We start from the raw sequence: 71556 nt of genomic DNA, 5'->3' as shown, positions 1-71556 counted from the left end.
TTGGTGCTTGTCGTTGTTCAGCTGAAAGTGCCTCTGAGTTTTAACCCCTAATGGAAGCCCTGGCGTTCTTTGTGTTAACTCTTCCTTCTTCCCTGGTAACAGCCGTGTCCTCCTCCTTCTCTCTTTCTCGATACTTCCCTTAGGGTTAACCCTAACCCTATACTTCCCTTCTGCTCTTAAGTGAAAAACCTTTTAAATATAGACAGGAAAATACCCTCAGGCTTTCAGAACAACAGCTCTTTAAACCCCTATCAGACTGTGGCCGCAGGCTGGGAGGTGAGGAGGGTGAGGAGGGGGCAGTAAGGTATGGTGGGGTAGGACTGGGGGAGAGGGGCAGTAAGGTATGGTGGGGTAGGACTGGGGGAGAGGGGCAGTAAAGGCCGGAGGCTCTTATGCAGAGTGGGGGAGGGATGATAATTTCCTGCCATTTCTAATATATTGTGTTTCGTGAAGTAGAACAGAGGGTAGTATGCCTGATATGGAAATTAAAGTAGTTAATGGGCCCAGAGAAGGAAAAAGACAGAGGGAGAGACTGATGGAGATAGAGACGTTCTTGTTTACTGGGCCAGCCTGTGTTGACATGGCTACGCCTGGCTATGCTTAAGGTTTGAGACAGGTTAAGGAGACAGGATAGGAGACAGGATAGGAGACAGGTAGGAGACACAGTAGGAGATATGTCTTCTTTCATGTCTGATGTCCCTTTTGGACTCGCAGCTCTGGCACCTGCTGGGAGCTGTCTTGGACTGTAAGGCTGATTATCAGTCTAAAGATTTGCACCTGTTCCTCCAAATTAGAATAAAGGTAGAGATGTGTCATTCTGGATGTTATGAAGGCAGAGGGAAACAAAGTCTTCAAATCTCCATACAGCATCTCCAGGTTTTGCTCTCTTTGTTTCACTTCTACTCTCTGTGTGTCTTTATCTGTCTGCATTCCTCCCTCCCTTTCTCTTACCTTCTTTGTCTTTCTCTGTCTCCAGCATGTCTCCCTTTTTCTCTTCCTCCCTTCCTCACTCTGCAAACCAGAGCTGTTTATTAGTTCATTCCGTGTGATAGATCTACGAAGGTTGTATGTATGTATGTCATTTAGCGTCTGCTAAATGACTAAATGTATGTATGCACTGACACACCGACAGTGGCGGAGATGCCATGCAAGGCCCATGTCCTGGATGGGAGCATGTGTGAGGGTCAGGGTTAGTGTTTGCTGTGTGAGGGTTGGGAAGGGAGGTGGAGGGGTGTGGAAGGGGAAATAGGGGAGGGAGTCAGTTGGCTGAGCGGTGAGGGAGTCGGGCTAGTAATCCGAAGGTTGCCAGTTCGATTCCCGGTCATGCCAACTGACGTTGTGTCCTTGGGCAAGGCACTTCACCCTACTTGCCTCGGGGGAATGTCCCTGTACTTACTGTAAGTCGCTCTGGATAAGAGCGTCTGCTAAATGACTAAATGTAAAATGTAAATGTAAATAGGGGAGTGGAGGGGAATGTAGGGGGGACGAGAGGAGGACGAGAGGAAGAAGAGAGGAGGAAGAGAGGAGGAGGAAAGGAAGAAAAGAAGAGGGAGGAGAGGAGGAGGGTAGGGGAGAAGGAGGGAGGAGAGGAGAAGAGAAGGAGGACACGGGGAAGAGAGTTGGAGATGGAGAAGAAGAGAGGAGAGAGGAGGAGGAAAGGAGGAGGGTAGGGGGAGAGGAGGGTAGAAGAGGTTGTGGTGCATGCTGTCCAGTTCCTATGTTCCTAACTCTGACCCTAACCCTGTGATGGCCTGAAGATATGAATAAGCAGGATTCCAGAAGTTCAATCCTTCACTATGAATTTAGCACACTGGCCCTTTAAGCTACATAGGATGACTCCTAGTTCTTTTGGATTGTAAGGGGTGTGAGTTGTTAAGGCCGAATTATAGTTCTCCGACTCCGTTACGGACAGACGGACGGACGGAGTCGGACGGATTGGTTGAATTTATAGTACTCCGAAGGCTGTGGGTGCTGAAAACAATTCACCGCCAGAAGAGTATGTGGCGCAACGGTTTTTTGTAAGTCGTCGTCGAGTGTTTATTTACCTAGGTTATCGAGAAGTCGGAGCAAATGTACAAATTAGCCGTTTCATCAATAAAATACGCACATTTTCAGCAACTACACAGCCCATTTCTCTTCACATTTTAATTCAGATGCTGATTTACATGTACTGTTTAGCTGAAATAAGAATTGTAAAAACTTACAGCAATGGCGGTCAAAGGATTCTGTTCGTCCTGTTTATCATGGCAACCCCGCCCCCGCCGCAAGCGGTTCTCAATACGGACCAATCACAGCCAAGGGGTATCCGTAAAATGACGGACGGACAGACGGATAGTCAGGAAAATCAGGAGGTGCACGTAGAGCTCTCCAAGGGGCTCGGAGAGGGCACGGAGAGGGAATTCCTCGTCGGAGAGGGCGTTCCCTGTGTCCGTCTCCGTAAAAACGGAGAAGTATAATTCGGCCTTTAGTCTTATCAAGGATGACTGAATATGTTTGTTTGTGAGGTGGTAGTACTTTCGGATTGTGAGGGGTAGTGTTACCAAGGTCCAAGGATTACTTTGGGATCTGGCTTCCATAGAAAACTAATTGAGTGCCAGCACATCGATTACAAATATGAAAACCCGTCACATTGCAGTTGTTTCTGTGCCTTGAACTAGGGGAATGTAACCGTCTGCAAGACCAAGGGACAGGTAGACTGACTGGACTGCCACATGGTGTCTTTGGTTTTCTTTCTTTTGAGTTAAGTAACCTGACCTGTCCAACATCTGCCCCTGACCCCTCCAGGGTGCTCCTGAGCAGCAGAAGAGCCATGCGGGGTCCCAGCCCTCCCTGTCCCAGAGCAGTGGCCGCCTCCCCCAGATAGCCATGAACACCTGTAAGTACAATGGCGGCGTGGTGAGACCCCTGGGGAGCGTGGCGTCTTCCGGGCGCCACCTGGCTGAGCTGGACGCCGAGACACAGCCCCTGCAGACACTGCACAGCTCCGGCCTGGAGGTGGTGGTCTCCAAGGGCAACGGTGAGGACCCCAGCAAGGCGTCCAATGAGAGCCTGGTCAGGGAGGGGGGCGGGGCCCCCCAGAAGAAGAACAAGGACATTGGCTACAAGCTGGGCCACCGGAGGGCGCTGTTTGAGAAGCGCAAGAGACTGAGCGACTACGCGCTTATCTTCGGGATGTTCGGGATTGTCGTCATGGTAACAGAGACTGAGCTGTCCTGGGGGGTTTATACTAAGGTAAGTGAACTGTTCAGTAGGAGGGCAGAAGGGGCAGGGGGGTGTCTTGTGTTATGGAAAGAGTGTTTCTGCAAACGTGACAACCTAGTCACAGTAGACACATTTAGTGTTGGAGGAGACAGAGACAGAGGGGAGGGGGGGGAGGAGGAGGAGAAAAGACAGAGCTTGGTGGCTGTATATCCTTGTCCATTAGTTGACTCCATGTTATTCTACATGGTCCTCCATCCAGCAGTCAGCCATTAGACTGACTAGCAAAGACCTGGGGGCAAAGCAATCTAAATGATCTAAAAATACATCTCCTAATTTGCTCTCCGCCTGTCACCGTATGTGTGTGTGTAGAGGTGTGACTGGTCTATGTAATGGTTGATATTCTGGATAGCTCACACACATTCTTCCCTCAAAAAACATCAATACGTCTTCAACCCATTAGATGTCCTGTCACTCTCAACAACCTGAGTTATGGCCGCTGCTATCTCTGAGAATGATTATGAGCAATGATTCCAGTTGTTGTTGTAGTTGGAATCGGGAATGCGATTGCAGCCATAATTTCCATAGCAGGTTTTACTCTTCGGACATTAAACTGATTTATCATCCCAACAGAGGGGACATGCACTGAGCCGTGCCTTTTCCCCAAGACATCCAGCCCCTAAACACAAACCCAAAGGCTCTGTCTGGCGCAAGACTTCCTCACCTCCACATAGAGGACATGTTATACATGTTATATGCCCCTCTTCTTTACATGTTATACACCCCTCCCTCCATAGAGGACATGTTATACATGTTATACACCCCTCCCTCCATAGAGGACATGTTATACATGTTATACACCCCTCCCTCCATAGAGGACATGTTATACATGTTATATGCCCCTCCCTCCATAGAGGACATGTTATACATGTTATACACCCCTCCCTCCATAGAGGACATGTTATACATGTTATATGCCCCTCCCTCCATAGAGGACATGTTATACATGTTATATGCCCCTCCCTCCATAGAGGACATGTTATACATGTTATATGCCCCTCCCTCCATAGAGGACATGTTATACATGTTATATGCCCCTCTTCTTTACATGTTATACACCCCTCCCTCCATAGAGGACATGTTATACATGTTATACGCCACTCCCCTTCCTAGAGGACATGTTGTTTGGCTTTCCTCTTGTAGAAAGACAAAACAACAAAGTCACCAATTCACCAGGGGGGTATTCCAGGTAGCGGGTTTAACAAACTCTGAGCCTAACCCTGAACTCTGAGTTGAGTTACTTTAAAATTGGAAACTCTGAAAACTCGGTTCCAGAAAAGCTGATTTGAATTTGTTAACTCAACTCGGAGTACGTCAACTCTGAGTTAAGCGCGCGCATGAGAACTATTAAAAGCCAACATCAATGGAGCTCCGATACTGGGATCAACCATGGCACCCAGCAACAAAAAACCTTGTCCTACTTCACCACACTTCAGATATAAGTTTTATTTTGTGTTCAATCTGAGCACATATTACGGAAAAAAAGCAACACGGCTGTAGCAGCGTATACAATTGGCGTGGGAGACAAACTGCCAAGTCAATGCATACATTTGATGTAATAGCCAGTCCATACCGTTAATATTACAGAAGAAAAAGTGGGAGACTTAATAAAATAGCATGTTCAATGTTATATTAAATATAAAAACATACTACAAACATGTAAGACATATTTTGCTTAAGCTATACGCTTGTGATTGTAGCCTCGAAGTCACCTTGGTTTTAATCATATATCCCCATGATACAAAGTAAATATCAATTAGTGTCTATTTCAACTTGTAATAGCAGTTTCCCCCAACAGAATGCTTTTCAAATCAAATCAAATCAAAATGTATTTGTATAGCCCTTTTTACACACAAGCATGTCGAGGGGTTCACATACGCCCATAGAACTGCCCCTCAACCAACCTAAACCCTCAAGGAAGACAAGGAAAAACTCCCAGAAAAACTCACTGCAGGAGAAAAAATTGAAGAAACCTTGGGAGGAGCAATTCAATGAGGGATCCCCTCATTGAATTGCTACAAAATACAGGAATTTTTGTATTTTGGCTATATTGACTATATTATGTAGATGGAAAAATGCAGTTCTGGTAATTTGCTTAATATTTTCATCAAAGGATGATGACGATGATGATTAAGATGACGAAGAGACATTGACTGCTGCCGCAGAAAATGGATGCAGAGAATTATGTATGGTAGCCACTGGTAGTTCTCTCTCCATGTACTTTTATTTACAGGCTTGTGTGGAATTGTCAGTTACACTGACATTATGAGAATAATGAATATAAAAAACGATTTGCACATTCTGATCCTGTTGAACAGAGCATGGATGCAGTATACAGTGATATGTTCATTTAATGGCAGGTGAATTCTGCATGTGGAACTGTGAAATGTAATGCAATCCCATGTATTCCCAGTTACAAGTAAATGAGTTGTACAAATTGCACCTCATGAAGAAATGCCAAAAACTGACCAAGAGATGGTGTAGGCCTACTTAGGGTAGAAGAATAAAGGATAATCTTGAAAAAGATTTACTGGAACACCAGTTACAGGAGGATGCATGTAACAGGTGATGTTAATTGTAGAAACAATAATCTATATCAATATTAATTGTTGAATTTGCTGAATTTCTATTTTGACCAAGAGATGATGTACTTAGGGCAGAAGAATAAAGGCTGATCTTGTAAGGCTATCAACCTAAGGGTTGATAGCCTGGCTGAGCGGTTAGGGAAGCGGGCTAGTAATCAGAAGGTTGCCAGTTCGATTCCTGGCCATGCAAAAATGACATTGTGTCCTTGGGCAAGGCACTTCACCCTGCTTGCCTCGGGGGAATGTCCCTGTACTTACTGTAAGTCGCTCTGGATAAGAGCGTCTGCTAAATGACTAAATGTAAATGTAAATGTACTTGCCTCGGGGGGTATGTCCCTGTACTTACTGTAAGTCGCTCTGGATAAGAGCGTCTGCTAAATGACTAAATGTAAATGTAAACCTGCCCCCACCTCTCATATGGTAAAATCTGGAGTTACTGGATGGAGTCTCAACTTGATGGCTCTCACATATCATTGTGTAACTTACTGTGGCATTGCTAGTCATGTTGATAAGTAAGGGTCAAGATTGTGGTGTTATTAGTAGTTTTGGGTATAAAAGGAATTGTGAAGCATCTGTGGATTCTTGATCTCCTGAGACCTTCTCCTCAGCTCTGGCTTGTCCTACTCCTTCTTCCTCACCTCTTGCTTTCTATCTCTAGTTTACAATAATCATGGTAGAGTAGGTAAGAGTTAACCTTCATTGATTTCATTCATTTGCAATATGATTAAATTATTATATTATTTAACCTTACTTTGACCATTCTTGCTCTGATTTAACCCATAGAGTCGAATAACTGTAATTCCATTGGTATTGGCATTATTTGGTTAATGTTAATACACTGTTCAGTTTCCCATCTTCCTTCAAACCATAGGGGAATTAGTTTCAGTTGTTTGGCTAATATTGACCCCCTACAATGTTGAAATAGATTTGCTGAAATACCAGTTACAGGATGGTACATGGTCACAGGTGAATCATGTAAATTATAGGAACAATAGCCAATAAACATACTCATTGTTAGATTTCTATTTGTAGGCAATGAAGAAGACCAAATACAATTTCAATTATTTGTCTTTATTTCAGTGCCAAAAAGCATTTGGTCAGTTCTGAGTGCACGTCCACGGCGAGTAAAATTAGCGATGTTGGCCTAAGGGCTGACAATGTTGCTAAAATACATTACAGATTGTGACGGGAAACGGTAACGTTAACCTAGGTATTCATCAGGGAATTAAAGCACATCGAATCGCAGTCTTAAAATCCTCTCCCAGCGTATAACTAAGCAAATTAAATTTTGTTCGAGATCGGTTGGCTGAACCAGGAAAGGATATCCCTAGTCTGCCAACGCTATCAGGCTCAGAAAGAGGGAGGGGATAGATAAAAACGCAGAGTTTGGCCTGGAAAACCTTCTAGCGAGCAGGTTAGTTTCACGGAGTAAGTTACCATGGAAACTTACCAAAAGGTTTCGTTACCTCTCTTTCTGGAACGGAAACCTCGGAGTAAGCCTCTTTTCAGGGTTAAACAACTCAAAGTTTTCACTAAACCTGCTACCTGGAATACCCCCCAGATGTCAACTGACCATGTGTCTAAACAATGTCTTTTGTCTTGTCTTCTGTCCGCAGGAATCTTCGTACTCATTTGCACTGAAATGCCTTATCAGTCTTTCCACTGTTATACTGCTTGGTCTTATAATAATGTACCACGCCCGGGAGATACAGGTGAGACTGTCTACTATTTTTTCTCCTCATCCCCTTGCCTTCCATATTATCCTCATCTCCTCGTCTCCTTGCCTTCCATATTATCCTCATCTCCTCATCTCCTTGCCTTCCATATTATCCTCATCTCCTCGTCTCCTTGCCTTCCATATTATCCTCATCTCCTCATCCCCTTGCCTTCCATATTATCCTCATCTCCTCGTTTCCTTGCCTTCCATATTATCCTCGTCTCCTTGCCTTCCATATTATCCTCATCTCCTCGTCTCCTTGCCTTCCATATTATTCTCATCTCCTCGTCTCCTTGCCTTCCATATTATCCTCATCTCCTCATCTCCTTGCCTTCCATATTATCCTCGTCTCCTTGCCTTCCATATGATCCTCATCTCCTCGTCTCCTTGCCTTCCATATTATCCTCATCCCCTTGCCTTCCATATTATCCTCATCTCCTCGTTTCCTTGCCTTCCATATTATCCTCATCTCCTCGTCTCCTTGCCTTCCATATTATCCTCATCTCCTCGTTTACTTGCCTTCCATATTATCCTCATCTCCTCGTCTCCTTGCCTTCCATATTATCCTCATCTCCTCGTCTCCTTGCCTTCCATATTATCCTCATCTCCTCGTCTCCTTGCCTTCCATATTATCCTCATCTCCTCATCTCCTTGCCTTCCATATTATCCTCATCTCCTCGTTTCCTTGCCTTCCATATTATCCTCATCTCCTCGTCTCCTTGCCTTCCATATTATCCTCATCTCCTCGTTTACTTGCCTTCCATATTATCCTCATCTCCTCGTCTCCTTGCCTTCCATATTATCCTCATCTCCTCGTCTCCTTGCCTTCCATATTATCCTCATCTCCTCGTCTCCTTGCCTTCCATATTATCCTCATCTCCTCCTCTCCTCACTTTCCCACCTCGTCACCTACACCTTATGCAGAGGGTAGTATGAAGTAATGTAGTATACCCATCTTGTCTTACTCCTTCACCCCCTCCCTCCCTCCCTCTCCTTTGCTTCCTCCTCCTGTTCATCCTCCCCTCCCCTTCTTTTCCTCCCCCCTCCTCCCTCCTCCCTCCTCCTCCTCCTCCTCCCTCCTCCTCATCCCCAGCTGTTCATGGTGGACAATGGAGCAGATGACTGGCGTATCGCCATGACGTACGAGCGAATCTTCTTCATTGTGCTGGAGCTGCTGGTGTGTGCCATCCACCCCATCCCTGGCCAGTATGTGTTCACCTGGACGGCCCGCCTGGCCTTCACCTACACCCCTTCCGTGGCAGACGCAGACGTGGACATCATCCTCTCCATCCCCATGTTCCTGCGGCTGTACCTGATTGGCAGGGTCATGCTGCTGCACAGCAAACTGTTCACCGACGCCTCATCGCGCAGCATCGGGGCGCTCAACAAGATTAACTTCAACACACGCTTCGTGATGAAGACGCTGATGACCATCTGCCCTGGGACGGTGCTCCTGGTGTTCTCCATCTCCTCCTGGATCATCGCTGCCTGGACCGTCCGTGTCTGTGAGAGGTAAGGATGCAGGGGAGGGACAAATACACACACACGCATGCGCACTTATATACACACTTACACAGCCTCACACACACCCTCACACACACACATACAAACAAAGCCACCCATACACCTTCCTGCGTACCGAAGGAGCCCCTATCACTGTAGAGGTTAGGGTTAGAGCTTCCAGTGGGGGAGGCCTCCTGGTTAAATTTTTCATGAGTGTTTAATTGTTTATTTGAGTGCATAACTGTTTATTAACTGTTTATTTTTGGTTAGGAGGAAGAGGAGGAGGGTTAGGAGGAGAAGGAGGAGGAGGAGGAAGAGAGGAGGAGGGATAGGAGGCGGAGGAGGAGGAGAGTCCACAGGGTTAGGGTCAGATGGGTTCGGGTCAAAGGTCAGGGGATTGAAGTTTCCCCACCAGTCTGTTACTGTCCCCGCTACTCCTCCCCCCACTGCTGCCTCCGACCCCACCCTTCCTGTTTTAACACCTGACTAACCCCCCTAACCCCACTGCGACCAAGCCCTAACCCCCCCACACCAGCCTGCTCAGGGCTGCTCCTCTCTGCCTCAGACACCAGCCTGCTCAGGGCTGCTCCTCTCTGCCTCAGAGCACTGCTTCATCTGGGCCATCAGAACTGCTGCAGTTACACAGCAGTTGAAAGGCCCAAATAAAGAGTATTATTGGTGTTTAGTTCAACTAATCCAGCCTCATAGGGTCCGCAGGTATGTGTGTATCTCCCAGGTTAACACATATGGTCCGCAGGTATGTGTGTATCTCCCAGGTTAACACATATGGTCCGTAGGTATGTGTGTATCTCCCAGGTTAATCATGTAGAGCCTGATAAGCAGTGTCACAGGAACCACACATCCTAGGAGCTTGTTGAAGGGGTTTGGTGTTGAGGCCAGTACAGCTGTTCCAATCACACTCAGACACTCAGACACTCACACACACACGTTCACACACTCACACACACTCACACACGCACTCACACTCACACACACACTCACACACTCACACAAACTCACGCTGACACACTCACGCTCACACACTTACACACACACACTCACGCACTCACACACTCACGCACCCACACACACACACTCATGCACTCAAACACTCATGCACTCACTCAGTCATTCACTTACGCACCCTGCACACCCACAATTACGCCACACACTCACACCGCACCCTCACACACTGCTCACACACTCACACACACACACTCACACAATGCATGACAGGAAGGTAGTTCAGCTGAAGTGTGAGCTCCAAACCCAAACGTGTGTTTGAGTTTGTGTTTAATAGTTTGTGTAAATGTGTTTGAGTGTGTTTGTGTGTGTCGGTATCAATGTCTAATAGTTTGTGTGTATGTTTATATATGTGTGTATGTATTGGTATGTGTGTGTGTGTGTGTGTGTGTGTGTGTGGAGGTCTGTGTGTGTATTTGTGTGTGTGGTGTGCATAATGTTTTGTTTTACTTTCTATTTCCCCACTACGCTGCTCTCTAGGGATGCCATGTGAGTTCTCTCTCTCCAGCCATGGAACCCTGTCATTCTGCACTGAGCTGGTACCACTACTGCTGCAAGGGGGGAGGGGATGAGACAGAAGGAGGGGAGGGGAGAGGGGGGATGGAGGGGTGGGGTTGGTGAGAGAGGCTGAGGAGGAGGGAGGGAGGGAAGGGTGGCGGATCGGCTGGGAGACGAGGAGACACTATGGTGGGGCTAGGAAAAACTATGGTGGGGCTAGGAGACACTGTGGTGGGGCTAAGAGACAAGGAGACACTATGGTGGGGCTAGGAGACAAAGAGACACTATGGTGAGGCTAGGAGACTAGGATACACTATGGTGGGGCTAGGAGACACTATGGTGAGGCTAGGAGACAAGGAGACACTATGGTGGGGCTAGGAAACACTATGGTGAGGCTATGAGACAAGGAGACACTATGGTGAGTCTAGGAGACACTATGGTGAGACTAAGAGACACTATGGTGGGGCTAGGAGACACTATGGTGAGGCTAGGAGACAAGGAGACACTATGGTGGGGCTAGGAGACACTATGGTGAGACTAGGAGACACTATGGTGGGGCTAGGAGACACTATGGTGAGGCTAGGAGACAATGAGACACTATGGTGGGGCTAGGAGACACTATGGTGAGGCTATGAGACAAGGAAACACTATGGTGGGGCTACGATAGAGTAGGAGGGTTGGGGGAGAGAAGGAGGAGGTGGGGGAGGAAAAGGAGGAGGGAAAGGGGAGGACGAGGAGGGTGGGGCTAGGGAGTATGAGGGAAAGGGGAGGACGAGGAGGGTGGGGCTAGGGAGTATGAGGGAAAGGGGAGGACGAGGAGGGTGGGGCTAGGGAGTATGAGGGAAAGGGGAGGACGAGGAGGGTGGGGCTAGGGAGTATGAGGGAAAGGGGAGGACGAGGAGGGTGGGGCTAGGGAGTATGAGGGAAAGGGGAGGACGAGGAGGGTGGGGCTAGGGAGTATGAGGGAAAGGGGAGGACGAGGAGGGTGGGGCTAGGGAGTATGAGGGAAAGGGGAGGACGAGGAGGGTGGGGCTAGGGAGTATGAGGGAAAGGGGAGGACGAGGAGGGTGGGGCTAGGGAGTATGAGGGAAATGGGAGGACGAGGAAGGTGGGGCTAGGGAGTATGAGGGAAAGGGGAGGACGAGGAGGGTGGGGCTAGGGGGAGCAGGAGGAAAAGGAGGGAAAGAGGAGGTGAAGGAAGAGAAGAGGAGGGAAAGAAGAGGAGGAGAGTAAAGAGGAGGGGATGGGGGAATAAAAGGACGAAGGGAAGAGACTGTGCTAAAATGGAGCAACTCCTTCAAGTCACCTTGACTGCACGCCTGAGGGACCTTCTCTGTTTTCATTCCGCTGCCTGATGCAATTGTTATAGATCCATAGTGTAGCTGCTCTTAGCATCTACTTCAGAGATTTGCTGAGGAACAAAAGCTTCTTTCTCCTTCGTCCTCCGCCACACTATCATCCCATCAGGTCTCTGGCCGGACTGATTGAATAACGTGTTCTCACACACTCCCAACCAGTCTCATTTTATCTCGACTGAGCCTGTTGAATCTCAGATACATATTCATGCAGTGCTTTCAGAAATGTCTAGTCATTTGTCCAAGTTGTATTTTTTACATTGTTTGGGTTATTTTTTATTTAATTTGTCTAAGCACATACAGGAAGGACAACATCTGGCATTACCCTAACCCTGACCCATAACCTGACCCTGAATCCTAACCTGAACCCTGACCCCTAACCAGACCCCTGACCCCTAACCTGACCCCTGAGAGACTGTGAAGCAGACTCTGTGTCTCCAGACAGCTAGGTTTGAGTGTGCAGTGATGTCAGAATCGCACATACTGTGATTGGCTGGGCTCCCATCCATCAGGAAGTCACCTTGTTGGGTGGGGGTGAGGTTACATGAGATTTGGTGGGAGGACCGGAGGTGTGGTTCATCAAATGTTTTGTTTTCAAACAGTCCCTGATGCTCTGGGACATGTACCTGCTGTCAACATCAGGCATACTGGCTGTTTTCTAAACTCCCTAACCCTAACACCCTGACCCTTGCTCTGACCCTGAGCCTGACACCATGGCCTCCTGACCTGGCTCTGACCCTAACCCTGACACCCTAACCCTGACCCCCTAACCCATGACCCTCCTGGCATGGCATGCTGGCTGAGATGTAAGCTAGTGGGTGTGCAGGGTGCAGGCTAGTGCTGCATCAATATGAGTCCAAACAGATGTACATGAGATCTAAGCTAGTGCTGCACCAATATAAGTCCAAACAGATGTACATGAGATCTAAGCTAGTGCTGCATCAATATGAGTCCAAACAGATGTACATGAGATCTAAGCTAGTGCTGCATCAATATGAGTCCAAACAGATGTACATGAGATCTAAGCTAGTGCTGCATCAATATGAGTCCAAACAGATGTACATGAGATCTAAGCTAGTGCTGCATCAATATGAGTCCAAACAGATGTACATGAGATCTAAGCTAGTGCTGCATCAATATAAGTCCAAACAGATGTACATGAGATCTAAGCTAGTGCTGCATCAATATAAGTCCAAACAGATGTACATGAGATCTAAGCTAGTGCTGCACCAATATAAGTCCAAACAGATGTACATGAGATCTAAGCTAGTGCTGCACCAATATAAGTCCAAACAGATGTACATGAGATCTAAGCTAGTGCTGCACCAATATAAGTCCAAACAGATGTACATGAGATCTAAGCTAGTGCTGCATCAATATAAGTCCAAACAGATGTACATGAGATCTAAGCTAGTGCTGCACCAATATAAGTCCAAACAGATGTACATGAGATCTAAGCTAGTGCTGCACCAATATAAGTCCAAACAGATGTACATAAACACTGTAAGAAAAATTGGTGTATTGTATTCTCTACTGCCCTCCCCCTCCCTTCCCCCCCTCCCCCTCCCTTCCCCCCACCCCGTCCCTAGCTTCATCATCCTCATCTTCCACTCTCCCTTTCCTCTCTCTCTCTCCCTTCCTCTCTCTCCCTTTCCTCTCTCTCCCCTTCTCTCTCTCCCCCTTCTCTCCGCCACCCCCCTTCCCTCTCTCTATTCTTTATCTAACTCACATCCTCTCCAGCTGAAATTAAACCCTTCCAGGCTACTTGAGACGGTAGTTTCTCACCTGACTCTAGCAGTATACCTATGGCTTCCCCAACCCTAGCCCTGTAGCAGGTGTGAGGAGATGAGACCTTTCCTCCCCAGCAGATGGAACCCTGACGCACAGTAGATAGAGAGGGTTAACCAGGATGTGTCCTGTATTTCCATGACATTATGAGAGGTCTCTCTGTTCTGTCATCAGATTGGTTGAGGTGTCAGGGCTCTGAGCTTTACTGCATGTGCTTATCTGAGATCCAACATCAAGTAGATACTTGGTTTAGTTTAGTTCATGCTTAATCTATTAACTACTTTTACTAGAATGTATTTGAAGCTCTAGCTTTGCATTTTGGTTCGACGTGCAATGTAATTGTTCAGAAGTTTAGAGTGAAGACATCCCAAACCCTTTTTGCTGCGGCTAAACCTCACCTGTTGAACCTAACTTGTTGCTGTGGCTTAGTTTCACCTGTCAGTCCATGATCACCCGGACGGGGAGACATATGAATTCAGTAAAAAAATATATTAACACATTTAATTCATTTTACACTTTTATCCTAAATATCTTACAAAATAGTGTGTATACACAGAGCAGGGCAGCAGAAATCAAGGCTCAGATCTTACATTTACATTTAGTCATTTAGCAGACACTCTTATCCAGAGCGACTTACAGTAAGTACAGGGACATTCCCCCGAGGCAAGTAGGGTGAAGTGTCTTTCCAAAGGACACAACGTCAGTCGGCATGACCGGGAATCGAACTGGCAACCTTCGGATTACTAGCCCAATTCCCTCACCGCTTAGCCAACTGACTCCTGATCTTAGTTCTAACAGGATTTAAATAGAGCCAAGGAAGGATCTGTATGAACCAGACATGGTGCAAAGTAACCACAGAATGCAGCAGGACTTAGCCTAGCTGTCATAGCTACTACACACAGACATAACACACTGATCTGTTTGCAGTACTTGGGAAGGTATTCCTAATTGCAGTACTTGGGAGGGTATTTCTATTGCAGGACTTGGGAGGGTAGTCCTACAGTAGTCACAAATACTTGATTCCTAGTTCCGATGCCCAGTAGTGTTGTAGTGGTTATTCTAGTGTTGGCTGTGTCTGGGGATGTGAAAGGTGATCTTGTGTAGGTTGGAAGTGGTGCCAGCTCTTCTCCATGCCAACACTCAATACGGTATATTGAGAGCTTTCAAAAAAATTAAATATGATTTTTCAGTGTGTTTCTCCTGAGCTTGACTAGGGTTAGGGTTACTAGTCAAGACAGCCTAATACATATAGCGGACATCAACCATATTCTGCTTTTGAAAAGTAAGCCTTCACTAAGGGATGTTCTACCAGAAGTTAACAAATTGGTCTAGATGTGGAACCCTAACCCAAGATGCCACAGTGGAATCCCAAACCTAAACCACAGTGTAACCCTAAACCACAGAGGAACCTTATACCTAACTCTGTTGTAATTTAACCTCATACTAGTGTCATTTCATAGATATTGGTTTAAGATTAAAAGAAAATACATGTACAATAAAAACATTATTTGAAAAAGCCTTTCTCTCATGTCTCTACGTCTCACCTTGAAGAGGGAACCGTTAATCTGAAAAAATCCTTTGAGAACCTTCTGAGTGCCTCCAGTCTGAGTCTGGGAATGTGTAGCCTGTCCTGAGGCAGGCCTGTCCTGGTACCTGAGGCAGACCTGTCCTGGTACCTGAGTAAGGCAGGAGAGTCAGGCCTGTCCTGGTACCTGAGGCAGGATAGTAGGCCTGTCTTGGTACCTGAGTCAGGCAGGAGAGTCAGGCCTGTCCTGGTACCTTGAGGCAGGATGGTAGGCCTGTCTTGGTACCTGAGGCAGGCCTGTCTTGGTACCTGAGTCAGGCTTGTCCCTGGTACCTGAGGCAGGCAGGAGAGTCAGGCCTGTCCTGGTACCTGAGGCAGGATGGTAGGCCTGTCTTGGTACCTGAGGCAGGCCTGTCTTGGTACCTGAGTCAGGCTTGTCCCTGTTACCTGAGGCAGGCAGGAGAGTCAGGCTTGTCCTGGTACCTGAGGCAGGATGGTAGGCCTGTCTTGGTACCTGAGTCAGGCCTGTCCCTGGTACCTGAGGCAGGCAGGAGAGTCAGGCCTGTCCCTGGTACCTGAGGCAGGCAGGAAAGTCAGGCCTCTCCCTGGTACCTGAGGCAGGCAGGAGAGTCAGGCCTGTCCCTGGTACCTGAGGCAGGCAAGAAGGGAAGGAAACATGTGCGTCAGAGACACTAAGCCTGTAACTTTCCCCATTCCACCCACTAACAAATTACACACTGTACAAAACTACAACTCCCACAATGCACTCTGCTCTCCTGCAGTATGTGTCCAGGGTCTGTAAGGTTAGATCTCGCTCTCCTTGCTCTCAATATACTGGCTTCTCAGCATGCAGGGCGCAGCCATCTTTGTTCTGCCTGCATGGTTCTGCACTTCCTCTCTGCATGCCCAGGAGCATCAACACACTTAGTCGGGGTTAACAAGACCTCTTGTTTGGAGTTCCCTGACTTGGAGCATGAACAAAACTGAGTCAGATCAGGGTTTCAGCAGAGACGAGGAGGCTGCTGTGGGCATGGTCACTTCTTTAGCAAGAGGAAGCTGTTTTGGAGAAGCTATTCTCAGAAACCTTCAGTATGAAAGACGTTTAGTCTTTGTGTTTGACCTTCTGCTCTCAGTGATCCAGTATGAACTTTAATTAGGCCCAGTTGTTGCAGCCATTTTGTATTCCACATGCTGGGTCACTGGGCAGTGTTGCCAATAACTTTTTCTGATTGGATGAAATAACTTTTAATTAGCTGAACAACAGATTAAACAGTTTTTCAGTTTGGTCCTCTCCAAGACACCTCCGTATCAGGACAGCTTTGATGAGGGAATAGGGCTGTGGTAGGGGTAGGCATCCTCATCAATGTTGACATATGCGGTTTTCTGCTTTGGGTTTTGACAAGCTTGTCTATCAAGCCTGGTTGTTGATGATGATGGGAGCTGAGAGCCATTTTCAGCAAACAACATATTTGAAGTGATAATGCGCATTCCGAAGCCCAATTCTTATGAGGGGACAAATCCACTGTCTCTTTAAAGCAAACATGTTTGGAGGTATGTCTGCTTACGTGAGTCAGCAATTCTTGTTTAAAAAACACAATGTTAATCGAACATTGAATCTGATAATATCGGATGAATAGTGAATGGCCATGTGGGGCTACTGTTGCCATACCACAAGTTCTCAGTCATCCCCGTCACGTCCCATAATGTTGTAATATGAATGCTGAGGATTTGATGCTAATTAAATAGGCTTCATTTCTGGGCCATGTCATCCATGCTCCATGCTGCTGGACAAACATGTTTGACCGAGGAGTGGATAACCATCACTACAGAATCAAATTTTATTTTACAGATATCACATACAGTCATAGATATTGACATGTTTACATTACACTAGTATGTATATTTCTTTGCCCAGTGAATGTGTATCTTCATTCACCCTTTTGAGAAACAACTACAAATCAAAGGTAGATCTGAATCTGGTGCTTCTTCTCTCCTGCTATTGCGTTTCCCCATTAGTTCCCACAGTAGATTGGGTTCCACTAGGCGTGCTGTTCAGCCAGGCATGTTAAAACAGGTGAAACACTATGCACATGTTTATTTCATTCCTCCTCTTTTCTTTCCCACCCTTCTGTGTTAGTTCATGGCCCTCTCCAGCATGCGAGGTCATGTTACGGTGTACTGTGTCTCTGATGTTTGTCCTCCTCTGTTTCTCTCTTCCTTCCTGTAGGTATCATGACAAGCAGGAGGTGACCAGTAACTTCCTGGGAGCCATGTGGCTCATCTCCATCACCTTCCTGTCCATCGGCTACGGAGACATGGTCCCTCACACGTACTGTGGCAAAGGGGTGTGTCTACTGACCGGCATCATGGTAGGTATCTCAATGTAAACTTGGGCCACATGGAGCCAACTGCATACATCCAAAGCTAAAGGGAGCTGGGATAGACAGGGATTGCATCACAGGTAAGGGAGCAGGGATGAACAGGGATTACATCACAGGTAAGGGAGCAGGGATGAACAGGGATTGCATCACAGGTAAGGGAGCAGGGATGAACAGGGATAGCATCACAGGTAAGGGAGCAGAGATGAACAGGGATAGTATCACAGGTAAGGGAGCAGGGATGAACAGGGATAGCATCACATGTAAGGGAGCAGGGATGAACAGGGATTGCATCACAGGTAAGGGAGCAGAGATGAACAGGGTTGGGGTTCAAGCTTCAACCCTGAACACAAGTTCTAGTGATCTAACCATGTCTGTGTCCAACAGGGAGCTGGATGTACAGCCCTGGTGGTTGCCGTGGTAGCCAGGAAGCTGGAGCTGACCAAGGCTGAGAAGCATGTGCACAACTTCATGATGGACACACAGCTCTGCAAACGAGTAGGTGTTCCTTTCATGGGTGGCAGCATAGTCACGGTGAAGCTCACTAATGTTCTGTAGATCCATTTTAGTAATGATGGAAGAATTATTAGAATAGACGTGTTTGTCTGCAAGTGTGAATATGTTGTGTGTGCGTGCGCGTGTGTGTCTGTGTGTATGAGAATATTGTTCCTGGTTCATAGTGGCTCTTTTATTGTCGTCAGGTCAAGAACACAGCTGCCAATGTACTCAGGGAAACTTGGCTTATATACAAACACACCAAACTGGTAAAGAAGATCGACCACGCCAAGGTGCGAAAACATCAACGCAAGTTCCTCCAGGCTATCCACCAGTGAGTCTCCCTCCCTGCTGCCTCAGTCTGCAGCCTCCTCAGTTGTTACAGCTGTATGAGCTGCACTGTTCAATATTACTAACTTTTCTAATGTCACTTCCTTTACCACTGTCAACTATTTCCTGTAATTATAATAGGATAAGATACATACACTTCCTCTCCATCTCTATATAATACACAAACACATTGTTGTAAACTTAATCAACAGTGCACTATAATACTCCTACCCTACCCTGCCCTCCCACTTTCCTCCCCTTGTCCTCCCCCTCCCCTCCCGTCCCATCCCCCTTCCCCTCCCTCCCTCCCTCCCCTCCCTCCCCCTTGTCCTTCCCCTCCCCTCCCTCCCCCTGTCCTCCCTCTACCCTACTCTTACCCTCTCTCCCCACCTTACCCCCTCCTCCCTCCCCTGTGCTTACAGTGGAAGGTGTAATGGTTGAGTGGTTCGTGAATGTTGTGGGTTTAAACCTGTACTGTGTTCTGTCTTTGTTTTGCTCTCTCACTGCAGAGCTCAGAAGTAAGTTGAGTCTTCTATGTCCTCCCTCTGTCTCCTCCTCTCCTCCTCTCCTCCTCCCTTTACATCCATGTCTTTGACTGCATGAATCCTGATGAAATGCTGGATGCTGGCCGTGCTCCATCTACACCCATGCTCTGAATGAATCCAGATTAAGGGTTCTGGTCTGGTGAGAGGTTCTGGTCTGGCCAACACAGTCCATCCATCTCTGATTAATATAGCTTGTGTCCTGGCTATATTATCCTGCATCGCAGTCTCATGCCCAGGGTCACGGTCTGGGCCACATGTCTGTCTCCCTATTGTTGTTTTGGGCTGTTTAGGGTGACCTTCACTCTCCCTCTCTAACAACAACCACACTGCTCCTGTAACTAGAACCACACTGTTCCTGTAACTAGAACCACACTGTTCCTGTAACTAGAACCACACTGTTCCTGTAACTAGAACCACACTGCTCCTGTAACTAGAACCACACTGTTCCTGTAACTAGAACCACATATCTCCTCTAACTAGAACCACACTGCTCCTCTAACTAGAACCACACTGTTCCTGTAACTAGAACCACACTGCTCCTCTAAATAGAACCACACTGTTCCTGTAACTAGAACCACACTGTTCCTGTAACTAGAACCACATATCTCCTCTAACTTGAACCACACTGCTCCTCTAACTAGAACCACACTGTTCCTGTAACTAGAACCACATATCTCCTCTAACTAGAACCACACTGCTCCTCTAACTAGAACCACACTGTTCCTGTAACTAGAACCACACTGCTCCTCTAACTAGAACCACACTGTTCCTGTAACTAGAACCACACTGTTCCTGTAACTAGAACCACATATCTCCTCTAACTTGAACCACACTGCTCCTCTAACTAGAACCACACTGCTCCTGTAACTAGAACCACACTGCTCCTCTAACTAGAACCACACTGCTCCTGTAACTAGAACCACACTGTTCCTCTAACTAGAACCACACTGCTCCTCTAACTAGAACCACACTGTTCCTCTAACTAGAACCACACTGCTCCTGTAACTAGAACCACACTGTTCCTCTAACTAGAACCACACTGCTCCTGTAACTAGAACCACACTGTTCCTCTAACTAGAACCACACTGCTCCTCTAACTAGAACCACACTGCTCCTGTAACTAGAACCACACTGTTCCTCTAACTAGAACCACACTGTTCCTCTAACTAGAACCACACTGCTCCTGTAACTAGCGTTATTATAAGCGAAGACCGATACAACAGTTTCAGTCCCCCAAAATGATGCATCATGATATGCTGCCCAGACATCTGTGTTTTAGAGCTACAGGTCCCCGATTGCAAACCCATGGAAATCTGTCTCCCTGACTGGTGTTTCTGAATGTGTCTAAGAAAGACATGTAGACACATACACACAAAGGGCATGTCAACACTCTGAAAGACTCAACCGTTTGATTTGACTCATAGATTCTGTTAGTGTTTGCATGTGTTGCTATGGCGATGACCAGATCTACATGCATGCAGGCTCTCTCTCGCCCGCCCCACCTCAGAGAGAGAGCTCTCCTGACTACAGATATTTGCTCTCCTCCCTCCTCCCCTCTTCCTCCCTTTATCCTCCCTCCTCCTCCCCTCCTCCTCTACCTCTCTCTGTCACCCAGACTGCGCAGTGTGAAGATGGAGCAGAGGAAGCTGAATGACCAGGCCAACACTTTGGTAGACCTGGCTAAGGTAAGGACAGGGACTGGAGGACTGGGTGAGTGGGGGGCTAGGGAACTGGGGGGCTGGGGTGCTGGGATGGAGGTCTGGTGCTGGTGGGCTGGGGGACTGGGGGCCTGGGAGTGATGATGATAGGGGTTGTTCAAAGGGATGGTAGCCATTGATGTGGGTGGCATTTGCACTGCAGGTATCTTTTTAAAGGGTTCTGAAGCTCTGGCTTTAATGTATGTTTGCTTTTCCTGCCAGACCCTCCCATCCCCAGGACTGGTTAGGGTTAAGAGTTAAGAGTTCTCTCTATCCTATCCTAGATGATATCTCTAACTCTAGATGATATCTCTAACCCTAGATGAAGAACTAACTCTAACCTTCCCCCACCAGACCCAGAATGTGATGTATGATCTGGTGTCCGAGCTCCAGGAGAGGAGTGAGGAGCTGGACAAGCGCATCGGCACCCTGGAGGACAAGCTGGACTCTGTGACAGGCAGCCTGCAAGCTCTGCCCTGCCTGATCTCCCAGGCCGTCTCCCAGCAGCAGCAGGACTTCCTGGACAGCTTCCTGCACCGCTTCCGGCCCGCCTCGCTGGGTTCCGAGCGCTCCGAGCGCTCCTGGACCTCCACGGCCCGCCGGCGACGGTCCCCCTCCACTGCTCCTCACACCTCCTCCGACAGTGGCTAGCCCCCCCCTCCCCCTCCACTGCTCCTCACACCTCCTTCGACAGCAAATAGACCCTCCCCTCCACCGCTCCTCACACCTCCTCCGACAGCGGCTAGACCCCCCCCCCCATCATCTCTCCCACCACCCCTGTGACTCTGCCTTTGGAGCTTCTCACCATATGACCTCTGACCCCTGCCACCTTGCCCCCCGATGGACCCTGGGTGGAGGAGGAGGCACAGCTAACAAGGACACCTAGTCATCCTAGAGTGACTGATTTAAAATGACTTAAACGGAGATAAGTTGAGATATGGTTTATGTTTTGGCCATTGTATGGCTGTCCAAGTTAGCTTTTTTTGTAAAAGCCCTTGTATAGTTCTGTGATTTCAGTCTGGAGAAAGTACGAACATCACATTTGGGGACACTTAATGCAGTGGAGGAAGATAGAGAGATAGAGGTAACGTAGAGATCGAGTGAAAGAAGAAGGGGCAAGAAAAGAAAGATACCAGTACAGAAGGAGGCAAGCAGCTGGGCGTGGACATGAGGGATACAGATGAAGAGAGAGGATGGAAGATGGAGATAAAGATAGAGAGAGAGGCGGGAAAGGAAGGAAGATGGAGAGAAAGCTGGGGAATCAGGGCCAGAGGAGAGAGTAGGAGCTGGAAGGACATAAATAGATAGTGATGGAGTGAGAGATTATGGAGGGAGAGAGAGAGAGGTGATGGAGAGAGAAAGATAGGATGGAGGGAGAGAAAGAGAGGTATTGAGGGACAAATAGGAAGGGGGGTGTGGTTGGACAGATTACACCTGATTCTGCGCTGGAGTCCTTTTTTACAGGACTGGTGTGACAGTGTGTGTCCCCATATTCAAGGTTTCAAAATGGCCACAAAGAACTCAGCTGTCTTTTGAGTTGAGAAATCCACTTCAGGGAGATGGTGAGGCAGGGTTAGGGTCAGTCAGGGAGGGAGGGAGGGAGGGAGGAGGAGGAGGAGGGAACGACACACTATGGAGGGACAAGGGGGTGCACATGACATGACTACTGAGTAGGAATTAACACTAATGCCAACTTAAAGTTTCAGTTTCCCTGTTCTTACCAAGGGAACAATGAGAGCAACTATCTTTTTTAGTTACATAATGACATGTGATTTTTCAGTGCCTGAATGTATAAATAGTAGAGGGTTATTTAATGACTAATTTCAGAGCAAGTTTTTTACGATGTTAACACTCTGAATAAGAGCATTGCATTCCTTTTTCAGATACATTCCTCCAAAATTTCAAAGAAAATGTCTTAATGTAATGCATAACATTGCCTCCATGACACAGTATCTCTATTAATATCTTCAAACTTTCTTTGTCTTTTTCTATTTATACCAACCACAAAAAATACTGAAATCAGAGTATAAGACTAGCAAGCGAGATAGGAAAAAAGGATGTGTTCACTTAAACTCTTTGTTCACACACACGCACACACACACACACAGACACACACACACAGAGACACACAGCTATGAAATCTGTAGTCTGCCATTCCACCACTACAAACCGGAGCTTCCACTTGTCTTCAGGTACAGGACTGAGAAGAGACACCACGAGCCTCACCCCTGCATGGCCGGGGCACCGTGACAACGGGTTGCCGTGACAATGGGGCACCGTGACAGCGGTGCAGCCCTCTGGATGGCTGGAGGAGTTTACTTTTAGATTTGATGCTTCATTTGTTGGTTTGTTTGTTTTTGTTTTTTTTACTGACATTTAGTTTTTTATTAGGAACCTAGGATTTCTAGAGTTGCTGATCTAGAGTTGCAGTAATGTGATGCTGTATGACGATGCATTCCCTGTTTTAAAATTACGTGAAGAGAATCTCTATAAAAAAATGTATCCTGGAAGAATACAAATAAAGAAATGAAGACATACCTCTCTCTCTTTCTGTATATATATACTGTATATCCACATATGTACCCCCTCAGTGGTGGTTCATACCTTGGGGTTCTAAACCCTACACACTACGGCCTACAATACACCCTACACACTATGTCCTCCACACTACGCTGTACACCCTATCTTACACCCTATCTTAATATGGGCGTATGTGAAGCCCTCTGTGACATGCTTGCGTGTAAAAAGGGCTATACAAATACATTTTGATTTGATTTAATATGTGATTTCATTTAAATAATTTATTTTGTAAACTGAGGTTGTGCTGAAAATAAAATAAAATACTAAGCATTAGGGGTTAATAACGTCCTAGTGTAGTCAAAAGCCACATTTTGGCAAAATGTACATAAAAAGTGTCAGACCGGAGAGTTAACAGACATGTTGAGTTTACGGGTTAGGTTCATTTCTTTTCCACAGAAAAGTGAAAGAGAATAAGACACTCTTTCAGGCGGTGGAGCTGGTGGCAACAGAGCTTGCGGCATCGTGTGAGAGTGTACATTGGCAGCTTGCAGCAATCCTGAGAAGAAGATAACATACTGCCCTCTAGTGTTGCATAACTGCACTCCACCTTGCTCTCATAGCAATAACATAACTTGGATATTCTTATAACAATGTGTGTTAATTTAGGACTTTTATCCAAAGCAACATAAAGGTTTCCTATTGAATAAAAAGAATAAGTCATGCTGTGGTATTAACTGTTGTCTAGGAATTATGAGAAGATCGGAAACTTTTTCACCAACACTGCAATGACACCATAAGCTAACTAATTAAACCCATATAAAACTGCACATATTGTTTCCCAGAAACACCCTGCTGTCTCTCATGCCTGCCATTATCTGTATGCTCAGTTGTGCGTTTCTCTCTTTCTCTCTCCCCCCTCTCCTCTCTCTCTGTCAGGAATCAGGCCATTTCTAGCCGGCTCGCAGCACCTACAGAGCTAATGATTAAGCTGTACCAGTCTGTCCCCACCTCACTCCCTGGAAGGCAGAGGGTAGCTAATGATTAAGCTGTGATTAAGTGCTGCGTCACCTGAGGGGAGAACTGAGTCCATTCTGGCAGCAGCCATCTTTGCTGTTTACCTCCTAGTCCACCTCTGCTGGTCAGCACTGGTCCTCAGAGACAAGGTAAGAGGTATGACTAGCTGTTAACCTCCCAGTCCACATCTGCTGGTCAGCACTGGTCTTCACTGGTCAGCACTGGTCTTCATTAGTCAGCACTGGTCTACAGAGACAAGGTAAGAGGTCTGACTTGATGTTAACGTGGTAGATCGTGTTTGATATATTTATCTAAACTTTATCTCATCTGAATCACAACTCTTATTGTATTTAGTTTGTAGCCCATCAAGTAAATTCTCTCTTATCCACAATGTTAAGTTGAAGGTTGATTAATGCTCAATACCATGAAGATTGTAAACTGTGAAGATTGTAAACATTACGTTACTTTTTTCCTCAGACTGTGAGACCAGTAAACTTTTCACACAAGTTCCTAAATATTAATATGACCTTAATTACTCCAAACTGCATATTATATACATAAGCAGTCAGAGGAATTAAAATAAAATAAAATTCTGGTTTACACAGATCACCTATACTGACAACTTTGTTATTTTCCTCCTCCTCCACTTCCTCCTTCTTCATCCTTCTCCTCCTCCTCCTTCTTCATACTCCTCCTTCTTCTTCATCCTCCTCCTCCTCCACTTCCTCCTCCACCACCAAGAGTAGTGTGCTTAGAGAAGGTAGAGTAGTGTGCTTAGAGAAGGTAGACTAGTGTGCTTAGAGACAGTAGACTAGTGTGCTTAGAGAAGGTAGACTAGTGTCCCTAGAGAAGGTAGAGTAGTGTGCTTAGAGAAGGTAGACAAGTGTGCTTAGAGAAAGTAGAGTAGTGTGCTTAGAGAAGGTAGACTAGTGTGCTTAGAGAAGGTAGACTAGTGTGCTTAGAGAAAGTAGAGTAGTGTGCTTAGAGAAGATAGACTAGTGTGCTTAGAGAAGGTACACTAGTGTCCTTAGAAAAGGTAGACTAGTGTGCTTAGAGAAGGTACAGTAGTGTACTTAGAGAAGATAGACTAGTATGGTTGCAGAGGGTACAGGGGGATGAACAGTTTGAGCAGGATCTGGAAGAGAGGAGGGGAGGGAGACTCATTCTCTAGAACTGACACCCCAGTGCAACAAACAAGCTCAGCGGACGACTTTTCCGATGATGTGGCATCCACGGGCCAATCAGGTAGTACTCCTCCGTATGAACATAAGGACGGTGCAGGCACTCAGCAGGGGGGCCTGAGGGAGGGCTGGAGGGGCCATCTGCCTCGGTCATGGGGAACGGTTAGGGTTAACCTAACCCGGTCATGGGGAAGTCTCCTACAGAAGTGGAGCAGTGGAGCAGCAGAGTCTGAGCAGGGACCTGGGGGGGTCCACATCCTGCCTAACGGCACTAGGGTGAGCCCCCCTGTGAGCCCCCTCCCTCAACGCAGGTGCTCCTCCACCCCCACAGACCTCCACCCCCTAGAGGGGTCTGAGCTCAGTAGTTTGCACCTCGCGGAGCAGTATGCAGAGAAGCTGGAGGTCTACAACATGAAGTACTCCTACCTGAAGTCCTGGCCGGGCATGCTGCGCCTGCTGGCTGGGATGGAGCTGTTGTTTGCAGGCATGGTATTCGCCTGTGTCTGCGCCTACATCCAGAAGGACAGCCAGTGGTCCAGCGCGTACGGACTTCACAGTGGAGTGCCAGGGTACCACTACAGGGGCCCCATGACTCCCTTCGTGCTGGCCATGGTGGGGCTGTCCTGGGTGGCCACCCTGCTGCTCCTGGTGATGGGCTTCACCATGTACTACCGCTCTATTCTGCTGGACGCCCCCTGGTGGCCACTGACGGAAGCTGCCATCAACATAGTCCTGTTCCTGCTCTACATGGCTGCTGGCATTGTGTACCTCAACGACCTGAACAGGGGAGGGCTATGCTACATGACGGTCGGGGTCAATCCCCTGCTGTCCAGTCTGTGCAGGGTGGACGGGGGACAGATGGCAGGCGCTGCGTTCATCTTCATCACCATGGCAATGTACCTGGTGAGCTTCTTGGTGTGTCTGAAGATGTGGCGACATGAGGCAACGAGGCAAGACAGGCAGCGCTGGGAGACAGGCAGAGAGGGCAGAGAGAGGCAGCACTTTGAGAGAGGCAGAGAAGAGGTGAAGCTAATGGATATTAGTAAGGTAAGTCCCAAATTAATCAAATATATTGATATATTGTACCCACCAATATATCAGCATCTTCCTACAGTATGTAATAACATCCTCTGATTTTCACCCCAGGAGTGTCATCTCCGTGGCGTGGTCTCGTCAGCCCCTTCCTCCCCCAGGAGGATTGTATTTGAGGATGAGATGGGTTCTGAGAGGCAGGTCAGAACCAGCCAGCACAGAACCAGCCAGCACAGAACCAGCCAGCACAAAAACAGCCAGCATTGGCTGGTTGGGCTCCCAACTGCACCAGACTACACTTCCAAACCCAGAGCAGATTACATCCTGTGAGTGAACAGTGTGACTAACACAGGACATTACATTGATGACTCGAGGGAGGAGAGAGAGGAGGAGCAGGGAGGGAGGGAGGAGAGAGAGGAGGAGCAGGAAGGGAGGGAGGAGACAGAGGAGGAGCAGGGAGGGAGGGAGGAGAGAGAGGAGGAGCAGGGAGGGAGGGAGGAGAGAGAGGAGCAGGGAGGGAGGGAGGAGAGAGAGGAGGAGCAGGGAGGGCGGGAGGAGAGAGAGGAGGAGCAGGGAGGGAGGGAGGAGAGAGGAGGAGCAGGGAGGGAGGGAGGAGAGAGAGGAGGAGCAGGGAGGGAGGGAGGAGAGGAGCAGGGAGGGAGGGAGGAGAGAGAGGAGGAGCAGGGAGGGAGGGAGGAGAGAGAGGAGGAGCAGGCAGGGAGGGAGGAGAGAGAGGAGGAGCAGGGAGGGAGGGAGGAGAGAGAGGAGGAGCAGGGAGGGAGGGAGGAGAGAGGAGGAGCAGGGAGGGAGGAGAGAGGAGGAGCAGGGAGGGAGGGAGGAGAGAGAGGAGGAGCAGGGAGGGAGGGAGGAGAGAGAGGAGGAGCAGGCAGGGAGGGAGGAGAGAGAGGAGGAGCAGGGAGGGAGGGAGGAGAGAGAGGAGGAGCAGGGAGGGAGGAGAGAGGAGGAGCAGGGGAGTTAGTGGAGGAGTGACCTGCTGCAAGGACTGATGAAAATAATAATAATATGATTAATTAGCAGATGCTTTTCTCCAAAGAAACGTACAAGGGGGATTCAAACTTGTGACTTCATCTGCAGTTAAATGCTCTACCACTGAGATTTGAAAAATGACTAAATGAGATATACCCAAGGATCCTTGTAAGTCGCAGTCTAATGTAGATCATTAACTAGCTGGATAATGTCCCCAGTACAGTCACATCAGATTAGGGATATTCAAAGATAGGGAAAAGTAAGGCGACCATGTCAGAAAATCTGAACAAGGTCTTCCTCATTGTAGTCACCAGTCCAGAGCACTGAAGTACACTTAAACCAGATACAAAGAAAAATACCTGACCCTAATAACAAGTTGACCGGACACCCAGTGTTGTAGGACTCGAGACAAATGCAACCAATAACTCCACTAACTTCTAATTTGAAATTACCCATCACGAATCCTCGCACCCTAAAAGTGAAGGACGGAGAAAGTGGCTGTCTGAAGATGTTGGCCAAATCAGCTATAATTAGATTTTGTTACCTGAACCACAAAGAGTTTACAATAGCGTCCAAAACAAAACACACAGTTTGTGTAAATTCTGCAAAGAGACGTTCACTGAGAAGGCTGGGACTAGGCCTACATCAAACTTTTACTGGCATTTAGAAAGAAAACATTAAAAAAGGTGAGCCAAGCGTAAGTGACGCTAGCAAAGCTAGTTACCTAACGTTTGCAATCTGCCTCTGTACCAAAACTCTTCAGAAATCTCTTCCCCTCTACACAAAGATATTTAGCGAGTATTAGCTAGCTACCAATGTAACAATATACTGTATGTTTCAGGGCGTTAATTTCATTTGTTTGCCAGATTATGTTTTTGATAACGAGCCGGGCCACAAAAGCTATGTTGTAGCTAATCAGGCGCGGAGCCAGACGTTGTAACAGTGCGTGTCCACTACAGCGGAGCGGATGGCGCATTTAACACCTGAAGCCGGGCGTTAACGCTCGCGTAGGGCATTGTGGGAAGCGAGTGGAGCATTGTGGGAAGCGAGCGGAGCATTACGAGTAGAAATTTCTCTATGTAAATGTATTTATGTAAATGAGGAGCGTTAAATGCTAGCGTTGGCCAATCGGATTGGTTTCTTGTTTCTTGTAACGTAGCAACCATTGGTCATGGCAAACATTTCTAGGTTTCACAGTTTCAAGATGGAGGAAAAACTTATTGTATGTGTCTGCATACCCAGTTCTGTTCAGAACAAAGTTACGTAATGTGACGAGCCTGAATTTTAAGATTTCATTAAAATAATAATGCATGGTGCATGTTGTCAGTGTCCCTGGTGTGTTTTTAAACTTTTACATTCAGTCTCGTCACATTACGTGACTGTTCTGTGCCACTGCTAGCTCGCTAGCCCAGCCGACACACGATTGGTTGAGTGACCAGTGGCGTAACATGTAGTCTACTGTAATCTTGCACTAGTAAAATATTGTGTATTTTTACACAAATGTTGTGTAAAAGTGGTATTTTGATCGTTATTGTCAGTACATGAACCCAGGTCTGCACGCTTGGCCATCACTACAACAGTGACCTTAGAGAACTACAACTAATTTGCCTAACACGCCCCCGAGCGTGGTGTACTGTGGGAAGGCAAGCGGTGCAGAGCGTTAAAAAACGCTGTAGTGGACACGCACCGTAAACATTCGGGGCTTACATATAGCATACAATCACAGTCTGCAGCTACACTGGAAGTGTAAATCTGCTAAAAATCTATATCTAAAAGTCTACTAAATGAAAAAATTCTCTCTCCCTTTATTTTCTTAAACTATGTTTATAACATAAATGTGGTTTGAGAAGGATAATTTAAACACTCTAAAACATAATATTTTGTGATAATGTTTAACTAGCCGCAATGCTAAATACAATACATCACCCAACCAGCGGTGGTGGTAACCTAGGTTACACCTGAAAAGAGGGGTCTGAGGAGAGAGTTCCGGTTTAGGGGGGCCTTAGTAGGGAGCGCTGAAGTTAGACCTTTCTCAACCTAGGACGTAGTCTGGGTTTGATGTGATGGTAGATGGGGATTTCCACAATGAATGTGAGCATGTGCAGGGCACAACCTAAATAATTTGGCATTAATTTGAGTGCAAAATAGTTTTTTGAACTTTATGTTAAATACACATTACGTTGGACACATTTTTGTATTTGCTGAATACCCAAATTTTTTAACCCGACTTAATAAAGTTAAGTTAAACGCTGCGGTACCGCGCTCCTTCACTGAGGGATCTGAGTACTAATGTGCCTCTAAGAAGAATTTTTTTAACATATTAAATAGGCTGCTTTGCCTGGCCTTAAGCACACGGCACTACTTTAAAAGTGCTCATTTTGAGTTCCAATTAACAGTTACAGATCCATTCTAACTTTTTACCTTGTCAAACCCTACTGCCTGTGTGTTTCTTTTTGAGTAGTCTGGTCTTGACTCGGTCTCGCCCTGCCTTGGTCTGGTCTTGACTCGGTCTCGCCCTGCCTTGGTCTGGTCTTGACTCGGTCTCGCCCTGCCTTGGTCTGGTCTTGACTCGGTCTCGCCCTGCCTTGGTCTGGTCTTGACTCGGTCTCGCCCTGCCTTGGTCTGGTCTTGACTCAGTATCTCCCTGCCTTGGTCTTGGACTTGACTCGGTCTCGACCCAACAAAGTCTTGGTCTTGTCTTGATCTTGACACACTCTGGTCTTGGTCATGACTTGGTCTCGATTTAGGTGGTCTTGACTACAACACTGTGGATACCTAATATAGTGTTATACTAGCTTGTGTCCTGTTCCCAATGGGACACACAGGCAGACACAAACAAACAAGCAGGCAAGAAGGCAGGCAGACCAACAGGCCATCTTCACAGACAGACAGACAGGCAGCCAAACAAACAGACAGACAGACAGACAGGCTGACAGACAGACAGAGCCAAGCAGACAGACAGACATCCAGACAGACAGCCAAGCAGACAGACAGACTAATCTAACCTGTACTTCCTGCTCGCTACAGGAAGTTCCCCGCAGTGCAGCGCCTGGAGGAACGGGATGATTACCGGACCGTGTTTAAAGACCAGTACCAGGAGTACCGAGAACTGCATGCCGAGGTCAGCGCCACCCTGGACAAGTTCACACGCATGGACGCCATGATGGACACCCTGCTGAGGAACGGAGACCAGGGGGTGAGACCAGCAGACAGACAAGCAGACAGACAGGGAGGCAGACAGGGAGGCAGACAGACAACCATGGCATCTACACAGACAGACAGGCAGACAGACAGACCGAACATGTAATCTATGTTATTAATTAATTAATAATTAATTAATTATGTCTTACAGGAGAACATGAGAATTGATCATATCTTGAAGAAATATGAGCTAAAGAAAAATGTAAGTGATAAATAGTTATTATTTGTCCTTGCCATTCATTCACATTTTCTCTAATTGCCTGAAATAATTCCCCAAATGATCCAGCAACTGCCACAGCCTTTAACTATTGTGGAACTATTCTCGCCTTTAGCTGCTGTAAACCAAAGTTCAACCCGCTCCCTGTAAACCCAGGTAGAACCCACTCCCTGTAAACCCAGGTAGAACCCGCTCCCTGTAAACCCAGGTAGAACCAGCTCCCTGTAAACACAGGTAGAACCAGCTCCCTGTAAACCCAGCTTTCTCAGCAACGTTGCCCGTTCAACCAGACCATGCTCCTGTCATATCAGACTGAGCAATAGTGCTGCTGCTGAAAAGGTGTGTGTGTGTGCATATGTGCGTGTGGCGTTGTGGGTGTGTGTTCACCAGGACCCAGCCTTCCTGGAAAAGAAGAAACGTTGTGAATACCTGAAAGCTAAACTCAGCCACATCAAGGACCGTATCCGAGAATACGACCAGAACACAGAGACTTGAAGCTGAAGAACGTAGAGACCAAGCTGAAGCTCTTCTAAGGGGCTTTACTGTGTGATGTTGTCACCACACATATAATATGAGTTTGGTCATTTGTTGCTCTGCCATGCCATGATTGTTACATGTCTGCCATCACTGCAGTGTTTGAGTGTGGGACTGCAGAGAGGAAAGATCATAAACTCTCACCTTTGGACTTTGGACCGCTCTCCCCAGGAGACATTCTTACCTCAGTGGTCTCATTTAAAACTCCAATGATTCTTAACGTATGTTGCCCTTCCAAGCAAAAGGCCAAAACAACCTAATCAGTCTAAATCGACGTACTTGCTTTGCCATGTGGTTGAATCACTTCTCCACTTTACTGTAGAGAAATAAAGGGGGTCTGATCAGCAAACCGGTTTACACTTTGAAGCAATTTGTCTTAGTTCCATTCAGATATCAGGGAGGATAGTGTGGGAATTTGCATACTGCTGACAGGAATAGTGTTTGAATATCAACGACATCACCAAAAATCTGTTTATCAAAGACAATCAATATTATTTGTACTTAAATCATGTTATAGATGATACTCCTGTAAAATGTCTGCTTCTCCAAAATGAAACTTGATCATAAAAGTATAATTATAAGAGGATCATATTACGCAGAAAGCATGCTGGGGTGTCAATTGGCATTATTGCGTGTGTTTGCCTTTGAAAAGGCACAACCTATATTCTCTCTCATATATAGCTATTTATTTCTTTATTTCTTATTATTTTCCCACCCTAACTAGTCCCTCAATTTTTGCACTACATAGACACTGGTCGGTGTCAAAATGTTCGTCTTGATCCCGATTGCGTTGCTTGTATTTCCGTGAAGGTTCCGTTGCATGGTTTAGGCAGAATACATGCAGCTAACGGTAGCTAACTAGCTAGCCACAGTCAGAACTTTCACAACATCACAACGCACACGTTTGTAACAAGGCCTGTTACGGCATTCAGGCAATTTTTACACAGGATTTCCCTTTTTTCTTAGCCTAGTTGAAACAGTTGCATCCAACTATTTGAGGCTCCCACATCACCTATAGCCTACCTCTTGCACTGAGAGAACCCTGCTTCATTGTACACTTTCACTTTTTGTATTTTGAAGAGTAAATAAGCAGTAACAAACAGTTGTTTGCTTTTGAATCTATGCAATCTTCAATATTGAGTTTGCATACCTTTTAAAATGTATATACTGTATATACAGACATATCAGTTGAAAAATGTAAGTACACCTATGAAAACTCTGGTCTTTCTCTAAATGTTTGGACGTTTGATATTAGTTTTAACAACTGGTTAAGCTGAAGTCCTGTTTTTTTTAAAAGTCTTTTCTTAATAATTTTTATGATATATTTTACTGTCATAGTGTGAATTTATTAAATAATGTTCCTAAATTTCCTCCATATCTATTGGGCACAGACAGAGCCGACCGGAGTCCCCATTGTGACTGGGTCATCACCAGCTTCTCATGTTTTCTACCTGACATGCGCAGAGCAGTATTATAACAAGTAGTCAACAGAACAGGTCGTCAACAGAAAGACACGTTTAAATAGGCACTAATGGCAGAGATGTGCCAGCATCTACAATAAATGACCTACGTAAGTGGAAGTAATTTGTGATGTCACTCTCATCAACAATAAACTTTCATGGAACAAAGCTGAACTTGCGCTATCTCCATTGCGTAAGTAAACAGCAAACCTTTTTTCAGCGTCACTTATCTTGGGTAAAGAAACACTAAATGCTGCAATAGTTGCTGCAATCTGGTTGTGTGCTTTAAATCTATAAATGAGCTGGAAAGTTAACCTGGTGAGATTGTAGTCTGTAATTGCTTTAACATATATTCTTAGTTCATGTCTAAAAACTATAGAATGAAGAACATAGCATGAGCGCATATGTATGTCTTACTGTCCTGGAATATTATACCTCACTTACTTTGAATGGAGTAGGAACACATCCGTCTGTGTGTGTGTATACCACAACTGTGTTTGTCTCGGGGTCCTTAGTGTACTTTAAAGTGTTGCTGACTCTTGTGCTGCTTCACCACATGGTGCAGATATTGGCATTAGCAACTGGCTAGCAGATCCACACTCTGTGAATACCATGCCTGACTGACTCCTCTACTGATCACCGTACGTCTAAATTATTTAGGTCTGTTGGGTTCAGTTGCAGTAGACTGAAAAAGATAGGCTAGGACAGAAACACAGACTGATAGATAGGCTGGGACAGAGACAGGGTAGGAAAGAGCGTAGGATAGGGAGTCAGATGGCTAAACGGTTAGGGAGTCGGGCTATTAATCAGAAGGTTGTTGGTTCGATTCTCGGCCGTACCAAATGACGTCGTGTCCTTGGGCAAGGCATTTCACCCTACTTGCCTCGGGGGGAATGTCCCTGTACTTACTGTAAGTCGCTCTGGATAAGAGCGTCTGCTAAATGACTAAATGTAAATGTAAATAGAGACAGGGTAGGATAGAGACAGGGTAGGATAGAGACAGGCTGGGACAGAGACAGGGTAAGATAGAGACAGGGTAGAACAGAGACAGGCTGGGACAGAGACAGGGTAAGATAGCAACAGGGTAAGATAGAGACAGGGTAAGATAGCGACAGGGTAAGATAGAGACAGGCTGGGACAGAGACAGGGTAAGATTGCGACAGGGTAAGATAGAGACAGGGTAGAACAGAGACAGGGTAGGACAGAGACAGACAGACAAGCAGGCATGGATAGCGATAGACAGACTATGGTAGAGACAAAATGAGACAAAACTGAAACAGAAAATATGTTATTGAACAGCGTCATGGTGTGATTGTATCATTGATTTTAAGAGTGAAACTTTCCCATTGTCTGATGTATAAGAGAAAATATCATATTTTCGCTTTACAGGCATTCGATTTGTCAGAATCATGCATGATAGTCGTTACAATGACAGCCCTCCCTTCTACAGCCCCCCCCAGCACAGCGCCTCCCCAGCCCTCTACCCCCCACGCAACAGCCTGTACCCCCGCAGCAGCCTCTTCCCCTGGAGCCAACACGAGGCCTCCCCTCCAACAGACTCCATCTATCAGGACGAGCGTCCTCAGTTCTTCCACGACTGGTTTTCACCGCCCGGTCTGGTGAAGACCTTCCAGGGCGTCACCATCCTCATGAGCTTCCTGATCTTCGCCTGCGTGGCATCTACCCTGGTGTGGGACATGCATGGCCATGGGGCAGGGCTGGGGAGCTATGGGCTGGGGGCCGCGGGGGCTCAGGTGGGCTACTACGGAGGCACCTACGGCTATGCCAGCTCCTACATGACCCCCTACTCCGCCAAGTCCGCCATGATCTCCATGGCAGCCATCAACTTCCTGGTGTCGCTCGGATTCCTGGTGGGGAGTTTCTCTCGTTCGCGTGCTGCGCGTGGCCGCAGGTTCTACCTGGCGGTGTTGGTGTGTGACGTGGTGCTGGCTGTTCTCCAGGGCATCATGGACATCGTGTTTGTGATCGGGGTGAACCCTGCGTCTCAGAGCTCCCAGAGTGTGCTGTACAACCCCATGCTGAGGATGTGCCAGACCCTGAACGTGCCCAGCCTGAGTGGCAGCGTGGGGTCCGGGCTCCCAGGGGGATTCCCCATGTACAACCAGTACCTAAAACATTACTGCTTCATGGACCCTGAGGAGGTGGGTCCTCTACATCCAGTAGCTCTGATATTTAGTGCTTCATATCTAGTATGTCAAGATCTAGCAGGGTTCTCTTCATCCAACAGGTCTATATTTAGCAGGGTCTATGTCTAGAAATCTATGTCTAGCAGGTCTATATCTAGCAGGGCGCTTTACAGGTATGTCTAGTAGATATTTAGTCTTGGTGTTGGGTATGACTGTGTCTGTGCTGTCTGTTCCCCAGGCTGTGGCGCTGGTGTTGGGTCTGCTTGTGGTCATAGCTCTGACCATGGCTGCCTACTACGCCTACAAGACACGCAGTAAGATCTGGCGCCATGGCAAAGCCAACATCTACTGGGAGAGGCCGATGCTCAGGGCTGCAGAGGGACAGGACGTCCAGGACTGGGTGACCAGGGAGCAGTCACGTCACATTCACATGTTACTCACTTTGCAGAAGTTTTTATTTAGTGCTTTGTGTCGAGCGGGTCCATATCAAGCAGGTTTATAAATGGCAGGGTGCTCTATATCTAACAAGTCTATATCTAACAACCTTATATCTAGCAAGCCTGTATCAACTGGTGTATGTCTAACAGTGCTCAGGTTGGGGTAGAGTGTTCAGGACTGGGGTAGAGGGTTCAGGACTATACGGTTGGGCTAGAGTGTTCAGGACTATCAGGTTGGGGTAGAGCGTTCAGGGCTATCAGGTTGGGATAGAGGGTTCAAGACTATCAGGTGGGGCTAGAGTGTTCAGGGCTATCAGGTGGGGCTAGAGGGTTCAGGGCTATCAGGTGGGGCTAGAGGGTTCAGGGCTATCAGGTGGGGCTAGAGTGTTCAGGGCTAGAGGGTGGGGCTAGAGGGTTCAGGGCTATCAGGTGGGGCTAGAGTGTTCAGGGCTAGAGGGTGGGGCTAGAGGGTTCAGGGCTAGAGGGTGGGGCTAGAGGGTTCAGGGCTGGGCTAGAGGGTTCAGGACTGGGTGGGGTTATTGTCTAAATAGCACTCCCTATTGTAATCTTAGTATCTGCTGAATGAAGGTGGTGTGAGTTATGACTGGTTTCTAGTGCCGTGGGTCTGTTTGTCTTTCTGAGGCACACCTGGTTTCTTTGTGGTACATCATTAACCAGGCTGATAACACCCTTAGTGTTGAAGGCCAGAGAGCAAACATGGTGTTTACAGTAAGTCAGCAGCATTCTTCAAGCAATTATATGGTCACCATGATCTAAGGAACAAATAAAAGAGTTTAACTCATTTTCAAATGGTGTTTAACAGCTTGCGTGTGAGTGTCAGCATTAGATTTGAGGGAAGAAGAAGATAGATGGATAGAGGGATGTGGTATTCTAAGCATGTGTTATCCTAGGGATATACAAGCCCTTCACATGCTGTCTCCTATGCTTTGCTCCTGCTATCTCTGGCTTGTACTATCCTAGGCTTGTGTTAACCTAGGCTTGTACTATCCTAGGCTTGTGCATTGCAAGGCTTGTGTTGACCTAGGCTTGTGTTATGCTAGGCTTGTGCTATGCTAAGATTTTGCAATGCTAAGCTTGTGTTATATAATGGTCCAGGGCCCACAGGCAGGCCTGCATTTTATACCTAAGTAACAGTAGGCCAGTGAAGGCGATAGCCTTACATAGGAACATATATAATGGATGTTATGTATAATGAATACAAGTGTTGGATTGCCTCAAAGCTAACAGTGTGCAGCCGTGAATCATTTAATCTTTTAGAAACAGCACAGTTATGCTTGTGTCAGGAAACAACGTGATGTTATGTATGAAATGTGTAACTCGTATAGCTGTTGATGACAGTGTAGATTTCTGCTGTTAGATTCACAGCATCATACTGTTAATGAATGTTGTTCCATATGTATCAAGTTGATGGAGTTATATGTATCCTGCTGTTGATGACGGTTGTAGCTTCATGCTTTTAAAGATGTTGAAGGCCTGAGAAGCTTGAGTTTGCTCATCCTGTAAGACTGTTTGATTTAATGGTACGGAGATTCATTAATACCGGCTATGGTTAGACTGTGTTCCATGACGGGTGTTCCATGATGCATGACTGTGTTTCATGACTGTGTTCCATGACGGGTGTTCCATGATGCATGACTGTGTTTCATGACTGTGTTCCATGACTGTGTTCCATGACTGTGTTCCATGACTGTGTTCCATGATGCATGACTGTGTTTCATGACTGTGTTCCATGACTGTGTTCCATGACGGTGTTCCAGGTGAACCATGTTGGAGAGGGCCGCAGCGTCCTTCAGGCCCCCACGCTTGTCATCTGTGAGAGAGCTGATCCCCTGCTCAGGGTCCAGAACAGCGTGGTCGCCTATGGCGACGGACCAGCAAGCGTCTACAGCGAGGGAACCTACAATGGGTGAGTGTTCAAACTTGGTTGCTTAGGTAACAATGCTAGCGTAAACAGAGGTAAACAGCTCAGTTTTAATACAAGATCACGTTTCCGGTTGAATCTGTATTATTGTTCAATGAACATATTGAACATATTGTACAATATGTTCTGCCTTAAAAAAGCTACAAGCCACTCACTGACTATTTCTGCCTTGACGCCTCGGTTCCCTGAGCTAACAGCAGCACACACAGTCACAAGCGGTAGTTGCCAAACAGGAAACCATACTGAAGTGTGTGATGTCTGTAGTTGTCATGACAACACCAACGGGCCTAAGGCCGGGCCTCCGGGGGAGAGTCCCAGAACAGAGCAGGCCGACAGCCCGAAGAAGAGCCTGCGCTGCCAGACCCCGCCACCAGAGCTGCAGACCAAGCGTGACCAGACTGGCTACACCACAGCTGGAGAGACTGCGGAGCTGAGGAGGAGCTGGGGAGGAGGTGGGGAAGATACCAGGGAGGAGGGCCAAGACCAGAGCCACCTCCTGTTCAGGTAAGTCACTGGGGAGGAGGTGGGGGAGATACAGGAGAAATGCTGAGGAGGATGAGGGTCGACCCTGGGGGACGTACTTCATAGGTAGGACACACTGGATAGAATTATTATTGATTGTCTCTCATTTTTATCCTCTGCAGTTCAAGTACCGTTCCTCCTCCTTCCCACCCCTACTCTCCTTTCCTCCCCAGCATGTACCCTGAGATCAGCTGTGACAAGCAGCGCCAGCAGTGCCGGAGGGAGTTTGCAGCTACCCTGCAGGTCTACAGGAGCCTGTGTGCTGACATGGATGACATCAGTGACCAGCTGCACAAACTGAGCCGCGAGCTGGACTCCCTGGATGAGAGCTCTGTGAAGTACCAGGTAAGGCTCTGTGAAGTAACAGGTAAGAAACGGTTTACAGTGAAATGTGTATATTTACATTATATTATACATACTCTCTCCATGCTGCTCTCTCTACTGCTCTCTCTGCTGCGCTCTCTCTTTACTGCTCTCTCTCTCTGCTGCTCTCTCTGCTGCTTTCTCTCTCTACTGCTTTCTGCTGCTCTCTCTACTGCTCTCTCTCTCTACTGCTCTCTCTCTCTGCTGCTCTCTCTGCTGCTCTCTCTTTCTCTCTCTGTACTACCCTCTCTGCTGCTCTCTCTCTCTACTGCTCTCTCTGCTGCTCTCTCTACTGCTCTCTCTCTCTACTGCTCTCTATGCTGCTCTCTCTCTACTGCTCTCTCTCTCTACTGCTCTCTCTGCTGCGCTCTCTCTTTACTGCTCTCTCTCTCTGCTGCTCTCTTTACTGCTCTCTCTGCTGCTTTCTCTCTCTACTGCTCTCTCTCTCTGCTGCTCTCTCTCTCTCTCTCTCTCTCTCTCTCTCTCTCTCTCTCTCTCTCTCTCTCTACTGCTCTCTCTCTGCTGCTCTCTCTGCTGCTCTCTCTTTCTCTCTCTCTACTACCCTCTCTGCTGCTCTCTCTCTCTCTACTGCTCTCTCTGCTGCTCTCTCTCTACTGCTCTCTCTCTTTACTGCTCTCTATGCTGCTCTCTCTCTCTACTGCTCTCTCTCTCTGCTGCTCTATCTGCTGCTCTCTCTCTCTCTCTCTCTCTCTCTCTACTGCTCTCTCTTTCTCCCTGATGCTCTCTCTCTCTGTTGTTCAGGGAGTGGCCGATGAGTACAACCGTCTGAAGGACCTGAAGAGAGTAAGACCATTACCCATCCATTAATATCTAGATCTATTATCTACAGTATACTATGTCTATGGACATGGACCGTATACGTACATATATATATATATATATATATTTACATTTATTCATTTAGCAGACGCTTTTATCCAAAGCGACTTCCAAGAGAGAGCTTTACAAAGTGCATAGGTCACTGATCATAACAACAAGATAGCCAAAAAACATCGCGACTAGCCAAAACATGAAGCACACATTGTGAACAACCAAAGTAAGTGCCAAAGGGAAGAACCATAAGAGCATGTAGTTAAACAAGTTACAATTAAACAACATGAACCGCTATAAGTGTACCTGTGGAAAAAGACAAGCAACAATAATAAAAACAATATATCACAGCGAGTACAAAAATTTTAATCAGTTACCACTAACCACAAGAGCAACAAGTCTCTAAGCAAGAGTCATTGTGATCCTTGAGGAAACTAACATCGGGTCAAGCGAACCATTCCTAAGTACCTATATATATAGTATATATATGGGTTATATACATATATATGTATGGGTTGTATACATATATATGTATATATATGTATGTGTTTGATCAACATATAGCTACAGTATATGTATTCATTATATCCATTAAACAGTGGCTTCAGAAAGTATTCAGACCTCTTCAATTTTAGCACATTTAGTTGTAGATTTCATTGTAAGTGGATACAATTGCCATATTTTCCTACTAATCTGCACTTAATTACATAAAACTACAAAGTGAAAAAATTACATTTCTTTGAAAACATTAGAATAGATCCTCTAAAACCGAAATCTCCTTAAAATTCCGCCACTTACTTCAGGTAAATCCACTTGTAGAAGCCTCTTCGGCAGAAGTTAGAGCTGTGAATCTTCCTGGGTCCCTGCAAGCTTTGCACCCCTGGATCTGGGAAAGTTGTCTCGTTCTCCCTGGCAGGTCTTCTTAGCTCCATCAGACTGGACGGGAGAAGTCGGTTCTGAATACTACCAAGTAGCAGCAGTGACCAAAGGTTCTGAGGCTTGATCGAGTTTGATACAATATTGTCGGCAAGGGTATGCTTGTCTTGGCTGTGCGCTCCAGGGGCCTCATGTATAAACGTTGCGTACACACAAAAAGCTTGCGTACGCTGGTTTTCACGCATACGGTGTGATGTATATAAAAATGTACTCTACGTGAGAATGTGCGGGCCGTCAAGGAAACCTTTGAGCAGACGTGAGACCGTCTGCAAAGTCTTGTCTGGCTCTGTAACATGGCGAATTCTAACTGAAAAGTGCCAAAACTCACCAAACATTACAAAATAAAATTTCCACTACAGTTACTGTCATACGTCTATGATGTTGACTTTTCAAAAAACATAAAAATTCAAGTTTGATCATCAATGTGGATGTTCACATCAAAATGCCAAAACCCAAAACGGGAAATGCTATATACCGTTTCATCCGCCACCAGTGAATAACTTCTGTTAAACTTGAGGGTGTCAAACGAACGACAAAATCACTCAGGAAATGCATGTCACGCTAACCCTACAGCTGCCATGCTGTTACGATGAGCCACCACTTGTTTCTCAATTTCAAGTTTTACATCAGACCATTTCTTCTTAATTTCTGCCATGGTCCGGTTCTCCGAACCCACAGAATTTATGGCCCTATAATAATAATAATGATTTCATTTGTAATGCACTTTACATTTAGCTAAATCTCAAAGTGCAAAAGGTTAAAAACAACTCCGCCGACTTTCTTCTGTTGCCAATACCTGATGACAGGCCGCCAAACAGGACACATTTTCTTGCCTCTGTTAGAATCTTGATCTCACAGTCTGTAAAAACAGTCTGTTTTTTTTGCGTTTTAAGCCACTTTAATTCAGACAAAGAAATGACCTCAGGAGCGCATTTATAGGCCATCTGCATATTAATTTATGGGAGGAGGCAAGGCGGGGTCAGTGGCTCGTTCACGTGCGGTCAATCTCACGTTGATTGTGATTTATAAAGGAAAGGTGCGCTGGACCTGGCGTATGACCGGTTTTATACATGTGAATATTTCTGTGCGTAGGTACTTTTCAAGTTTTGGCCGTACGCCATCTTCTGGTATGAAAGCCACGCAATCTTTTATACATGAGGCCCCAGGTCATTGTGATGTGAACCGTCGCCACAGTCTGAAGTTGCGTGCATTCTGGAGCAGGTTTTCTTCAAGGACTTCTACGTATTAGGATGTATTTATCCTTTCCTCAATTCTGAACAGTCTCCCTGCCGGTAAGAAGCATCCCCATGATGCTGCCCCATCATGCTTCATCGTGGGGAGGGTATTAGCCAAGTGATGAGCAGTGCCTTGTGTTCATCAGACATAGCGCTTGGAGTTCTGTCCAAACAGTTACATTTTTGTCTCATCAGACCTGAGAATCTTCCCTTACTCCAAGGGCTGACACCTGCCTTGTACAGCAGGAGTGGCTTCTGTCCAGCCTCTCGATAAGGCTAGTTGATGGAATGCTGCTGAGATCGTCGTTGGTGTACCACAGCATAGGGTTTGACAAATTATGTAAATGAGAGATTTCAGTTTGAGTTTGAGGACATACAGATAACTGTGTAGCTTATTTATTATTATTTATGGCAGTTTCATCCATTAACAATTAAAGCACAATAATATATAGTACCAACAATAAAGGGGTTTGAGTACTTTCTGAAGCCACTGTTTGTTAAAGCTATGTTACTGTGAAGACAGCAACCCGCTGTATTAATGACAGAATTTTCTATTTTATTTCTGGGACTTTACAGTTTAACAGAATGGTTATGAATGTGTGGTGAGTGTATGATGCATATGCGATGTCTGGATGATATCTGGTACCTGTGCCCCTCTGTAGACCATAACCCTCTGCAGACCCTAACCCTATGTAGACCATAACCCTCTGCAGACCCTAACCCTAACCTTCTGCAGACCCCAGACTACCTGACCAAGAAGAAGCGGACTCAGGAGCTCAGACAGAAACTCTGCCACATAAAGCGACTGGTGAAGAACTATGACAGTGGCTTGTGCTGAAATTGGTCTCTCTCTCCATCCAGCCCTGAATACCACTCTGTGTTCAGGGCCTCAACAACACCAACACTCTGAACATCGTTATCCAGGACAGGAGAGTGGCCTTAAGCCTAATGGACAAATAGCTGTTATCCAACATGAAGGTTAAAACTTGAGTATACTCAGTGGTAGAATATTTGACTGTAAATCAAAACTTTGCAACTCTGCAAATTCCCCCAGTAAGAATATGAATACATCATTTTGTAAAAGAACCATGGCTATCTACTGGTTACTTCATCACCCAGCAGCCCTCCACATTCCCCCCTCTCCTTCAAGACAATATAACAGGACTGGATGGGTGAGTCTGGTCACTTCAGGTCAGTTCCTCCAATGGAAATAAGTATTGCAAGATTTCAGATAGTTGATGCCTCTAATTGAGACTTTTACCAAAGACATACTGTTTGAATTCTGATTGTGTGCATATTCCAGGTATTTTATGTATGTCAGTTATTTGTCCAGATGTAATGTTGTTATTTAACAACAAAATATATAAAAACAACAAATCTGGTTTCTGTTGCACAAACTACCTTCAACTTCATTTGAATGTATTTGACAACTGTAAAGACCAACAAACAAACATTCAATTAGGTTTTGGTCTTTTAATGCTTCCATACACATGAAACAAACAAAATAACTCATCAACACAATGATACTAAAACATGAATAATACATTTATCAGTTTGTGACTTGGTGTGTGTGTGGGGTGGGAGATAGAGAGAGAATGGTAATTGACATTTATTTAAGATGAGGGCTTTGTGAGGTAAACAGTTGTTAGAATGACTTGGTAGGGCCTACCCTCTCTCTGTCTCTCTAACAGGTAGTGTTTTGGCATTGTAGCCATGACGACGCATGGTGCTGGTCCCTCTCCTGGGCTAACACTATCCCTAAACGTAGTGTAGCGGACCTGCCATGCTTGAGAAAGGGCCCACAAACGATTCAGAGCCTCACTCTGCAACTTTTATTCAAGTTGCTGTCCCAGCTTGACAGTCTTCGGGTATCTCAGTAGATGTTAAGAGGTATTTCATGTGAAACATTAAAAGTTAAAAAAGTAACCATCCAACTTTAGAAAAAGGCCTAATTTATCCCATTGTGTAAATAGTACAATTAAACACATAATCTAAACATGCAACAGGACAACTTCACCTCAAAAGGAATATTCTAGAACAATAATTGAGTGTTCAGTTCCCCATGTATGGTACACTTAAGCCTCTCAGGCTTGTCATGTTGGAAGGTCCAGCATGGTCAGGTCACAGGTAAACCCATTTGCCTTTTCTGTCACATGTTAGAACAGTGGTCAACAATCAGCTTGTCACAGTCTCACAATCTAGCCATGTCATCATCTTGTTCCGCTGTAATAAGAACATTTCAGTTGACAGTTTGTGCGGACATATGAACTAGCAGTGTTTAGTATCCAGGGTTGTGAGTGTCTGGAGCTCTGGGTGTTGAAGTGGAACAGGCAGTTCTCATGAAGAAGAAGGCGGCTTGTGGTGAAAGAGAAGATGCATATTGCCAGAGGTCCCCTCCACATGGTAGACTGCAGAGGCATCAGTCCAGTTCACTGTGTTATTTAAACTGCTCAAAAGCAACAACATCAAGAGCCCTATGAATGATTCAACAATGCAAGTATTTTGTTTCTGACACACACAACCATATGATCTGACTGGTTGACATGGTGACATCTTCTGGCCTGTCTGTTTGTGTGGTCTGGCTGTGCGAGGGTTCTGGCCTGTCTGTCTGTGTGGTCTGGCTGTGCGAGGGTTCTGGCCTGTCTGTCTGTGTGGTCTGGCTGTGTGAGGGTTCTGGCCTGTCTGTCTGTGTGGTCTGGCTGTGTGAGGGTTCTGGGTGATAGAGACTCCGGTGCAGCTGAGACAGCAGAGCAAGACAGTAGTAGAGGCCATCTGGAGCCCTGTGTGTGTGCCGTCACATTCGTAGTCTGTGATAGGAGGATGGCATAGTGGGTCCCAGCAGCACTGCTGGCACCAGGACGCAGGCACCAGGCTGGGATGGACCAGAACTCTGTAATGGGGTTGGGAAGGACCAGAACCCTGTAACAGGGAAGGACCAGAAACAGAGCCGAGCCAGGCTGGGACCAGTCTGAGCTTGGATGATAACAGTTGGTTATGATCAAGAAGGGAAGGCAGTACAGTACGTATGATATCCAGCTGGCTGTGAATCCACACAGATGGGTAATAATGAGTCAACCAGGAGGGGCCTGTGTGCCAAGCCCCCCTGCCCAGGAGGGGTGACCTTCGCAGGGGTTACTGTCCCGGGACGTAGGGCCAGCTGATGGAGCTCCCAGACAGCTGCATGTCTCGGATGAGCGTCTCGATGGGTGTCTTGCCCACCAGGCGCATGAAGAACAGCTGGGAGATGAGGCTGGCGGGCACGGCGCGCAGGGCAGGCAGGCGCAGCAGCAGACGGCCAAAGCGTTGCGGCTGGCCAGGGTACTGCATCCTCTCGTACTCCGTCAGGGCCACCTGGGCCTTCTCCTGCTGGGTCTCCACGTGTACCGGGTCTGTCAGCCCACAGGCATCTGGGGAGGGGGAGCATGCTCTGTTAACATCCAACATGTTGATGTACAGTTGTGGACAAAAGTATTGTCAGTGACATACATTTAGCCTCTAAGTGGATTCATGTACATATAGTTGATTGTCATTTTATTGAATTGGATTAAAGAGATTTTTTTAATAAATTGTGTGATAACTTGACGAATATGTGACTGAGTGACAAGTTGCCAATGGTCCCAACAAATCTCATCTTCTGCATTATGTTGACTAAATGACTAAATGTAAATGTTGAGATGGTTGTCTCCACCGTGATACATGCAGCCTAGCTTTTGTGAAATTAGAAAGTGTAATGACTCACCTGGGGAGAAAAGAGCAATGGCCTTGAGGCAGCTGTACTCAGCAGAGTCCACCTGCAGCCTGCTCAGCTTGTCCACCTGGTCTTGGAACACCCTCACCTGGTCCATGAAGGACACCACCCTCTCAGCCGACATGGGCGAGGAGTGGAACCCCGCAGCAGCCAGTAGAGGCGCCATGTGTAGAGGCAGGGCGGACTGGGCTGCGTTCAGGATGAACAGCTCGCTCCAGCTCAGCCTCAGCAGTGCCACCTGATCTGAAACGGGCAGCTCAGGGAAGTAAGGGATGTTCCTGGCCCACTCGATGGTGCTGAAGAGCAGGCGGGCAGCCAGCTCGCAGATGTTATCAATGCCCATGGAGGTCCCCTGGCCCCCTGGGCCCCCCTGCTGGCTGTACTGATGGCCGTAGCGGCTACTTGGATATGGCTCGGCACGCAGCAGCTGGGAGATAAGCTCCGACACTGGCTGCCCTCCACTACCGTTGTTGCTGCTGTAGAAGTCGCTGGCTCCCAGGCCACTGGTGCCCCCTGCTGGGGGTATGGAAGGGCTCAGGCTGGCGTGTGAGGGAGGGATGCGCCCGCGCTGAACTGCTGAAGTGGAGATGGGGGGACAAGGGGGAGAGGGGGAGGAGAGACAGATGAGGGGGAGAGGGGGAGGAGAGACAGATGAGGGGGAGAGGGGGAGTGGGGACAAGGGGGAGAGGATATGAGGGGAAAGAGGGGGAGGACAGGGAGTTGAGGGGGGAGGAATATGGGGGATAGATGGAAAGGATTATGGATGATTGGGTGATGGGATTGGATTGGAGGTGGGGTTCAGAAGGAACACAGAGATGAATTGGACATACTCTCTAAATCTGAGGTGCACCAGATTAGCTGACCTGCCAGATCAGCTGACCTGCCATCAAGGTCTTCACTAATCAGTTTATCTAAGGGCACGGTACGCAGCATCATGTAGGGTTCGGGTTAGTGTACAACGTTTGGTACTTTTTCAAAATGTACCCTTTTTTGTAAGTTGTATTCCAGATGTTGTTGTTGCAAACACTGACTGTTGCCTGGCACCAACCACTATAATACTGTTAGAACTGCGCACTTCAAGTTTTTAATTATCTACTGGACCATCTTTATATAGGCTACTATACATTGCTTTGGAGAAAAACATCTGCTATGAATGAATGAATATACACGTATATATAAAACTGTGCAATAAAGGCAGAGCAGAAAGGTAAGATATGCCCTGCTCTCCCACGATTTCACTGTGCTAAAATGGGAGACTTAACTTATCTGTGGGAGACAGTGGCCGTAACACTGGTCCGGTGTGCAGCAAGTGCTTTCGTCCTTTGTTTGAGGTCGCAGAGGGTTCACTGTCTACTCTAGTTTCTACAGGGCCGCTCGAAACATCATCCTCATGATGTGTACTTCTCTTCTGGATAGTTCCCATTTGGAGCCATGATTACAGTGTATTTAAACCATTCAAACCATCATTTTAGCTACCTCTGCGCTTTCAATCTTGCCACAATCATTTAGCTTTCACGTTTTAGCTCATTAAAATAGGCTAATATTGAAACAAAAATATTACAGGAAAGAAACAATTATAATTTGAAATCCCATTTCAATTATGTAATGGTTAAGGTATTTTCATTCAAAGTAGTATTTTTTGTTTTATAATAAATTGTATTCACTTTTTAAATGTCGGAGATTCCTCTGCGTAACACTAGAGGGAGCACCGCGTGCCACTGTTTGAGAATCACTGATTAATGTGTGTAAGAGAATGGTAGGTACCTTCTTTGCGCATTCCCACACGGAAGCACTTCTTCAAACGGCAGTACTGGCACTGGTTACGGTGGTGTTGGTCAATCTGGCATTCTCGGTTGGACCTAGAAAAGAGTTAATGGTGACATTACTTAATCAAACCTAATTGTATTTGTATAACTTACAAGCAATCTCACAGAGGTTTTCACATATGCCCATAGAAATTCCTACTGAAATTCCTAAATAAATCTAACTACCAGCTAACCCTACCCCATACCAGACAACCCTAACCCTGCATCATACCAGCTAACCCTGCATCGTACCAGCTAGACATGGGCCGGTATCAAATGTTGACGGTATGTTAACCTTGAGAAAAAATATGCTTTCACGGTATCAAGGTAATGCGATTACAGCTCTAAAATATTTTTGTTGAACAAAATATATTACATTTCTAAGCCACATATCAAATTATTTGAACAGCAGTGAACATATCAAGTTGAATAGTTCAATTCTTAGTTGTTCTTTTTAGTAAAAAACAACAATACATAATTATTGTTTTAATTGAACTTATACACACAGACGGTGGAAGACTTAAATAAAAGTATAAACATGAAACCAGCCAAAGCCCTGTTATCTGCCTCAGTCGGTGGCATGCTAATACTGTTCAAAGTTTATTTCACCAGTGCTAAACAAGATAACTCTTCTGGTTTCCTGGGGAGGCAAACTGTCAGGCCCTCGCCAGCTCTCCACTGGTGTCCCACAGGGCTCCGTCCTTGGACCCCTCCTCTTCTCTCTGTACACCACCTCACTTGGACCAATCGTCACCTCCCATGGCTTCTCCTACCACTGCTACGCTGACGACACGCAGCTGTACCTGTCGTTCCCCCCGACCGATCCGGGGATCTCAGCTAGGATTGAGGCCTGCCTCACAGACATCTCCGCCTGGATGACCGAGCACCACCTCCAGCTGAACCTCGCCAAAACAGAACTTCTCATCATCCCAGCTAAACCCTCCATCTCCCACGATCTCTCAATCACCCTGGGATCTGCGACGGTGACCCCTTCATCCTCTGCCAGGAACCTTGGGGTTACCATGGACGACGAGCTTTCCCTCACGGCCCACATTGCTGCGGTCTCCCGGTCGTGTAGATTCACCCTCTACAACATCCGGAAGATCAGGAGATACCTGTCTGAGCACTCCACCCAGCTGCTAGTCCAAGCACTTGTCCTCTCCAAGTTGGACTATTGCTGCTCGCTGGTCTCCCAGCATGTGCAACCCGCCCTCTTCAGAGGATTCAGAATGCAGCGGCCCGCCTGGTCTACAATCTACCCAGACGCTCCTCATCTCTCTCCACTGGCTACCTATCATGGCCCGTATCAGATTCAAGACCCTGGTATTGACCTTCCGAGCAGTGAACGGGACTGCACCCGTCTACATCAAGTCTCTCCTGCAGCTTTACACCCCCCCCGTCACCTACGGTCTTCTTCAGACAACCGTCTGGTGGTCCCACCTGGGTCCCACCTGGAATCAACTCCCCACCTCCATCAGAGACACTGACTGTCTCTCCACCTTCAAGAAAAGGCTCAAGACGCACTTGTTCCGGGAGTACAACGGTACTTAGGAATGGTTCGCTTGACCCGATGTTAGTTCCCTCAAGGATCACAATGACTCTTGCTCAGAGACTTGTTGCTCTTGTGGTTAGTGGTAACTGATTTAAAATTGTTTGTACTCGCTGTGATATATTGTTTTTTATTATTGTTGCTTGTCTTTTTTTTTCCACAGGTACACTTGCACTTATAGCAGTTCATGTTGTTTAATTGTAACTTGTTTAACTACATGCTCTTATGGTTCTTCCCTTTGGCACTTACTTTGGTTGTTCACAATGTGTGCTTCATGTTTTGGCTACTCGAAATGTTTTGTGGCTATCTCGTTGTTATGATCAGTGACCTATGCACTTTGTAAAGCTCTCTCTTGGAAGTCGCTTTGGATAAAAGCGTCTGCTAAATGAATAAATGTAAATGTAAACTTGTTGCAACCGGAGGGTTACTTTCTCCGCTGCGTAAAACCAGGGATTCCTGTACTTTCCTAGCCTGGTCCTAACCAGACTCTCATACATTTCATTTGTACAGAGAGTCTGGGATCGCTCCATTGACAAGAGTTAACTTCTTTGAAGGCGGGTACTCTGTTGAAGTTTAAAACTATTGGATCTGCCCAGAGCCACTCTGGATCTGCCATAACCAATCGCTAGCGTTCACCTCAGCCAACTCCTTCACCACTGACAGAGAGAGTTGGCAAATCTAACTTTCCCCGAACCCCATGGGGAGGAGAGCCACAACATCATGGCCACCAACAAAACTCAGCAAAGATTGTTCTTGCTCGGGCTTTAACTTTTGGATATCCGGCAGCATTGCCACAACGGACCGAATGGCTTCGCTCGCATCTTATCTTTCTCCGCCGCCATTATCGAACTACAACTAAAACTAGAGAGAGTACAATTTCTGGGGAAATTGTAGGGTGTGCTTGCTTGCGTCGGTTGCACAGGGTTCCGTTTTTTAATGAAATTTTTACAACTGATATTTCTGTATATTTTATATAAAAATGCATACTTATTATTTATAAAGATTACATAGATTTAAAAGCATTTTTTTTTGCTGCTCATTTACAACTCAAAATACGAGTGAAGTGTAGAATGAAATAGATGTCTTCTCATTTCCCCTGCAAGAGGCAGCCTCATAGCTGAATCAAAACGAATACATTTGGCAGACTGGTGTAAAAATTGACCTAATCTCTATGACTTAAATGTCCTTTTACTTCTTGTGATATTTTCAGGCATTTAGCCTACTCATATTGCATTCATTCATGAATAAAGAACCCCCTTTGAAGATTATTCTACGACGTTACCTGCAGTAGAAGATGGAATCGCGATTCAAACAGTAGCCTACCATCTGCTAACTGAAAATATGCCCCCAAAAACGTAAATAAGCTTGACATTTATTTAGTGGAAAATCGCTCATTCATAAAAAGCTCACTGGTAGCGATCATTGTCAGTAACAACGCAAAATGCGATATAGCCCTGTGTGGAGAAGCTGCCCCGGTAAATTGTACTACTAGAGTACAGTACTAGACTACTGCTGTGTTCGTCTTGGTAGCGATTGCGTTGGTTGAATTGGATTTAACGTTACGTTGTACGGTTTAGGCTGAAATTAATTATTTTCATGAACAGATTGACGTTTAGGCTGTGGCAATGAAGTTCAGGTTAGTAGTCAGATAGTTTCACCTATTGAAAGACTTTTGATTTAAGTAAGGGGAGTGCCGAACATGTTCTGTCGCCGTTTGACTTCCTAAACAGCTCTGTAGATGTTTTTGTACATTTACATTTAGTAGACGCTCTTATCCAGAGCGACTTACAGTAAGTACAGGGACATTCCCCCGAGGCAAGTAGGGTGAAGTGCCTTGCCCAAGGACACAACGTCAATTGACACGGCCGGGAATCGAACCAGCGACCTTCTGATTACAAGCCCGACTCCCTCACTGCTCAGCCACCTGACTCCCTAGTAGTGTGTCTCGCGTAGGCTACAGCGTTGCAGTGAGCAACACTGGTTTGAAACCACAGGTAATGATAATTTCACCAACAAATCGTTTACTTGTAATGTAATGTCATAATAAATCCTACAACGAAAATCTATTTGTGAGGAATGTTTATTTTAACGATTGAAAACAGATGCATCATAGACCACTGTAGTATGTGTTGCCCGGGCAACAGAGGCTAATGTCATGCTAATGCTTCAGTGAAATAGTAGACTACCGTTTCCGAAAGTAGATGTTGGCCTACTTCCTTAATAATATCAGCTAATATTGTACATTACATTTCACAATTGTGTTTCACATCACAAAGTAAAATGAGTAAATAGTTATCACCCTGGCCTCTTGGCTTGTGGCATTTCGGCAGCTGCCTTGCAGTAAAGCTATAGTTAGCCTAGCTATCCCCCAAGTTAACAGATGCGAAACGAATGTTCTGCTACAGGTAGTCACGCGTGTTTTCGTGACGTTAGTAACGTCAGTGCCTGTGGCTAGCAAGTTAGCCACCGTTAGCTTCACTTTTCGTCACAAAAACGTAATTTGAACTTAAACCATCCAACGGAACGTAAATAAAAATACAACCAACGCAATCGCTACCAAGACGAACCTTTTGACACCGCCGTTGTGAATGTAGTCCAAATATTGACTGATCCTTAGGGGGGCGAAAATAAACAATAATAATAAATAAATATATATGTGAGAGAACAAAGGTTGTGCCCTTGCCGAAGGCAAAACACACCCAACTAGCGCACAAAATCAACGTCATCGTTCTCAGCCACTCCCTCTGTTCGCTGATTGGACCGGTAAAAAGTTGATTTGAAAAATCAGACTAATATGCTGAAATCCCAGACCTAGTACAGAAGCTAAATGAAAATTGAGGGTCCCCAAGAGGGCCCCCAAAAGTACATGAAATTACAGTTTCATGTAAAAAAATTAAATAAAAAATATGCCCCCAAATCAATTCTACTTAAGGCCCCATAAAGGCTTGGGCCGACCCTACTTAAACGTCAAAAATGCAGCATGGAAGAGTGTAGCCATGTAAGCAAAGTTGATTAGCATTGTGAAATGTTTAATGTAAGCTTCATGTCCCAACATCAGCCATAGATAAAGCATCATGTCCCAACATCAGCCATTGATAAAGCGTCATGTCCCAACATCAGCCATTGATAAAGCATCATGTCCCAACATCAGCCATAGATAAAGCATCATGTCCCAACATCAGCCATTGATAAAGCGTCATGTCCCAACATCAGCCATTGATAAAGCATCATGTCCCAACATCAGCCATTGATAAAGCATCATGTCCCAACATCAGCCATTGATAAAGCATCATGTCCCAACATCAGCCATAGTTAAAGCGATAGCAGTCATGTCCCAACATCAGCCATAGTTAAAGCGATAGCAGTCATGTCCCAACGTCAGCGATAATGAACACCACAATGATGTTAATTTGATAATGTTATGAGACCAATGATATCAAAAACAGCACTCATTTCACTGACATGAGTCACACAATCGTGTGCAAACACTCAGGACAAACAATGCTGTGGGCCATTGTAACAACTCTGCATGAAGTCAACTATATATTAATGAATGACTCATTACACCAAATCGTATCCATTTCCTCTGTGCAGCTGTGACATCCATAATAGACTAACTTAGGGTTCACTATTAAATATGTAGAAATGTATCAAGCAGTTGTAGTTAGAAGTTAGGAAATGGTCCTTAAATGATACAGGAATAATGCATAAAAACTCTATTCGAAGTTCTTCCCCACTCACACCTTCAACCAATGACTCCATTACCCAGCATGCCCCTCACCTGCAGGTGTAGTTGAGGTTGCGTCTAATGCTCCTCTTGAAGAAACTCTTGCACCCCTCACAGGTGAACACTCCGTAGTGCTTCCCGCTGGACTTGTCTCCACACACCACACAGTCCACCACGCATGCCTTGTCCTCATCCCCAGCTTCCATGTCGCTGCCTCCTGCCTGGAGCGAGGCCTCATCTTCCTCCCTCAGGTAGCTCTTCTCCCCCAGCCCGTTGGTGCCCCCATTGGGATCTCCCCACCCCCCGCTCACCATGGCCATCGCTCGCTCCTCAGACCTTTAGAGGAAATGCAGGGCCCCAGGGCCCAGGTAGGCTAACTTGGAGTTTGACTCACCTGAGACTGAGAACCTGGCGGTATGCTAACTACAGGGCACTATGACCCAGCACAGGATCGGAACTATCAAGCCGTGACCTGGAAACAGTGAGACTCTAGGAATTCCTGTCTTGCCTGTATGTAAATACTAAATGCTTTGTTCTTTTCTGTTTCCCTTTTCCTGTTATTATTAAGTTACAATGTACTTTTAGCCCAATTTGTAGGAAGTATGGTCTTCTGCACTTCAAACCTGAAATATTTCACATGAAAAACATTGAGTTAGTTTAGTTTTTTTATTTTACAATACTGGGTAGTAAGACACATTTTTTGTCTGTGTTCTGTCTGTCTCGCATAGGTTAGGGTTAGATACAAATGTTGTGTTTAGCATCAGTCATGGCTGAAGTAGCTTAGCCACTAGCTAGCCCTCAGCACATGTCTGGAGAACCATTATTTTTCTCCCCAAGCTCACCCTCACATAACACCTTGGCGTGTTTAACATAATATTACTGGGAACTGTTGCAGCTTACCTCAGGAGAAGTAGTCATAGATGCCTTCCCTTCAGACAGTCCAGTGTCAGCTAATCTTGTTCCTGATCAGCCCTCTACACACTGAGGCCAGGCTTGAGGGAAAGCATAGCCAGAGCACAGTTTAACTTCAGTCTCTTAAGCAACAACAACATTCTGCCACACAAGTCCTCTTCCGGTCCAACCACCAGCAGAACAGCTTGGTTCAGCCCACCTCTCTTGCAATATCCTGAAGGAACTGAGCCTGCCTCTGCTGGGGTCGTTTCAGCCTGCACGTCCAACACTCGCCTGCTACAGGAAGTACTCTCTTCCTTGTTGGTGGCTACCAGAGCCCGGCTTGGTTGAGATGGTAGTATTCTGTCCTATAGCTCCAACCAAAAGCAATGTGGCTTTGACCAGGCTAGCTAGCTGCTATGTAACCCTGACAAGGCTAGATAGCTTTTATGTAACTCTAACCAGACTAGCTAGTTTCTAAATAGCTCTGACCTGGCTAGCTAGCAGCTAAGCTACTCTCAGGGGGCTAGCTGCTTCCAAAGCAGACTGTCTCACGATGATTGTCAGCTCTTCTCCACTGAGAATTAAAGGCTAGCGGCCTAGCCTCACACTACCTCCTTCCTGCTGTCCTTATGAATGAGCTTCCCGTGTGGCTCAGCAACAAGGGTCAGGATCAATCTTCTTTTCCTCCTTCTCTGTGGTTCCACAGTGCACAGATTGGATTAAGATGTAAAGGTCTAGACTCCGGATAGGCTGGTTGCTTCTCAGTCTGTCCTCTCCTTCTCCCTCTGTCTTCCTCTCCTTTGCTTCTCCCTCCGTTTTTCTCAGCCTCTGTTCTGTGTGAGAGAGAAAGGGGGGAGGAGTGTGTGAGGAGGGGGAGGGGGCTGAGTGTGTGTGTGCTCAGGGATTTGACACTGCTATTCAAGCTCTGTGGTTGCCATGGAGCCAGCAGCCTTATATGGACATTGGAGTCAAAGAGCAGAGTGAGTGGGCTGTGGGGGCTGCTCACACACACACACACACAGTGACAGACAAGTTGACCCCCCCCACGCTTGTTATACACACACACGCTGACACTCACACACACACAGAAAGAATGTGAGTTTCTCTTTCCTCATAGAGAATGGTAAGACCCCAGGCCCTGACTTGCATCTCAGGCAGAATCAGTCCAAACATCAACTCCTCCACAAACCAACACTCTCCGACAAGACTCCTACAGTGAACATGCTGATCTCTGCACTCATTTGGAGTCAGGCTTTGAACATCTCTAAGAGTAAACAAACTGCACGTTTTGTAATAATGTATTATTGCACAACACTACTACATAATCTCTCAACCTAACCCTACGACAGAAACAATGTTCATTTTGGTATTGGCATAGTTGAATGTGTCCAATGTGAATGTGTCTTCCACTTCAAATGCATGACACTCTCTGTTCCAGCCACTCCCCTCCGGCAGAAGGCTGCGGTCCATCAGGACCAACACTTCACGCCATAAAAATAGCTTCTTCCCATCCGCTGCCGACTCTTCCACGAGGCCAAGGACTCGCACTGATATAACACTTTACCTATGTTTATTTACTTAAGTCCACCTCCTAATTGCACATGTCATTTTGCACTATGCTGCTCGTTTACATATCTTTTTGTATTATTTTAGATTTATTAGGGCTGGGAATCGATAAAAAACATTTTTACTCATTAATCGCACTATATGCTGTATTTCGCTTTTTCCCTGAGCTCGTTATCATCATGTAAAACACTGAATTAAATCAATTATCACAAGTATATTTTACATTTAACATTTTATGACATCTCGTGAACTCTAAACAGTCTCTCCTGGGAACTACAGAATAGTAATTCCCATCAAATATATGCAGCAACTTTAAAAACAACAAAGTGTTTAAGTGCATGTTAAATATTTAAAGTTTAAACCCTGAAGGTTATCAAAAATACTGAACAGGGCTCTACGCCAACATTTTTTTGCTGGAGCACATGTGCCCCCAAGTGAAAAAATTTAGGGGCACAGACAAAAATGTAGGGGCACAGTCAGTTTCTGTTTTTAAAAACTTTAAACATTGCATCATTATCAGACTATTGAATGAACTAGAGAGGGTACAATTTCTGGGGAAATTGTAGGGTGTGCTTGCTTGCGTCGGTTGCACAAGGGTCCGTTTTTTAATGACATTTTTACAACTGATACTTCTGCATATTTTATATAAAAATACATACTTATTATTTATAAAGATTACATAGATTTAAAAGCATTTTTTTTTTGCTGCTCATTTACAACTCAAAATACGAGTGAAGTGTAGAATGAAATAGATGTCTTCTCATTTCCCCTGCAAGAGGCAGCCTCATAGCTGAATCAAAACGAATACATTTGGTAGACCGGTGTAAAAAATTGACCTAATCTCTATAATTTAAACGTCCTTTTAAGTTTTTCCCTTCTCGTAATATTTTCAGGCATTTAGCCTACTCATATTGCATTCATTCATGAATAAAGAACCCCCTTTGAAGATTATTCTACGACGTTACCGGCAGTAGAAGATGGAATCGTGATTCAAACAGTACCATCTGCTAACTGAAAATATGCCCCCAAAAATGTAAATAAGCTTGACATTTATTTAGTTGAAAATTGCTCATTCATAAAAAGCTCACTGGTAGCGATCATTGTCAGTAACAACGCAAAATGCGATATAGCCCTGTGTGGAGAATCTGCCCCATAAATTCTACTACTACAGTACAGTACTAGACTACTGCTGTGTTCGTCTTGGTAGCGATTGCGTTGGTTGAATTGGTTTTAACGTTCCGTTGTACGGTTTAGGCTGAAATTAATTATTTTCATGAACAGATTGACAAAGTTTAGGCTGTGGCAATGAAGTTCAGGTTAGTAGTTAGATAGATTTTTGATTTAAGTAAGGGGAGTGCCGAACATGTTCTGTCGCCGTTTGACTTCCTAAACAGCTGTGTAGATGTTTTTGTAGTGTCTCGCGTAGGCTACAGCGTTTCAGTGAGCAACACTGGTTTGAAACCACAGGTAATGATGATTTCACCCACAAATCGTTTACTTGTAATGTCATAATAAATCCTACAACGAAAATGTATTTGTGAGGAATGTTTATTTTAACGATTGAAAACAGATGCATCATAGACCACTGTAGTATGTGTTGCCCGGGCAACAGAGGCTAATGTCATGATGCTAATGCTTCAGTGAAATAGTAGACTACTGTTTCCGAAAGTAGATGTACTTCCTTAATAAAATCAGCTTATATTGTACATTACACGTCACAATTGTGTGTCATATCACAAAGTAAAATTAGTAAATAGTTATCACCCTGGCCTCTTTGCTTGTGGCGTTTCTGCAGCTGCCTTGCAGTAAAGCAGTTAGCTTAGCTATCTCCCAGAAGTTAACGAGCTGCTAAACTAATGTTCTGCTAGAGGTAGTCACGCGAGTTTTCGTGACGTTAGTGACGTAAGTAGCGTCATTGACTGTGGCTAGCAAGTTAGCCACCGTTAGCTTCACTTTTCGCCACAAAAACGTAATTTCCACTTAAACCATGCAACGGAACGTAAATTACAATAGAAGCAACTCAATCGCTACCAAGACGAAACTTTTGACACCTAGGTTGTCTATGTTGACTGAGTTTTAGAGGGGCAAAAAGAATAATAAAAAGAATAATAATAATATATATGTGAGAGAACAAAGGTTGTGCCCTTGCCGAAGGCAAAGCACACCCAATAAATATATATGTGAGAGAACAAAGGTTGTGCCCTTGCCGAAAGCAAAGCACACCCAATTACACATATTCACCGGAAACAGGATTGGTTACTTATTTATTCATTTATTACTTTTTTGTATTCATTAGGGTTCCTCCGGTAGGAGAAAAGCTCTTGTTTTTGTTAGTATTCTTATTAATAGTTATGGGCCGGACAAAAAGGAAAGACAAATATGGTCAAAAAATCTAAAATCCAATCCAAAACACGCCTGTAGAGGGGACTCTGATGAGCAGACCAAGTTTGGGGCATGTAGGGCCTTTCTAGGCAGAGTTATGGGCCGGACAAAAAGGGAAGACAAATATGGTCAATTAAAAAAAAAATCCAATCCAAAACATGCCCGTAGAGGGGACTCTTATGAGCAGACCAGACCAAGTTTGGGGCATGTAGGGCCTTTCTAGGCAGAGTTATGGGCCCGACAAAAAGGGAAGACAAATATGGTCAAAAATCTTAAAATCCAATCCAAAACATGCCCCTAGAGGGGACTCTGATAAGCAGACCAGACCAAGGTTGGGGCATGTAGGGCCTTTCTAGGCAGAGTTATGGGCCGGACAAAAAGGGAAGACAAATCCAATCCAAAACACGCCCGTAGAGGGGACTCTGATGAGCAGACCAGACCAAGTTTGGGGCATGTAGGGCCTTTCTAGGCAGAGTTATGGGCCGCACAAAAAGGGAAGACAAATATGGTCAAAAATCTTAAAATCCAATCCAAAACACGCCCGTAGAGGGGACTCTGATGAGCAGACCAGACCAAGTTTGGGGCATGTAGGACCCTTCTAGGCAGAGTTATGGGCCCGACAAAAAGGGAAGACAAATATGGTCAAAAATCTTAAATTCCAATCCAAAACATTCCCCTAGAGGGGACTCTGATAAGCAGACCAGACCAAGTTTGGGGCATGTAGGGCCTTTCTAGGCAGAGTTATGGGCCGGACAAAAAGGGAAGACAAGTATGGTCAAAAATCTTAAAATCCAATCCAAAACACGCCCGTAGAGGGGACTCTGATGAGCAGACCAGACCTAGTTTGGGGCATGTAGGGCCTTTCTAGGCAGAGTTATGGGCCGGACAAAAAGGGAAGACAAATATGGTCAAAAATCTTAAAATCCAATCCAAAACATGCCCCTAGAGGGGACTCTGATAAGCAGACCAGACCAAGTTTGGGGCATGTAGGGCCTTTCTAGGTAGAGTTATGGGCCGGACAAAAGGGGAAGACAAATCTAATCCAAAACACGCCCGTAGAGGGGACTCTGATGAGCAGACCAGACCAAGTTTGGGGCATGTAGGGCCTTTCTAGGCAGAGTTATGGGCCGCACAAAAAGGGAAGACAAATATGGTCAAAAATCTTGAAATCCAATCCAAAACACGCCCGTAGAGGGGACTCTGATGAGCAGACCAGACCACGTTTGGGGCATGTAGGACCCTTCTAGGCAGAGTTATGGGCCGGACAAAAAGGAAAGACAAATATGGTCAAAAATCTTAAAATCCAATCCAAAACACGCCCGTAGAGGGGACTTTGATGAGCAGACCAGACCAAGTTTGGGGCATGTAGGGCCTTTCTAGGCAGAGTTATGGGCCGCACAAAAAGGGAAGACAAATATGGTCAAAAATCTTAAAATCCAATCCAAAACACGCCCGTAGAGGGGACTCTGATGAGCAGACCAGACCTAGTTTGGGGCATGTAGGGCCTTTCTAGGCAGAGTTATGGGCCGGACAAAAAGGGAAGACAAATATGGTCAAAAATCTTAAAATCCAATCCAAAACATGCCCCTAGAGGGGACTCTGATAAGCAGACCAGACCAAGTTTGGGGCATGTAGGGCCTTTCTAGGTAGAGTTATGGGCCGGACAAAAGGGGAAGACAAATCCAATCCAAAACACGCCCGTAGAGGGGACTCTGATGAGCAGACCAGACCAAGTTTGGGGCATGTAGGGCCTTTCTAGGCAGAGTTATGGGCCGCACAAAAAGGGAAGACAAATATGGTCAAAAATCTTGAAATCCAATCCAAAACACGCCCGTAGAGGGGACTCTGATGAGCAGACCAGACCAAGTTTGGGGCATGTAGGACCCTTCTAGGCAGAGTTATGGGCCGGACAAAAAGGAAAGACAAATATGGTCAAAAATCTTAAAATCCAATCCAAAACATGCCCGTAGAGGGGACTCTGATGAGCAGACCAGACCAAGTTTGGGGCATGTAGGGCCTTTCTAGGCAGAGTTATGGGCCGGACAAAAAGGGAAGACAATTCCAATCCAAAACACGCCCGTAGAGGGGACTTTGATGAGCAGACCAGACCAAGTTTGGGGCATGTAGGGCCTTTCTAGGCAGAGATATGGGCCGCACAAAAAGGGAAGACAAGTATGGTAAAAAATCTTGAAATCCAATCCAAAACACGCCCGTAGAGGGGACTCTGATGAGCAGACCAGACCACGTTTGGGGCATGTAGGACCCTTCTAGGCAGAGTTATGGGCCGCACAAAAAGGAAAGACAAATATGGTCAAAAATCTTAAAATCCAATCCAAAACACGCCCGTAGAGGGGACTCTGATGAGCAGACCAGACCAAGTTTGGGGCATGTAGGGCCTTTCTAGGCAGAGTTATGGGCCGGACAAAAAGGGAAGACAAATCCAATCCAAAACACGCCCGTAGAGGGGACTCTGATGAGCAGACCAGACCAAGTTTGGGGCATGTAGGGCCTTTCTAGGCAGAGTTATGGGCCGGACAAAAAGGGAAGACAAATATGGTAAAAAATCTTAAAATCCAATGCTAAACATGCCCGTAGAGGGGACTCTGATGAGCAGACCAGACCAAGTTTGGGGCATGTAGGGCCTTTCTAGGCAGAGTTATGGGCCGGACAAAAAGGGAAGACAAATCCAATCCAAAACACGCCCGTAGAGGGGACTCTGATGAGCAGACCAGACCAAGTTTGGGGCATGTAGGGCCTTTCTAGGCAGAGTTATGGGCCGCACAAAAAGGGAAGACAAATATGGTCAAAAATCTTAAAATCCAATCCAAAACACGCCCGTAGAGGGGACTCTGATGAGCAGACCAGACCAAGTTTGGGGCATGTAGGACCCTTCTAGGCAGAGTTATGGGCCCGACAAAAAGGGAAGACAAATATGGTCAAAAATCTTAAATTCCAATCCAAAACATTCCCCTAGAGGGGACTCTGATAAGCAGACCAGACCAAGTTTGGGGCATGTAGGGCCTTTCTAGGCAGAGTTATGGGCCGGACAAAAAGGGAAGACAAGTATGGTCAAAAATCTTAAAATCCAATCCAAAACACGCCCGTAGAGGGGACTCTGATGAGCAGACCAGACCTAGTTTGGGGCATGTAGGGCCTTTCTAGGCAGAGTTATGGGCCGGACAAAAAGGGAAGACAAATATGGTCAAAAATCTTAAAATCCAATCCAAAACATGCCCCTAGAGGGGACTCTGATAAGCAGACCAGACCAAGTTTGGGGCATGTAGGGCCTTTCTAGGTAGAGTTATGGGCCGGACAAAAGGGGAAGACAAATCTAATCCAAAACACGCCCGTAGAGGGGACTCTGATGAGCAGACCAGACCAAGTTTGGGGCATGTAGGGCCTTTCTAGGCAGAGTTATGGGCCGCACAAAAAGGGAAGACAAATATGGTCAAAAATCTTGAAATCCAATCCAAAACACGCCCGTAGAGGGGACTCTGATGAGCAGACCAGACCACGTTTGGGGCATGTAGGACCCTTCTAGGCAGAGTTATGGGCCGGACAAAAAGGAAAGACAAATATGGTCAAAAATCTTAAAATCCAATCCAAAACACGCCCGTAGAGGGGACTTTGATGAGCAGACCAGACCAAGTTTGGGGCATGTAGGGCCTTTCTAGGCAGAGTTATGGGCCGCACAAAAAGGGAAGACAAATATGGTCAAAAATCTTAAAATCCAATCCAAAACACGCCCGTAGAGGGGACTCTGATGAGCAGACCAGACCTAGTTTGGGGCATGTAGGGCCTTTCTAGGCAGAGTTATGGGCCGGACAAAAAGGGAAGACAAATATGGTCAAAAATCTTAAAATCCAATCCAAAACATGCCCCTAGAGGGGACTCTGATAAGCAGACCAGACCAAGTTTGGGGCATGTAGGGCCTTTCTAGGTAGAGTTATGGGCCGGACAAAAGGGGAAGACAAATCCAATCCAAAACACGCCCGTAGAGGGGACTCTGATGAGCAGACCAGACCAAGTTTGGGGCATGTAGGGCCTTTCTAGGCAGAGTTATGGGCCGCACAAAAAGGGAAGACAAATATGGTCAAAAATCTTGAAATCCAATCCAAAACACGCCCGTAGAGGGGACTCTGATGAGCAGACCAGACCAAGTTTGGGGCATGTAGGACCCTTCTAGGCAGAGTTATGGGCCGGACAAAAAGGAAAGACAAATATGGTCAAAAATCTTAAAATCCAATCCAAAACATGCCCGTAGAGGGGACTCTGATGAGCAGACCAGACCAAGTTTGGGGCATGTAGGGCCTTTCTAGGCAGAGTTATGGGCCGGACAAAAAGGGAAGACAATTCCAATCCAAAACACGCCCGTAGAGGGGACTTTGATGAGCAGACCAGACCAAGTTTGGGGCATGTAGGGCCTTTCTAGGCAGAGATATGGGCCGCACAAAAAGGGAAGACAAGTATGGTAAAAAATCTTGAAATCCAATCCAAAACACGCCCGTAGAGGGGACTCTGATGAGCAGACCAGACCACGTTTGGGGCATGTAGGACCCTTCTAGGCAGAGTTATGGGCCGCACAAAAAGGAAAGACAAATATGGTCAAAAATCTTAAAATCCAATCCAAAACACGCCCGTAGAGGGGACTCTGATGAGCAGACCAGACCAAGTTTGGGGCATGTAGGGCCTTTCTAGGCAGAGTTATGGGCCGGACAAAAAGGGAAGACAAATCCAATCCAAAACACGCCCGTAGAGGGGACTCTGATGAGCAGACCAGACCAAGTTTGGGGCATGTAGGGCCTTTCTAGGCAGAGTTATGGGCCAGACAAAAAGGGAAGACAAATCCAATCCAAAACACGCCCGTAGAGGGGACTCTGATGAGCAGACCAGACCAAGTTTGGGGCATGTAGGGCCTTTCTAGGAAGAGTTATGGGCCGGACAAAAAGGGAAGACAAATAAGGTAAAAACTCTTAAAATCCAATCCAAAACACGCCCGTAGAGGGGACTCTGATGAGCAGACCAGACCAAGTTTGGGGCATGTAGGGCCTTTCTAGGCAGAGTTATGGGCCGGACAAAAAGGGAAGACAAATATGGTAAAAAATCTTAAAATCCAATGCTAAACATGCCCGTAGAGGGGACTCTGATGAGCAGACCAGACCAAGTTTGGGGCATGTAGGGCCTTTCTAGGCAGAGTTATGGGCCGGACAAAAAGGGAAGACAATTCCAATCCAAAACACGCCCGTAGAGGGGACTTTGATGAGCAGACCAGACCAAGTTTGGGGCATGTAGGGCCTTTCTAGGCAGAGATATGGGCCGCACAAAAAGGGAAGACAAGTATGGTAAAAAATCTTGAAATCCAATCCAAAACACGCCCGTAGAGGGGACTCTGATGAGCAGACCAGACCACGTTTGGGGCATGTAGGACCCTTCTAGGCAGAGTTATGGGCCGCACAAAAAGGAAAGACAAATATGGTCAAAAATCTTAAAATCCAATCCAAAACACGCCCGTAGAGGGGACTCTGATGAGCAGACCAGACCAAGTTTGGGGCATGTAGGGCCTTTCTAGGCAGAGTTATGGGCCGGACAAAAAGGGAAGACAAATCCAATCCAAAACACGCCCGTAGAGGGGACTCTGATGAGCAGACCAGACCAAGTTTGGGGCATGTAGGGCCTTTCTAGGCAGAGTTATGGGCCAGACAAAAAGGGAAGACAAATCCAATCCAAAACACGCCCGTAGAGGGGACTCTGATGAGCAGACCAGACCAAGTTTGGGGCATGTAGGGCCTTTCTAGGAAGAGTTATGGGCCGGACAAAAAGGGAAGACAAATAAGGTAAAAACTCTTAAAATCCAATCCAAAACACGCCCGTAGAGGGGACTCTGATGAGCAGACCAGACCAAGTTTGGGGCATGTAGGGCCTTTCTAGGCAGAGTTATGGGCCGGACAAAAAGGGAAGACAAATATGGTAAAAAATCTTAAAATCCAATGCTAAACATGCCCGTAGAGGGGACTCTGATGAGCAGACCAGACCAAGTTTGGGGCATGTAGGGCCTTTCTAGGCAGAGTTATGGGCCGGACAAAAAGGGAAGACAAATATGGTCAAAAATCTTAAAATCTAATCCAAAACACGCCCGTAGAGGGGACTCTGATGAGCAGACCAGACCAAGTTTGGGGCATGTAGGGCCTTTCTAGGCAGAGTTATGGGCCGGACAAAAAGGGAAGACAAATCCAATCCAAAACACGCCCGTAGAGGGGACTCTGATGAGCAGACCAGACCAAGTTTGGGCATGTAGGGCCTTTCTAGGCAGAGTTATGGGCCAGACAAAAAGGGAAGACAAATCCAATCCAAAACACGCCCGTAGAGGGGACTCTGATGAGCAGACCAGACCAAGTTTGGGGCATGTAGGGCCTTTCTAGGCAGAGTTATGGGCCGCACAAAAAGGGAAGACAAATATGGTCAAAAATCTTAAAATCCAATCCAAAACACGCCCGTAGAGGGGACTCTGATGAGCAGACCAGACCAAGTTTGGGGCATGTAGGACCCTTCTAGGCAGAGTTATGGGCCCGACAAAAAGGGAAGACAAATATGGTCAAAAATCTTAAAATCCAATCCAAAACATTCCCCTAGAGGGGACTCTGATAAGCAGACCAGACCAAGTTTGGGGCATGTAGGGCCTTTCTAGGCAGAGTTATGGGCCGGACAAAAAGGGAAGACAAGTATGGTCAAAAATCTTAAAATCCAATCCAAAACACGCCCGTAGAGGGGACTCTGATGAGCAGAATAGACCAAGTTTGGGGCATGTAGGGCCTTTCTAGGCAGAGTTATGGGCCGGACAAAAAGGGAAGACAAATATGGTCAAAAATCTTAAAATCCAATCCAAAACATGCCCCTAGAGGGGACTCTGATAAGCAGACCAGACCAAGTTTGGGGCATGTAGGGCCTTTCTAGGTAGAGTTATGGGCTGGACAAAAGGGGAAGACAAATCTAATCCAAAACACGCCCGTAGAGGGGACTCTGATGAGCAGACCAGACCAAGTTTGGGGCATGTAGGGCCTTTCTAGGCAGAGTTATGGGCCGCACAAAAAGGGAAGACAAATCCAATCCAAAACATGCCCGTAGAGGGGACTCTGATGAGCAGACCAGACCAAGTTTGGGGCATGTAGGGCCTTTCTAGGCAGAGTTATGGGCCGGACAAAAAGGGAAGACAATTCCAATCCAAAACACGCCCGTAGAGGGGACTTTGATGAGCAGACCAGACCAAGTTTGGGGCATGTAGGGCCTTTCTAGGCAGAGTTATGGGCCGCACAAAAAGGGAAGACAAGTATGGTAAAAATCTTGAAATCCAATCCAAAACACGCCCGTAGAGGGGACTCTGATGAGCAGACCAGACCACGTTTGGGGCATGTAGGACCCTTCTAGGCAGAGTTATGGGCCGCACAAAAAGGAAAGACAAATATGGTCAAAAATCTTAAAATCCAATCCAAAACACGCCCGTAGAGGGGACTCTGATGAGCAGACCAGACCAAGTTTGGGGCATGTAGGGCCTTTCTAGGCAGAGTTATGGGCCGGACAAAAAGGGAAGACAAATCCAATCCAAAACACGCCCGTAGAGGGGACTCTGATGAGCAGACCAGACCAAGTTTGGGGCATGTAGGGCCTTTCTAGGCAGAGTTATGGGCCAGACAAAAAGGGAAGACAAATCCAATCCAAAACACGCCCGTAGAGGGGACTCTGATGAGCAGACCAGACCAAGTTTGGGGCATGTAGGACCCTTCTAGGCAGAGTTATGGGCCCGACAAAAAGGAAAGACAAATATGGTCAAAAATCTTAAAATCCAATCCAAAGCACGCCCGTAGAGGGGACTCTGATGAGCAGACCAGACCAAGTTTGGGGCATGTAGGGCCTTTCTAGGAAGAGTTATGGGCCGGACAAAAAGGGAAGACAAATAAGGTCAAAACTCTTAAAATCCAATCCAAAACACGCCCGTAGAGGGGACTCTGATGAGCAGACCAGACCAAGTTTGGGGCATGTAGGGCCTTTCTAGGCAGAGTTATGGGCCGGACAAAAAGGGAAGACAAATATGGTAAAAAATCTTAAAATCCAATGCTAAACATGCCCGTAGAGGGGACTCTGATGAGCAGACCAGACCAAGTTTGGGGCATGTAGGGCCTTTCTAGGCAGAGTTATGGGCCGGACAAAAAGGGAAGACAAATCCAATCCAAAACACGCCCGTAGAGGGGACTCTGATGAGCAGACCAGACCAAGTTTGGGGCATGTAGGGCCTTTCTAGGCAGAGTTATGGGCCGGACAAAAAGGGAAGACAAATATGGTAAAAAATCTTAAAATCCAATGCTAAACATGCCCGTAGAGGGGACTCTGATGAGCAGACCAGACCAAGTTTGGGGCATGTAGGGCCTTTCTAGGCAGAGTTATGGGCCGGACAAAAAGGGAAGACAAATCCAATCCAAAACACGCCCGTAGAGGGGACTCTGATGAGCAGACCAGACCAAGTTTGGGGCATGTAGGGCCTTTCTAGGCAGAGTTATGGGCCGGACAAAAAGGGAAGACAAATATGGTAAAAAATCTTAAAATCCAATGCTAAACATGCCCGTAGAGGGGACTCTGATGAGCAGACCAGACCAAGTTTGGGGCATGTAGGGCCTTTCTAGGCAGAGTTATGGGCCGGACAAAAAGGGAAGACAAATATGGTCAAAAATCTTAAAATCCAATCCAAAACACGCCCGTAGAGGGGACTCTGATGAGCAGACCAGACCAAGTTTGGGGCATGTAGGGCCTTTCTAGGAAGAGTTATGGGCCGGACAAAAAGGGAAGACAAATAAGGTAAAAACTCTTAAAATCCAATCCAAAACACGCCCGTAGAGGGGACTCTGATGAGCAGACCAGACCAAGTTTGGGGCATGTAGGGCCTTTCTAGGCAGAGTTATGGGCCGGACAAAAAGGGAAGACAAATATGGTAAAAAATCTTAAAATCCAATGCTAAACATGCCCGTAGAGGGGACTCTGATGAGCAGACCAGACCAAGTTTGGGGCATGTAGGGCCTTTCTAGGCAGAGTTATGGGCCGGACAAAAAGGGAAGACAAATATGGTCAAAAATCTTAAAATCCAATCCAAAACACGCCCGTAGAGGGGACTCTGATGAGCAGACCAGACCAAGTTTGGGGCATGTAGGGCCTTTCTAGGAAGAGTTATGGGCCGGACAAAAAGGGAAGACAAATAAGGTAAAAACTCTTAAAATCCAATCCAAAACACGCCCGTAGAGGGGACTCTGATGAGCAGACCAGACCAAGTTTGGGGCATGTAGGGCCTTTCTAGGCAGAGTTATGGGCCGGACAAAAAGGGAAGACAAATATGGTAAAAAATCTTAAAATCCAATGCTAAACATGCCCGTAGAGGGGACTCTGATGAGCAGACCAGACCAAGTTTGGGGCATGTAGGGCCTTTCTAGGCAGAGTTATGGGCCGGACAAAAAGGGAAGACAAATATGGTCAAAAATCTTAAAATCTAATCCAAAACACGCCCGTAGAGGGGACTCTGATGAGCAGACCAGACCAAGTTTGGGGCATGTAGGGCCTTTCTAGGCAGAGTTATGGGCCGGACAAAAAGGGAAGACAATTCCAATCCAAAACACGCCCGTAGAGGGGACTTTGATGAGCAGACCAGACCAAGTTTGGGGCATGTAGGGCCTTTCTAGGCAGAGTTATGGGCCGCACAAAAAGGGAAGACAAATATGGTCAAAAATCTTGAAATCCAATCCAAAACACGCCCGTAGAGGGGACTCTGATGAGCAGACCAGACCAAGTTTGGGGCATGTAGGGCCTTTCTAGGCAGAGTTATGGGCCGCACAAAAAGGAAAGACAAATATGGTCAAAAATCTTAAAATCCAATCCAAAACACGCCCGTAGAGGGGACTCTGATGAGCAGACCAGACCAAGTTTGGGGCATGTAGGGCCTTTCTAGGCAGAGTTATGGGCCGGACAAAAAGGGAAGACAAATCCAATCCAAAACACGCCCGTAGAGGGGACTCTGATGAGCAGACCAGACCAAGTTTGGGGCATGTAGGGCCTTTCTAGGCAGAGTTATGGGCCAGACAAAAAGGGAAGACAAATCCAATCCAAAACACGCCCGTAGAGGGGACTCTGATGAGCAGACCAGACCAAGTTTGGGGCATGTAGGACCCTTCTAGGCAGAGTTATGGGCCCGACAAAAAGGAAAGACAAATATGGTCAAAACTCTTAAAATCCAATCCAAAACACGCCCGTAGAGGGGACTCTGATGAGCAGACCAGACCAAGTTTGGGGCATGTAGGGCCTTTCTAGGCAGAGTTATGGGCCGGACAAAAAGGGAAGACAAATATGGTAAAAAATCTTAAAATCCAATGCTAAACATGCCCGTAGAGGGGACTCTGATGAGCAGACCAGACCAAGTTTGGGGCATGTAGGGCCTTTCTAGGCAGAGTTATGGGCCGGACAAAAAGGGAAGACAAATCCAATCCAAAACACGCCCGTAGAGGGGACTCTGATGAGCAGACCAGACCAAGTTTGGGGCATGTAGGGCCTTTCTAGGCAGAGTTATGGGCCGGACAAAAAGGGAAGACAAATATGGTAAAAAATCTTAAAATCCAATGCTAAACATGCCCGTAGAGGGGACTCTGATGAGCAGACCAGACCAAGTTTGGGGCATGTAGGGCCTTTCTAGGCAGAGTTATGGGCCGGACAAAAAGGGAAGACAAATATGGTCAAAAATCTTAAAATCCAATCCAAAACACGCCCGTAGAGGGGACTCTGATGAGCAGACCAGACCAAGTTTGGGGCATGTAGGGCCTTTCTAGGAAGAGTTATGGGCCGGACAAAAAGGGAAGACAAATAAGGTAAAAACTCTTAAAATCCAATGCTAAACATGCCCGTAGAGGGGACTCTGATGAGCAGACCAGACCAAGTTTGGGGCATGTAGGGCCTTTCTAGGCAGAGTTATGGGCCGGACAAAAAGGGAAGACAAATATGGTCAAAAATCTTAAAATCCAATCCAAAACACGCCCGTAGAGGGGACTCTGATGAGCAGACCAGACCAAGTTTGGGGCATGTAGGGCCTTTCTAGGAAGAGTTATGGGCCGGACAAAAAGGGAAGACAAATAAGGTAAAAACTCTTAAAATCCAATCCAAAACACGCCCGTAGAGGGGACTCTGATGAGCAGACCAGACCAAGTTTGGGGCATGTAGGGCCTTTCTAGGCAGAGTTATGGGCCGGACAAAAAGGGAAGACAAATATGGTAAAAAATCTTAAAATCCAATGCTAAACATGCCCGTAGAGGGGACTCTGATGAGCAGACCAGACCAAGTTTGGGGCATGTAGGGCCTTTCTAGGCAGAGTTATGGGCCGGACAAAAAGGGAAGACAAATATGGTCAAAAATCTTAAAATCTAATCCAAAACACGCCCGTAGAGGGGACTCTGATGAGCAGACCAGACCAAGTTTGGGGCATGTAGGGCCTTTCTAGGCAGAGTTATGGGCCGGACAAAAAGGGAAGACAATTCCAATCCAAAACACGCCCGTAGAGGGGACTTTGATGAGCAGACCAGACCAAGTTTGGGGCATGTAGGGCCTTTCTAGGCAGAGTTATGGGCCACACAAAAAGGGAAGACAAATATGGTCAAAAATCTTGAAATCCAATCCAAAACACGCCCGTAGAGGGGACTCTGATGAGCAGACCAGACCACGTTTGGGGCATGTAGGGCCTTTCTAGGCAGAGTTATGGGCCGGACAAAAAGGGAAGACAATTCCAATCCAAAACCCGCCCGTAGAGGGGACTTTGATGAGCAGACCAGACCAAGTTTGGGGCATGTAGGGCCTTTCTAGGCAGAGTTATGGGCCAGACAAAAAGGGAAGACAAATCCAATCCAAAACACGCCCGTAGAGGGGACTCTGATGAGCAGACCAGACCAAGTTTGGGGCATGTAGGACCCTTCTAGGCAGAGTTATGGGCCCGACAAAAAGGAAAGACAAATATGGTCAAAAATCTTAAAATCCAATCCAAAGCACGCCCGTAGAGGGGACTCTGATGAGCAGACCAGACCAAGTTTGGGGCATGTAGGGCCTTTCTAGGAAGAGTTATGGGCCGGACAAAAAGGGAAGACAAATAAGGTCAAAACTCTTAAAATCCAATCCAAAACACGCCCGTAGAGGGGACTCTGATGAGCAGACCAGACCAAGTTTGGGGCATGTAGGGCCTTTCTAGGCAGAGTTATGGGCCGGACAAAAAGGGAAGACAAATATGGTAAAAAATCTTAAAATCCAATGCTAAACATGCCCGTAGAGGGGACTCTGATGAGCAGACCAGACCAAGTTTGGGGCATGTAGGGCCTTTCTAGGCAGAGTTATGGGCCGGACAAAAAGGGAAGACAAATCCAATCCAAAACACGCCCGTAGAGGGGACTCTGATGAGCAGACCAGACCAAGTTTGGGGCATGTAGGGCCTTTCTAGGCAGAGTTATGGGCCGGACAAAAAGGGAAGACAAATATGGTAAAAAATCTTAAAATCCAATGCTAAACATGCCCGTAGAGGGGACTCTGATGAGCAGACCAGACCAAGTTTGGGGCATGTAGGGCCTTTCTAGGCAGAGTTATGGGCCGGACAAAAAGGGAAGACAAATCCAATCCAAAACACGCCCGTAGAGGGGACTCTGATGAGCAGACCAGACCAAGTTTGGGGCATGTAGGGCCTTTCTAGGCAGAGTTATGGGCCGGACAAAAAGGGAAGACAAATATGGTAAAAAATCTTAAAATCCAATGCTAAACATGCCCGTAGAGGGGACTCTGATGAGCAGACCAGACCAAGTTTGGGGCATGTAGGGCCTTTCTAGGCAGAGTTATGGGCCGGACAAAAAGGGAAGACAAATATGGTCAAAAATCTTAAAATCCAATCCAAAACACGCCCGTAGAGGGGACTCTGATGAGCAGACCAGACCAAGTTTGGGGCATGTAGGGCCTTTCTAGGAAGAGTTATGGGCCGGACAAAAAGGGAAGACAAATAAGGTAAAAACTCTTAAAATCCAATCCAAAACACGCCCGTAGAGGGGACTCTGATGAGCAGACCAGACCAAGTTTGGGGCATGTAGGGCCTTTCTAGGCAGAGTTATGGGCCGGACAAAAAGGGAAGACAAATATGGTAAAAAATCTTAAAATCCAATGCTAAACATGCCCGTAGAGGGGACTCTGATGAGCAGACCAGACCAAGTTTGGGGCATGTAGGGCCTTTCTAGGCAGAGTTATGGGCCGGACAAAAAGGGAAGACAAATATGGTCAAAAATCTTAAAATCCAATCCAAAACACGCCCGTAGAGGGGACTCTGATGAGCAGACCAGACCAAGTTTGGGGCATGTAGGGCCTTTCTAGGAAGAGTTATGGGCCGGACAAAAAGGGAAGACAAATAAGGTAAAAACTCTTAAAATCCAATCCAAAACACGCCCGTAGAGGGGACTCTGATGAGCAGACCAGACCAAGTTTGGGGCATGTAGGGCCTTTCTAGGCAGAGTTATGGGCCGGACAAAAAGGGAAGACAAATATGGTAAAAAATCTTAAAATCCAATGCTAAACATGCCCGTAGAGGGGACTCTGATGAGCAGACCAGACCAAGTTTGGGGCATGTAGGGCCTTTCTAGGCAGAGTTATGGGCCGGACAAAAAGGGAAGACAAATATGGTCAAAAATCTTAAAATCTAATCCAAAACACGCCCGTAGAGGGGACTCTGATGAGCAGACCAGACCAAGTTTGGGGCATGTAGGGCCTTTCTAGGCAGAGTTATGGGCCGGACAAAAAGGGAAGACAATTCCAATCCAAAACACGCCCGTAGAGGGGACTTTGATGAGCAGACCAGACCAAGTTTGGGGCATGTAGGGCCTTTCTAGGCAGAGTTATGGGCCGCACAAAAAGGGAAGACAAATATGGTCAAAAATCTTGAAATCCAATCCAAAACACGCCCGTAGAGGGGACTCTGATGAGCAGACCAGACCAAGTTTGGGGCATGTAGGGCCTTTCTAGGCAGAGTTATGGGCCGCACAAAAAGGAAAGACAAATATGGTCAAAAATCTTAAAATCCAATCCAAAACACGCCCGTAGAGGGGACTCTGATGAGCAGACCAGACCAAGTTTGGGGCATGTAGGGCCTTTCTAGGCAGAGTTATGGGCCGGACAAAAAGGGAAGACAAATCCAATCCAAAACACGCCCGTAGAGGGGACTCTGATGAGCAGACCAGACCAAGTTTGGGGCATGTAGGGCCTTTCTAGGCAGAGTTATGGGCCAGACAAAAAGGGAAGACAAATCCAATCCAAAACACGCCCGTAGAGGGGACTCTGATGAGCAGACCAGACCAAGTTTGGGGCATGTAGGACCCTTCTAGGCAGAGTTATGGGCCCGACAAAAAGGAAAGACAAATATGGTCAAAACTCTTAAAATCCAATCCAAAACACGCCCGTAGAGGGGACTCTGATGAGCAGACCAGACCAAGTTTGGGGCATGTAGGGCCTTTCTAGGCAGAGTTATGGGCCGGACAAAAAGGGAAGACAAATATGGTAAAAAATCTTAAAATCCAATGCTAAACATGCCCGTAGA

The 71556-nt window shown here is 46.4% G+C and overlaps 3 protein-coding genes across 4 annotated transcripts in view; 2 read left to right on the top strand and 1 right to left on the bottom strand.

Annotated features, from left to right (window-relative positions):
- The window catches only part of kcnn1a (potassium intermediate/small conductance calcium-activated channel, subfamily N, member 1a), a 28657-nt gene extending 7309 nt beyond the window's left edge, over positions 1–21348 (top strand). Inside the window, exons 2-9 of the mRNA XM_067252576.1 lie at positions 2785–3231; positions 7460–7555; positions 8654–9072; positions 17480–17621; positions 18018–18128; positions 18332–18459; positions 20616–20685; positions 21052–21348. Coding sequence (XP_067108677.1) covers positions 2785–3231; positions 7460–7555; positions 8654–9072; positions 17480–17621; positions 18018–18128; positions 18332–18459; positions 20616–20685; positions 21052–21348 — 1710 coding nt within the window. The remainder of the gene's footprint in view (positions 1–2784; positions 3232–7459; positions 7556–8653; positions 9073–17479; positions 17622–18017; positions 18129–18331; positions 18460–20615; positions 20686–21051) is intronic.
- A 3998-nt stretch (positions 21349–25346) lies between these two features.
- On the top strand, positions 25347–42094 carry LOC136958741 (uncharacterized). The gene is given in 12 exon segments (XM_067252838.1): positions 25347–26459; positions 26559–26770; positions 30459–30627; positions 30784–30834; positions 31240–31355; positions 34264–35005; positions 35229–35390; positions 37206–37354; positions 37634–37873; positions 38065–38236; positions 39017–39058; positions 41993–42094. Coding segments are annotated over 12 exon segments (3270 nt in total).
- A 620-nt stretch (positions 42095–42714) lies between these two features.
- Positions 42715–53777, bottom strand: nr2f6a (nuclear receptor subfamily 2, group F, member 6a). Of its 2 annotated transcripts, none has more exons than XM_067252577.1 (5): positions 52986–53777; positions 52140–52708; positions 46769–46863; positions 44996–45580; positions 42715–44663 (listed from the first exon to the last, which is right to left on the bottom strand). In XM_067252577.1, exons 2-5 carry the CDS (start codon positions 52403–52405, stop codon positions 44389–44391), a joined length of 1221 nt encoding a protein of 406 aa, XP_067108678.1. In that variant the 5' UTR covers positions 52406–52708; positions 52986–53777; the 3' UTR covers positions 42715–44388. The 2 variants fall into 2 exon arrangements, with proteins under 2 accessions (XP_067108678.1, XP_067108679.1); XM_067252578.1 differs by having other exon boundaries at positions 44996–45577.
- Between the last annotated feature and the right edge of the window lie 17779 nt (positions 53778–71556).

The sequence above is a fragment of the Osmerus mordax genome, chromosome 16 (genome assembly GCF_038355195.1).
Source record: "Osmerus mordax isolate fOsmMor3 chromosome 16, fOsmMor3.pri, whole genome shotgun sequence".
Taxonomy (NCBI): Eukaryota; Metazoa; Chordata; class Actinopteri; order Osmeriformes; family Osmeridae; genus Osmerus; species Osmerus mordax.
The sequence above is the reverse complement of the archived record's forward strand: the minus strand, read 5'-3'. Positions and strand labels throughout refer to the sequence as shown.

What these genes read in the sequence shown, in the direction of transcription:
- nr2f6a (XM_067252577.1), bottom strand. Translation starts at nt 52,405, where the DNA reads ATGGCCATGGTGAGCGGGGGGTGGGGAGATCCCAATGGGGGCACCAAC. An exon ending in AACCTCAACTACACCTGCAG is followed by an intron (nt 46,864 to 52,139) that starts GTGAGGGGCATG and finishes ACTCTTTTCTAG; the next exon opens with GTCCAACCGAGAATGCCAGA. An exon ending in CATTGCTCTTTTCTCCCCAG is followed by an intron (nt 44,664 to 44,995) that starts GTGAGTCATTAC and finishes CCCCCTCCCCAG; the next exon opens with ATGCCTGTGGGCTGACAGAC.